This window comes from Quercus suber, unplaced genomic scaffold (genome assembly GCF_002906115.3).
Source record: "Quercus suber isolate HL8 unplaced genomic scaffold, Cork oak 2.0 scaffold_135, whole genome shotgun sequence".
Classification (NCBI taxonomy): Eukaryota; Viridiplantae; Streptophyta; class Magnoliopsida; order Fagales; family Fagaceae; genus Quercus; species Quercus suber.
Genome location: NW_027069597.1, coordinates 195388 through 267476, shown reverse-complemented (window position 1 = coordinate 267476; position 72089 = coordinate 195388). Strand labels below are relative to the sequence as shown.

The following is a 72089-nucleotide window of genomic DNA, read 5'->3' as shown; positions in this document are numbered from 1 at the left end:
TTTGTGTTCTTTCTCACTTCAAATTATGAAGATTCTTCCATCATGAGTATGCACAAAAGACGCGTTATTTTTCTACCCTTAAGGATTAAAAATAATTTCCAAGAAAAGTAAAGCCATTCAATTTCGAGGAATGGCCCACATCAAACTTCTATTCATATATATGGGTCTTTGTATTGAACGGCCTTCTAATACCCCAAGTTATATATAGGCCTTCAGAATTGGTCTATTATCTCACAAAGGAAATTAAGAAAAAAAAGAGGGGGGAGTTTTGAATTATGTCTTTCATGATTTTAATTCTATTAAAAAAAAAAAAACTGCTTCATTTGGCATTTACTAGATATATGGTGTATTTTTGTGGGCAATTGGCATATATGCTACAAATACTAGTTTCATTAATTAATATAGTAACGGGAAGTCCTATTACATTATTACAAGGTAATCTAGCATAGATAACAAAAAGTTGGCTCTAACAATAAGAAATGGAAGATGCCACATTTAAATTTTAGAGCCCTCTCCTATGCTATGTTGGCACACTAACATTGCAAACCTCAATAGAGCCATAATAAAGTAACTCCTCAATCATTTGCTCTATATGGTCATCTTCAAGAGGCATAAATTGCTGATTATCAGTACTAGTCTCCCCTTGACCCTCTACAAAACCAGTTTGTCCACTATTTTGATGGGAACTCATGGTAAACTGTGGCTCTTTCTGTACAGGTTTTTTGGCCGTTTGGAGAGAAGCCAAATGACACTTGTGTAGCTTGGCTGTCAAAGTTGCTGAAAGAAGCTTGTTGAGAGGCGCATTGGGATTGTATGGGAAATTGGTACGTGCTTTTGGCCCACACATCAGCCTTGCTGCTTCATCATATGCTCTTGCTGCATCCTCTGCCGTCTCAAATGTTCCTAGCCATATTCTCGTCTTCCTGACAATTATAAAATGCAAACGCAAATGAACTATGAGAACACGAAATATTTCTTTCAAAAAAAATCATTGAAAATGTATCTCTTACTCTTACTACCCAAATCCCAAACCCCACCCAAAAAAAAAAAAAAAAAAAAAAAAGTTTTTTTTTTTAAGAAATGAATAGAATCGAAACGTTTCGTGGATACAAAAAGAAAGAGACGTTTCAGAAGTGATTAGAGAAGGGAATTACAACAGAGGATGGCGAATTTCGAGACCCAAGAGCCCCAGTGCCTTTGGCGGACACCTCGGTATCGCTGTTGTGCTCTAGCCATGGTGGACAGTAAGAGAAACGTTTCAGAGGTTTTTCGTTTGATTTTCGGGGTTCAAAAGCTTTGGAGAGCTAAACTTGGTGGCGTTAACTTAATTTATGTAGAAGTGTGAGTGAAGTGGTAGAGCCAAGGAGGGTTTATATACGCTACTTTTGCGGCCTTCTAGCTAGCTAGCGATCAGTTTTAGCCCTGGTGGTCCCCACTTATAATTTTAGTCGTTTTTCCTTTTTTTTTTTATGTTTCATGTTTTTCTTTTTTGGTTCATCTTTTGACGTGAGCAATAAAATACAATTTTGTATACTTATCAAAAAAAAAAAATGTATAAGAATTGCCAGCTATACTAATAACTACTTTTCTATTACTACTTCAATTTCTACCTTTTTGCGAATTTGATTAATTTTCCAACTTTTTTGGCCCTCTCACATATGCTAGACCATTGTTGAAAAAAAAAAAAAAAAAAAAAATCTCTAAGGGTGTATCTAAACTAAAAGGGCTACATCAAACTTAGATTCTTATGTTTATGACAAATTGAGATGTCATACCTTGTATGATATTCATTGAAATTGAATATTAAAGAGAAGATAATTATGTGATATATGTGTTACAACTCATTATTTTTGTCTCATTGTAATGTGGGTTTTAGTTAGTTTAAAAAGTAAAATTTATTGTCATTAAATAAGAGATCTGAGGTTTGAAATTCTCGTTTACACTAAAAATCAGTTTGTGTCTTGACTTGATAATAAGAATAATTATCATAGAGAATACATCATAAGTTGAAATTCAATTGTATCTATAAAAACAAATTGTGTCAATGTAGCCCAATTAAGTTGAGTTAGTAAGATAATTTCCTTAAGTTAATTAATTAAACATAAAATGTGTTATTGATCGGGTTTTCTAGTGAAGGTTAATTGCATGAGGTCAAAAGTTTAGATTCATAAGCGAAATTGCGAAACACATTATAAATACAATTATCATATCAATTTCAATTTTTTTATTAAAGTTTTGGCTAGTTGATAAGGCAATCATCCAATCTTTAGTGCCACAAGATTGTGACAAAGAATGATATGAAATAAAAATAAATAAATAAAAAAATAAAATTGTAAGACAATGACAAATTCAAATGGATATTTCTAGTTTTTTAGGTATATTAAATCATTCACGTAGTAGCGGAGTTTGTATGTATTGTAGTAGTTAGTGGACAAGGGTACGTGGCTCACATCACTTTTCTAAACATAGGAAACCTACCCATATGCCATAATGTAGTGAAGACACAGCCCATGTTTGATGTAATTTTCACGCCCTTCTCTCTCTCTCTCTCTCTCTCTCTGGCTTAGAATTGCAGCGGTTTTATTTGACCCTATATTCCTTTTTGATGCAGTAAGCAATCTATATGAGTCTGCAATAGATATAGATAACGTCAAAATTGCACACCAAAATTTTTTTTTTTTGGTTTTCCTTTATTCACTCCATGATTAGGTCACTTTCACATGCCATACCTTTGTAGGCATTGTAAGTAAGTGTAACTACCACTTCAATTGCCCAAACATCAATGCGTATCTACTGACTAAAGTGCTTGTTGTATGATTTTTCTTGTTTAAAATATTATTTCTGTCATTAAATTTTATATGAATTTTTTTTTACACCTAAACTTTTAAAAGTACATTTTTCACTTTTATATTATTGAATGTTATATTTTTCTATTCTTAAACTTTCTAAAATGATCTTCTTCTTTTTTTTTTTTTCATTCCTAAATTATTGAAACAAGTCCTTTTTTTTGCCTCTATTTTATTTGTACTTAAATTATTGAAAAAAGCTTTTTAAAAATTTTAGGGATGATAAATACACTTTTAAAAGATTAGAGACGAAAAATGAAATTCATGCAAAGTTTAGTAATAGAAATAATATTTTAGTTTTTTTTTTTTTTTTGGATAAATATGTTGTATGAAATTTGAGCTAAGCTGCTTATTTAATTATGTTACATCATGTCCCTTAGCTAATAAATAAATAAAATTTACAACATGTCCCGTGGTAACTCGAGTGGGATGGGTGATCTCTAGCAACCCTTCGGGAAGGTGCTGCTCTTCCCAAATAAGTTGGTCTTCCGAAGAGCACCTACTCACCAAAAGTGGAAGACCAAACGCATCCAAAATGTACACATGGCATGGCTAAAAGCTAAAGAGTACAGCCAAACACCCAACTCATGTTGCAATGCCTACATTGCTTAAGACTCTCCCACATGTACACGGTTACCGGTGATAGGATAAACTTTATTTCCTACAAAACAGCTGAGGGTAAATCCTCACTCCTTGTGGATCATCTACGGGATAGTTCCCAACTCCTACACATTAGCTAGGGGATAACTCCATATCCCTACAATTCAGCTAATGTGATTATCCAAAAGCTCCTATATAAACGCTGAGGCACTCCAATCCCAAGGTACGCAAAAAATACTTCTCAGAAACTCCTCTCCAAGAAAGTTCATTATCAGTTTCTGACTTGACTTTTGGAGGGTCGGTTCACTACTCTTCACCCCTCACGGAAGACGAGTTTGGGCGATAGGCCTACTGAAGATTTAAAGCATCATCATCATCATCATCATCATCATCATCATATATATATATATATAGGCACACACATATGATCCCTTCACACCCTTCAGCGGCTGCTTGGTATTAGTCAAAATGACTCACATTGAACTCCTTGTCATCTACTGCAATGTGTATGTGGATTTTTCTACTTCTTTAGAAAATTATCTTTTGAGTTTAGTGGTAAGTTACAAAGTAGATATTAGTATGAGTAAAAAATCCTATTAGGGTATGTTCATATCATGCGGAAATTGGGATTAGAATAATTAATTTCTGAAAATTCATGAAAATATGATTATTTGTTTTGACATAATTATCGAGAATCACAATTTCTATCACATGTAAAAAACTTAACTCACATTTTAATTAAGAAGGATAAAGTCTTGCATAAGAGTAAATAGTGTGATACTTACATTTAGTTCTTTAATTTATTATTTTTCCTTTAAAATTGACAACTTACTAACTTAGAATTATATTAAGAAAAAAAATTATCTAAATAAAAATGTTTATCAATGTTAAGGCCTCAAGGGTATTATTTTATACATTTAAAAGTTATTGATAATAGTCAATGTGGGGAGTGGAAGAATTCCCATCTAGACCTCAAGCCCAAGAAACGATTGGGCCACGGGAAATGAATTGGGCCAAGCACATATACTTGAAGGAAGGCCTAGGAGGCTATATGGTATGGAAGAAAGGTAACAGGATCATCTTGAGTACTGTGAGAGATCGTGCCCCTAGCCCCCTTTTTTAGGATGTTAGGCCAAACCCATGTGAATGGGTGGAGTCATATTATTGCCTCTCAGAATAGAGGTTCTACTGATTATATTTTCCCCTATAGATTAAGGGTTTTACAATGGAGTAGCCACTTATTTAATTATTGGAATAAATATGAAAACCAAAATTGAAAAATTCCTCATTATATTAATTTGCAATTGAAGTTACATTGATCATAGGACATGGCTTTGGTCCTAGATACAATCTAAGATAAAGTACATAACTTTGTTTCCTAGTTACAATCTAGAAATTGAAAATTACAAGGATAAGTATTGATCTATCAACCCTTAAATTGTTAGGCATCCACCTTGCCCGGTGAAACCGGTTTTCTATACTATGGTGGCCAACATTCATATCATATCATCCAATATGTCATCAATCAATTTGCATGTTGAATTTAATGTGTGTACATGTGATAAACCCTAATTCAATTTATAAAGCATTGCATTTGGATTGAAAAATAAATTCTAGTGAATATATGTGAATGGTGATATCCTAGATTCAAAGATTTGAAAGAATTATGAAACAAACATTTTTTTTTCATATTTTTTATATGGATTTAAGATCAAAGCTAGTGATATGCATGAACATGTGATGAATAACCAAGAACATGTGAAGAACACATAAGAACATTCAAACATATTCAAGGGAATTTAAATAATTACTATCATGCTTTAATCTTAAATTCTTATCATGGCAACACAAAAAACAAATTAGGGAAAAGGATTATACCTTCATGTAATATCCATATGGTGGAGGAGAAGGCTCTTTGTAGAGGTCCTAAGGGTGAAGGAAAAGAAAAGCTAGGAGAAAGAGAGTGAGTCTCACTCAATACCTTGAGTCTTAAGAAGACCAAGATATGACAAGACTACTCAACTTCATTAGAACTCAAGAGATAAGAAAAAGGAGGGTTTTTGTGTGTCTTGGAATGGAGGAGATGAGGGGTTTATATAGTAGTAGTTGAGGAAATATGAATAGAAGGTCATTTATGAGGGTTGACAAAGAATCATGAACCTAGACCTTATTTTAGCCTTTGGGGAAATCTAGTGTACTAAATGTAGAGATTGGTGAGAGTGAGGAGCAAGCAAAATTCGGTTTTCCTGTAACTACTGTAACAGCCTATAGAGCCAACTTCAAAAAATCATATCTTACTCAATTTTGATCAGAATTGTCTCGTTCTTGTGCTCAAATTGAAGCCCTGAATGTCTAGTTTCTAGGAAAATTAACATCATTCACAGATTCAAAATATTCTGAGAGATATCAACGAAATGGTGAGCATAGTTCATTTGTTAGAAAACAATTTCAGCAAATTAGTTTCCAATTAACATTAATAGGCTCCAATCACTCCCATTTTAGACCTAATTAGTTCCAAATTTACCCTAATTAAAAGATAATTGCACAAATTACCCATTGAATGATTAATATTTAACTATCTAGTCAATTAGGTGTATGCAACCCTACCATAAAATGTAGTCCTAACTAATCAAATTATGACACATCATTGATCTCAAATTGATTATATTTATAACCAATTGAAATCAATTATTCATAATCACATATAGTTAGACTCAATTTGTAATAGTGTATCTCAGCCATTAAAACTTGATTTAATGATAACTTGATTTAATGATAACTTTCAATCTGGTGGTCCGATTAGGGCTTATGACTAGTCAATTTGATAATTACAACATCAATATCATTTTGGTGAAATGAGATTAAGGATCTAATGACCAGAATCAAGATGCATATTTTCAAGAAAAAATTACCCTTTTACCCTCTAGGTAAGGTTAAACTCGGGTTGCAAAATGAGGTGTCAACAAGTACCTAAAAGGAGGAGAGCAACACGGTTCTGGTGAAAAAGCTAAGAAGCTAACCTTACCCGGGGTGAGGTGCACAAATGATCCACGTATGGTTTCCAAAAAATGCCTGGAACCACAGAAAACTTCCAGAACAAGCAAGAAGATTGAAAATCTTCACCTCTGCATTAATGAAGGGGTTCTCACCTAACCTCTGCCGCATTGAATGTATGTGAGACAACCTGAACAGTACAAACACCCCCTAAAAGTCAGAATTCTAGGATAAAGGAAGGGAGGAAACCGATAAAGTAAAAGAAAATATCCCTAAAAATTCAGCTGGCAACAGGACAGCTGTAGAGATAAGAATAAGGAATGTATTTATAAAAAGAAGGAGACAGGAAAATATTGGGAGAGATTTAGAAGGTGGAAAAAACAGTGAAAAGAGGTGAGAGAAGGAAGAAAAGTGAGTGGTCTGTGTATAACACCACGGGAACAACAAATTTCCTGTTGTAACTCTTTAGCTTCGTCTGAAATATGTGTAGTCAATGAAATCAACTGTTTGAGTTTCCCATTGTGGAATGTTTATTCCCTATTGCTTATTTACAAATAGATTGTGTTGGACCTTACAACTGTAATTCGCAGATTTCACCATTGGCTAGTTTTTGTCGCCCACAATTGGAGCCGTTTGTGGGAAAACTCTACTAGGCAATAGGCTCAAGAGTTGATTTTTCTTTGTTTTTTTCCATGGCAAATCAGTAGAGGTCCTAAGGGTGAAGGAAAAGAAAAGCTAGGAGAAAGAGAGTGAGTCTCACTCAATACCTTGAGTCTTAAGAAGACCAAGATATGACAAGACTACTCAACTTCATTAGAACTCAAGAGATAAGAAAAAGGAGGGTTTTTGTGTGTCTTGGAATGGAGGAGATGAGGGGTTTATATAGTAGTAGTTGAGGAAATATGAATAGAAGGTCATTTATGAGGGTTGACAAAGAATCATGAACTTAGACCTTATTTTAGCCTTTGGGGAAATCTAGTGCACTAAATGTAGAGATTGGTGAGAGTGAGGAGCAAGCAAAATTCGGTTTTCCTGTAACTACTGTAACAGCCTATAGAGCCAACTTCAAAAAATCATATCTTACTCAATTTTGATCAAAATTGCCTCGTTCTTGTGCTCAAATTGAAGCCCTGAATGTCTAGTTTCTAGGAAAATTAACATCATTCACAGATTCAAAATATTCTGAGAGATATCAACGAAATGGTGAGCATAGTTCATTTGTTAGAAAACAATTTCAGCATAATTAGTTTCCAATTAACATTAATAGGCTCCAATCACTCCCATTTTAGACCTAATTAGTTCCAAATTTACCCTAATTAAAAGATAATTGCACAAATTACCCATTGAATGATTAATATTTAACTATCTAGTCAATTAAGTGTATGCAACCCTACCATAAAATATAGTCCTAACTAATCAAATTATGACACATCATTGATCTCAAATTGATTATATTTATAACCAATTGAAATCAATTATTCATAATCACACATAGTTAGACTCAATTTGTAATAGTGTATCTCAGCCATTAAAACTTAATTTAATGATAACTTGATTTAATGATAACTTTCAATCTGGTGGTCCGATTAGGGCTTATGACTAGTCAATTTGATAATTACAACATCAATATCATTTTGGTGAAATGAGATTAAGGATCTAATGACCAGAAACAAGATGCATATTTTCAAGAAAAAATTACCCTTTTACCCTCTAGGTAAGGTTAAACTCGGGTTGCAAAATGAGGTGTCAACAAGTACCTAAAAGGAGGAGAGCAACACGGTTCTGGTGAAAAAGCTAAGAAGCTAACCTTACCCGGGGTGAGGTGCACAAATGATCCACGTATGGTTTCCAAAAAATGCCTGGAACCACAGAAAACTTCCAGAACAAGCAAGAAGATTGAAAATCTTCACCTCTGCATTAATGAAGGGGTTCTCACCTAACCTCTGCCGCATTGAATGTATGTGAGACAACCTGAACAGTACAAACACCCCCTAAAAGTCAGAATTCTAGGATAAAGGAAGGGAGGAAACCGATAAAGTAAAAGAAAATATCCCTAAAAATTCAGCTGGCAACAGGACAGCTGTAGAGATAAGAATAAGGAATGTATTTATAAAAAGAAGGAGACAGGAAAATATTGGGAGAGATTTAGAAGGTGGAAAAAACAGTGAAAAGAGGTGAGAGAAGGAAGAAAAGTGAGTGGTCTGTGTATAACACCACGGGAACAACAAAATTTCCTGTTGTAACTCTTTAGCTTCGTCTGAAATATGTGTAGTCAATGAAATCAACTGTTTGAGTTTCCCATTGTGGAATGTTTATTCCCTATTGCTTATTTACAAATAGATTGTGTTGGACCTTACAACTGTAATTCGCAGATTTCACCATTGGCTAGTTTTTGTCGCCCACAATTGGAGCCGTTTGTGGGAAAACTCTACTAGGCAATAGGCTCAAGAGTTGATTTTTCTTTGTTTTTTTCCATGGCAAATCAATCTCGATGCAATCCCACCTATCTATCTCGCCCAAGCATTTCTAAAGAATCCGTCCATGTAGATCAACGTTTGCGATCTGAAGTTCACAAAGAGACTAAAAAACAACTTGACCCACATTCGCGAGAAGAAAGGTCTGCTACGAATACAGAAGGCCTTTCCTACTCCAATAGGGATAGAGGAGTAGAAAAGTTAAGGGAGCAAGTGGCGATGCTACGACGAGAAGCTGGGAGAAATGAAGAGCTCCTTCGGAAGAAGGATGAAGAACTTCTTCATCAAAGAGGACCAAGTCCTGCGCTAAGTCACTCCCAAGGAGATGAGCACGATGTGGTAGACATGTATAAGAGGCGGGACAGAAAACAACCCCCTCCCCATGAGGAAAGGAAGCAATCTACTCACAAGAAAAGGACGGTTTATCCCCCTCACAAGAGGAATAGGAGGGAAGAATGAAATAGGGAAAAGTCTGAAAAGCCAATCCCTCAACATTCAACATTTCCCGATCCTCAGGATCCTGTCACACCTCAAGCCTCTAGATTAGATGCCATGAGTAAAGACTTGCAGCAGATATCTAAATCCTCATTCTCAAAAGAAATTGAAAAGATAGATCTGCCACGGAGATTTACATGGCCAACCTTCACAATATATAATGGCAAGTCTAACCCCATGAAGCATGTCAGTCATTACAATCAAAGCATGGCCATATATTTGAGGAATGAGGCCCTGATGTGTATGATATTCCCTTCTAACTTAGGTCCAACTTCTATAAAATGGTTTGATGGATTGGAGAAGGAATCCATCCAAGGATACGACAAGTTGATCAGGGCATTTAGAACACATTTTGTAATAGTTTAGTCATGCCTCTCTAGATATCAAATAGAATCTTGGTCATGTCTGGCTCCTTAGACCACATACCTTGGGTAAATTGATATTTTAAATTATTTTTCTAAGTGTTAAATAGAACCTTGGTCATACCTAGCTCCTCGGACCACTTACCTTGGGTATATTAATACTTCTTATTACTTGGTTAAATTTTAAACAAAACATTGGTTGTGTCTGGCTCCTTGGACCACAGGCCTTGGGTAAATTAATATTTTGGATTTATTGTTTGTGTGTTGAACAAAACCTTGGTTGTGTTTGGTCCCTCTGGCCACATACCTTGGGTAAAGTAACACTTTCTATCATTTAACTTAGTGTTGAGTAGAACTTGGAACATGTTAGGTTCCTCTGGTCACACACCTAGAGGAAATTAACACTTGGAAAGCTTACCCTAGGTCTTGATTAAAGGATTCTAAGGATACATTAATAAGATACTCTTAAAGGGAAAAGTCTCAAGCACCTTCTTTCCCTATTAAGTATTTCATTTGTCTCTTAGGACTTAGTCATTTTCTCTCACCATGTATACATGTTTAATTTATTTAAGTTGACAGCAAGTTATTATTGCTAGCTTTTGTCAAAGTGTGGGTGTTCACCTTTGGAGGCATCATCAGTTAACGGTTTCAGCAAAGAGCAAAACATGGATTATAGTCAACCAAAAATAAGTATTGCAAGAAAAATAAAGGAGAAATACATTATAGACAATGGCAAACTGCCAGTACAAAAGAAGAACTACAAAGAGAAAATAAAATCCTAAAGCTAAGCCTTGGAATTAGGAGAAGGGTCTTCTTTGGTGCCCGGCTGGGAGCCAAGAGCATCTTTCGTCTTAGGATCAGCCTCTTTGGACTTGTCCTCAGCCTCCTTTGCCTTGACAACAGTGTCTTTGGCCTCAACAGCATCCTTGGCCTTGGTGGCATCCTTGACCTTAGCAGCATCCTTGGCCTTAGAAGTGTCCTTGGCCTCTAACGGGGTCTTAACCTCCTTGCCCTTGCCCTTATCTTTGGCCATCTTAGCCCCCTAGCCTTGGTCACCAACTTGGTCGGGCCCCTTGAGGACCTTGGGAAGGGGAAGAAAGGCCTGGGTGGTAAGGGTGGCTCAATTGAGAATGGTGCAAGAGTAGTGGAAGATGGGAGTTCGGCTGGAACCTCGCAAATGTCAGGAGGGTAGTAGATGTTCCCAGCCTCCCTCTACTTCGAGGTAGTGAGGACTCTTGCCAGGCTGAGGGCCTCCGAAAACATTTCCTTGCAATAGTCCCTGCAGACCTTGGCTAACTCATCCGCTAGTTGGACCTTAGTCTCCTACACCCCAAGGTTGTAGGATGCTTGCTTGGAGGCCTCCGCAGCTTCCTTGGCCATCCGAGCGGAAACCTTAGCTTTCTCTAGATCAATACTCAGCTCTAGGACCTACTGCTTTGCTGTCACTAGCTCTATCTCAATATGATAGAGCCTTATACATTGGTCCTCAGCCTGGTCTTGGGCATTCTTCGAGCCCACCTTAACACTCATTTACGCCCTCTCCTCGGCAGTTAGCTTAGTGGTAAGCCCTTTTTCTTTTACTCAGATGTGCTTAAGGCCTTGCTAGCCTCTACATGGATGTTGGCCTCAACCCTGACATCGTTTCGAGTGTCCTTGACCCACTCCTTGGCTACAAAAACCTCCTGGATAGCCTGCGCAAAAACGACAAGGGAATACCATGTAAAATAATAATAATAATAAATGGGAAGGGCAACTTAGCATTTAATTAAAGGGTATGACTGTGAACCTACCAGGTCTAGATCCTTTTTCAGGGACATGAATAGATCTGGCTACCTCATGTGCTTCAGAGCAGGCATATCTTTTGGTAAGAGAAGGGGCTACTCCAGGGCCTCAGCCACGTAAAAGGAATGCCTTCTCTGAAACTCCCTAATGGAGGAGTTCCATGGAATGGCTATGCCGTCTAACTCCAGCCAAGAAGCCTAGATGTGATGTTGTTAGCGCACCTCGACCACATCCAGGTCCTCCCTACTCTGCACTAAGATGGCCCGACCATTGTCATGAGTCGTCTTCTACTGCTTGGCCTCCTTCTGGTGGACCATCTCACCCTCCTCCACTTCCTGCTCCTTTATTTTCTTCTTCAAGTTAGGGATGGGGAGCAGGCCGACTATAGTAGGAGGAGGGCGAAAAGTAGGAAGAGGCTGAGACCTTGGGGCCTCCTTGGTTGACGACCCTTTATTCCTTCCCGCAAGGAGATCCTTTAGGCCTTTCCTCAGGTTCAGGGCCATCTCTTCTTCTTCTTCCTCGGAGCTGTTATCTATACGTACGACCACAAGGCCTAAGGTACGAACACCTGAAAATCTATCGAACTCATCCTCTATGTCTGAGATATGGATGACAAGATCTCCCTACTCCTCCCTCTCTTCCTCAAGTTGGAATCAGTCTATTTCTTCCTCAAATGACAAGTGTATGGAAGCAATCTCTTCCTATGGAGCTGCTGCTTCAGGGGGCGCTTGTTGAAAAAGTTGATCAACTTGCACAGCGTCTTCTCGGGCAAGGAACCCGGGTACTGTAACATCTATTCTACCTATTCGAGGATCACCAGCCCTGATTGCATGGCCCACGTCTTGGAATTTGTCCGATAATAGCTCGAAGTCTAGAATGAGGTAGACCGCTCTCAACTACCTGTCCTCACTCACAAACATCTCGGACCTTAGGACTTTGTTGAGGTCTGTGATGTTAACCAAGTTAAGATTAGGTTCTACGTGCCTTTTATCTACAAAAACGGTCGATGAGCAAAATCATGGTTAAAACAATGAAACCCATCATCAAAGAGAAATGAAATGCTAAAGGGAAGAGCAACAAAACTAAAGAACTAAGTCTCATGTCAAGGGACCTAACCCTAGGGCACCCTATCTAACTCTTCCTCCCGAGTTGGGCAGTGAAAATTGCCGTGCCATTCCCTAGAGGCAATTAGGTAGTCATCTTTCATGACCTTGTTGGACTTGGGAAGACACGATACAAGCCTAACAATTAAGGACCTAGACTTGAGGTAATACCCCGCGTCAACGAGCGAATGGCATTCGTACATATAAATGACGTTGTGCCAGGTGAATCTCAAACCCATTTGCTCGTCGAGCATCAACAATACCTAAGACTCTAAATTGGTTAGGTGCACATTAGTGAAGGCACAGCCTATGGGCAATTAGGTAGTCTCTGGTTACCCTATCCATGGGAAGGGTCATTCCCCCTTTTATGAAGGCGATCATGGGAATGACGACCATCCCTTCATTCCTATGGGTGAGCACCTGATCCAAGGCATAATACCATAGGAAAACTCCTTAAGGAATGTGGTATTTAGCCCTAAAGCCCTCCATACCAGCGGGAGAATCTATAAGGTGTTTAAATCTACCCATCTAAGCAAGCTAAGGGGAAGTGAGGGAAATGTCTTTGAAAAGGGAGTGAAGGTTAGAAGGCTGAGGAGACTGGCCGAGAAGAAAAGAACTTAGGAACGTGAAGACTTACGAAAATAAAAACAGGTGACACTTTAGAAGCTTCTTGAGAGTTAGGAGATTTGGGAAGTCTTGAAAGCCTGAGAGTTTGAGAAGTCTTAAGAGTTTGCAAATTTGTGAAGTGAAAAAAATAATAAACCCATCAGGTGCCTTATATAGGAGGCGGAATTTAGTGGGAGTTATCCCGCTCAAAATTCGAGGAGAAATGCTAGCTGTAGGATCTACATCTCGCCGTAAGATGTAGGGAACAAAGCGCCGCCTAGAACATTTAATGAGACATCGCGAACTCCGAAGCATCAGGAACAGTTACAGGAAACGCGAAGAGACATTCTCACGTGTCAAAATCAAAGGAACATACGAAATTAATTATTCAAAATCAAAACCCCATTTTTTCTCCTTAGATAGGAGGGGAAAACTGAAGTTTTAAGGGGCTATTGTAGGGATAAGGGGACCAAAAATATATGTTGGACCTTGGGCCTTGTCCGAGGACACTTTATGGTCCGAGGACAAATCAACAGTAATGAAGATGTAAGACTTTAAACTTCACGAGTAAACTACAACTGAGAAGGCTAGGGGAGGTAGGCCGAGGAGGGGTATGCATCATGAAGGTGCATACTGTCATCCAAAGTAACATACTAGGAAATTCTATTGATAAGGATATGCATCATGAACATACAGGACAAATGGGAGCTGTGAAATATCTAAAAGAAAGCTGCTACCACCACATTGAATGCTCTGTAGCAAATTCTATGGCTACATTAATGAAGAAATGATTTTTGAACAGTACTTTTCAGTCTTACAGCTAATCCCAAAGACTTTAGAAAGGTGCTAATGGGACAAGGATCTACACTAGCAATCTAATGTACACATGGAGGGTGGAGATGAAAGAGGGAAGAGAGTATAAAATAGAAAGGAAACCCAGACAGGAAGGGGATCGGAGAATTGAGAAAGAAATATTATAGCAATAAGAGCTGTACTTGTAATCAACTTTGAGAATTATATAGAAGAACTTATCTCCTTGAACCTTGCCGAGGACGATTTTCTTTGGAGAAAACTAGTCTATTTTTACTTTATTGTCATTTGGATCCACTATAATTGCTACCTAACTCATTAAAGCCTAGTTTTCCAACCTACTATCTACAAATTCATTATACTGGGCTCTTTGGGCCTATATCCTTTTAACTTTTGGGCTAGGACTCAAATTGCGTCCTTACACTTCTTATATATCTTTAAAAAGAGCATAATTTATTTAGATTTGAAAAGATGATTTCTCTTTGAAAACCTCATGACTTTTGAAAAGGCTAATTTTGAAGGAAAAAAGGCCAAGAACTAAAAAAAAATAAAAAATAAAAAAGGCTATTTCATGAGTTTTTATTAAAGAAAAAAAAGAGTTTTATGGGTGGGAAGGCATAAAGGAAGAGCAATTCTATTTTAAGGAAATGAATTTTTATGCACCTTGGGCAAACAATTTTTCAAGATTAAAACTAAGCTATTTAAAGATAGGGAATTATTTTAAGAAAATGGTTTCTACAGTTTTTTGAGAGAAAAAAAAAAAAAAGGTGTTGGACGTGAAAATCCATGGTTTTGTTTGACGTTTTAAAGAAAAGTTCAAACTTTGCTTATTTTAGAAAGAGAGTTATGAAAAAGTATTTTGAAAATGGCATCAATTGAAGATTTAAAAATGCCCCATTGGAAGGCTTTTTATTTAAGGATAGACTTGAAAAGTTTTCATTTTTATTTGGAAGAATCCATTATTGAAAAGGGATGGCTGTTGGAGCGTTTTTCCAAAACTTCATTTTTAACCACACATTTTTTAAATAGTGTTTGCTTGAATCAAGGTTCTCATTGTATGATGGTTTAGAGTTCATGGAGCTAGCTAGAACGTTTGGACCCTTGCACCCGTGATAAGACAAGAAGGGGAATAATTAGTACTTAAAACAATAAAAGAATGTAAAGACATAAATAAAGGACTTAAAACAATAAAGGAATGTAAAGGCAAGAGCAAGATATATATCTATATGTAATTTAAAGACAAGATATGAATTTAAAGACATAAAGTAAATGAAATCTTCCTTGAATAAACATTGATACCCATAGAAAATCAAATATGATGGTGCACAAGGATAAACCTCCACTCACCATATTGATTTAGGGTATGAGCTTAGACTAGAAATACCCATCTTAGTTAAATCTTCATACCCATAGTAAACCAAAAATGATGGTGTACAAGGATAAACCTTCACTAACCATATTGATTTAGAATATAAGATCATTGGTTTTTCCTTTAAATTCTTGGGATTTAGTATGTCTATGTGCAATAGAAGGTGGAAACCTTCACAAATAGCATATACATGATCATGTTAAAAGGAAACACAAACTTCAAACCAAAAAAATAAAGACAATAATTTAAATGACAAGAAAAGTAAATAGCAAGGAAAATGAATCATATGAATGTAAAAAACAAGGAAAGTAATGAGAAAGGAAAGTAAAGAGCATATATGTTAGAGCAAGAATAACAAAAGAGCATGAAAAATAAATGAACTTCATAGATTTAGAAAGTATATATAAGAAGAAGAAAAAAAAAAAAAAAAAAAGGAGACAATTGAATATGTTTCACAAGTGTAAATTTGTATTGATGAATTTGTAGGTACAATTTTCTATATTAGATTCTAATACAATAAAATAATCTTTGATTTGATCTCCTTAGAAAAATCTTCAATTCAAGTATTGTGTCGATATAGTCTTAACTCGAACACAAGATGTCCTCTACTTGGATTGGAAAGGCGATGAATCTCTAGCTTTGTGTTGATTAGAGATTTCTTGTTCTTCGTGGGTTCTTCAAATGTTCTTGATCTTCGAAGATTTGTGGTGAAAGTTCTTTGGGGCTTTAGAACTTGAATCCAATTAAGTTTCGATGATCAAAATCTTTGAAGTTTCTGGAGGCTTTGAAGTTTGATTATAGTAGAACTTTGAGACTTGTAGGAATGATTTAGATGAATGTTCTTTGTCTTTGAAGATTTGTAGTGAAAGTTATTTGGGGATATAGAGGCTTGGATCTGTAGAGCTTCACTAATTTGTATTCTCTTGGTGTTTATGGGAGCTTTTAAGCTTAATTCCAATGAATTTTGAGATCTAGAAGGATGACTTAAATGATTTTGCTCCCAATGTTCTTGAGATTGAAGGTTGAAGTTCTTGGAGGTTTTAGAGCTTGATTCTAGTAGAGTTTCAAGACTTCTAAATGTTTATCTATCTCCTTTATAAGACTGAAGGGAGTCTATATTTACAAGAGTCTTGAGGGGAATTAATGACACATGATTGGCTATGAGCAATGACACATGTCATAATTTAATTCTCCAAGAAACACATGGCATTATTTGATTAGCCAAAATATTTTAATGTAAAATAACACATGACAGTATTTAATTTAATTTTTTATGGCATTATAAATTAAATGTCAACACGTACTGTTGTGTGATTGGCTCCTATATATTATTTTTATAATTTCTATTTATTGACACTTGGAATATTTCCATTGGTTTCTGAATAATGACAGTGGAATCCACTAGTAGCACATGACACTTTGTAATTGACCATTTTAAAAGTACTATGTGGACTTGATGGATGATGTGTCAATTGGTGATTGGTTTGAATTTTTCACTCTCTACAATGGGATCCCTCTAGGATGTGCACCTACCAAGGTGGGTGGCTCCCCTAGCGGGATCTTGCCATCACCTCATCATTTCTTCTAGAACCCCCTCCATTCTTCCTTTCTTGATTTTCTGATTCCCCCCCCCCCCTTTAGAGCCTGTTTTCGTGCTGCTATTTGGAAATCTTAGGGAGCTCTGATTTCTTCAAACAATACATCTTCAGAAAGGTCTAGATTTCTAGTTTCCATAGGTTCTGGACTCAGGCAATTTGGAGTTACAGTTGTTGAGATATCATGTTCAGAGGGTAGGTGATATAGTGCAAAAAAATGTATATCACTTTTCTTGGAAAATTAACTCCTAATCCAAAAAGGATATCATTATGCCCTTTTTTTAGTAGAGTAGCTAATCCATCATACTTTAATATGGTCTATGCCATTTGCACCCGTTGTGGCTGGATTTGTACAGGTATTGTGCAAAAACGCTTGAAAAGAGCCTTTTAACTCTAAAAATAATGAAGTAGTATTTTTCATTAGGGTTTTTATGTTTTGATGATATTTCATCTTTTTCAACTCTAATTTTGGCCCGTAAACTGTCATTTTAAATGGAATTTTATGATATTTAAGATGGGAAAAAATTTATCTCAATTGGACAGTCAGATATTCATTCAACATTTTGACTTGTCCCGATAAGGGTTAGTTGACATCAATCAAACTTATCCAAAAATGGCAAATTTGGGATCTTGAACTCTTGGATTACCAAAATGGTTTATCCAACATCCTATCAGGGTATATAGAATTTGTTCGTGTAATTTCGTATTTTTCTATGTTTAAAGACATTGATTTTGCTTTTTAGGGTATATGATCAAAGTTCAATAGCTATGTCATCAATGACATTTTTAAATTTCAAGTTTTGTGATAAAAAATTATGTATAAAAAATAAGTTTATTGATCGAATGGTAAAAATGTCCGATTTGAACGAAATTTGACACACGTATTAAGAGCACAAAGAACATATAATCTAACGGTCAAATTTTCAAAATTCATATTCAATGAAAAGATATAAAATGAGTTTGAAGGTTTTCCTTTATCTAAATATATGTCACGGATATTAGAAGTAAAAATCCTCACAGTTTTAGTTATTTCAATGTAAGCCAAACTGAAGCCTATATGTAAGAGTGTAGCTTATAAAGGCAAAATAATAAGGATAAAATATAAATACGGTTTCTTAGGAGCAGCATATTACTTTTCAATTTAATCCAAATACCTATATTAAATTTAATTGTTCTTTAAAAAAAAAAAACTTCTTATATTTTATTGGTCAATGCAATAATATATTTGATTTTTTTTTCTTTAATTGAAGATAGAAAGTGTTTGAGAATATAATTGAAGAACTTAGAAATTGTATATACATTTTGCCAAAACTAGATTCCACGAAGAACAAATGGACAGTAGTTTGTTCCAGGCACTGCGTAGTGCGTAGTTGTGGAATGAGTTGAAATATTGCAAATGAATTACTTGTATTTTGCTGGTTATTTGTGTCAATCGCAAATAGAATGTATTAATTCCTGTGACACGTTTCGCTCTATTTGGCTAGGAGAATTATTTTACATGCTTTGCTCGACTAGTGGGAATTGAATCAGAAAGCAGCCTGACATGGACCGATCGAGTTGAAGCAAAATTATTGTGTCTTTAGTTTAGAAAAATATTTTACTACTGGATTTTAGTTATTGGATTATATATAGTCATGTATTCAACGGATCCGAATTTGGCATAAAATTCCACTAATCTTTGCAAATAAAGTGAGCTTTACTGAAAGAAAAACATGGTCATATATATCTTTTTTCCCATGTGATCGAGATGTGTTATCTTAATTTTTGTATTATGGGTTATGGACAAGAGGCCAATTATTTGAAAGACTATGTAGGGGCCATTTCGTTGTGCGTTGGGCTGGGCTGCCTCCCACAGTAGTAGGCTCAAGTATTCTGAGTAAGAGAGTTGAAACTGGTCCAACTGCAACTCAATTTGGTCCGGTTTGTGTGCAAACGTTGAGTCCAAGTCCAAGGGAAGAAGCTGCAAAATGGGCTTATCCTCTGTTTCTGCCGCAGAAGGCTTTTCTCCAGTTTCTGCCGCAAGATTGACTTTTCTGTTTCTGCCGCCGCCAGTTTCTACCGCAAAAGAAACTTTTCTCCAGTTTCTGCAGCAAGATTGACTTTCTGCCACAGAAGGAACTTTTCTCTAGTTTCTGCCGCAAGATTGACTTTTCTACTGTGGAACAAAACCTTCTGCCATGTAGTAAAACCGTCTGCCGTGTAGTAAAACTTTCTGCTATGTAGTGAAACTGTCTGCTGTGCAATAAAGTTTTCTGCTATGCAGTAAAGTTTCCTGCTGTAGAGCCTTCTGCTGTGCAATAGAGCTGTCTGTTGTGCTTTAAATCCTTCTGCTATGTGAATGACTACTCTTCATTTTTACTGCAGAAATACTTTTCCACTTCCTGTACATAAACAAATCTAAAACCCAAAGAAAATACTCATTAAACAAATGTTAGTTTAATTGGGTTAGTATATTCTCAAATATGTACATATGTTCGTAAATAAAGATATATGTATATATATATATATATACTTATGGCAGGATAATGATTAGTTTGCGTCAACAGTAAAACACGAAATAACAAAGAAAGAAGAAAGTTTCGGCAGGAAAGGTTTTGTTTGCATAATAATTAACACGGTAAATATAATAAAAAGGTACTACAGCAAAGTAACTAGTACAGCAAGTAAAGACATCACAGCAGGACAACTAATGCGGCAGACGTGATAAAAAACATGCTACAGCAGGATTACTAAATACGGCAGATATAAGTTATAATGAGAGAAATCAAATATATTTGCAATCAAAATTAAGTATTGAATCTGGCTATAAAATAAGTAAACCAAGAAGGAACCCAAAATCCAACTTGAACAACCTTATCATAGACTTCTGCCATAAAAGTTGTTCATTTTGGAGAATAGGCCTAAATGCCTACTAGCTATTACTTTTGGAGACTTCAAAGAGTGGGTCTGCTAAGAGGGAGAGAAAAGATGGTCTATTGATGCATACCCTATTCCTGCCACGTTTTCTCTCTTCTTTTTTCTTTATTTGTGTTCTTTTTTCTACTCTTAGTTTCTAACTACTATCTTGCCGTGGGTTGTTTTTCTCACTTGGGTCTTTTTTCTGTTTTTGGGTTCCTCTCTCTGGGTATTTACTACTCTCCTATCATGAGTTTCCTTCCTTAGGTGCTTTCCCCCCTCTCTTAGGTGTTTTTCTTCTTCCACTGTTTTTCACTCTTTCCCCTGTTTTTCCTCTACCTCTATCATTTTTTTTTTCTGCCATGGTTACCTTCCTTTTATAGCAAACTGATTTAATGAGATTTCTCCCTTTTACCCCTAGGGCTTTACCAACTGTTTTTGGTTTGTTGTGGGCATCCTTTCAAGATTACCTACTCGCCCATTGGTTGCTCCTATCATTGCTCAGTACATGTTTGCTGCAATGCTACTTATTTCATGACAAAATTCCCTTTTGTTTGTTCTTGCTGTATACCTCTACCTCTAGGTTCAAAGATAAGGATTGGGCTACCTCACTACCTAGCTCTATGGCATGCGTCAGATGGTCCAAATCATTTATTACTTTTTTTGGGTAAGATACCATCCCAGCAGGATATATTCCCAAAAGAAGTTATGGCAGAAAACCAAATATAGACCCTCTTTTCCCCCACCACCAAACCACGCCCTTTGAATCCCTTTGATCGTGGGCCCACCTCTCTTGTATTGGCTGGGTACAGGTTGGTGGGGCTCTGACCTTTCTATTTTTGTTTTCTTTCGTTCCCACGCCGTTCCTGCCGTAGTAGATTAGTTCTGTTTCGTCCTGTTGCATGTCTCTGTCTTATTTCTTCACACATTTTTTGCTGTGTTTGTCATTTCCTTTAGCTTGGCTTTCCTTTCCTTCACGCATTTCCTGCTGCTGACACTTCCTGCTGCTCCTTGTTTCTTTTCATCATTCTTTTTCATATGAGTTTTCTGGCTTGTTTTTTTTATACAAAAGGATTTGGGCCTTTGTGAGCCAAATAATGTTGACTGGATCAAAAGAAAATTTGGTCCAATTTATCTTCATTTGCCGAAGCCATTCTGCCAGAGAACTGTAATCTGCGGCAAATCTGTATTCTGCTGAAGAATTGTATTTTGCGGCAGATCTGTATTCTGCGGCAGTAAAGCCTTCTGCCAAAGAATAGGGACTTGTGTCTTTATCTGGCGAAGCCATTCTGTCAGAGAACTATATTCTGCGGTAAAACTATATTCTATGGCATATTTGTATTCTGCAGCAGATTTGTATTTTGCTGTAGATTTGCTTTCACTTGCACTTCTTTCTTTGCTCTTCGGTCTTCTTGGTGGGTTTGGGGCCTTATTTCTCATTGAGCTTTCTTCATTATGGGCCTTTGCGTCTTACAACTTATTAGGTTTTCTTCCTCATGGGCCTTTGGGTATGAATTTACAAAAATGGGCATCAACAAACTATAAGCCTAGAAAAGCAGTAACTCGGTGACTTTAAAAGGAAAGGTAAGATTAGATAACGCGTGCGTGCATTGATTTATCATATATAGACATGGTGTGGTGTCCAAAAAGAAAAAGGGTGCTGTTCTTTTTCTTCGTTGAAAACGTAATTTTATATATATATATATATATATATAAAAGGTAAGATTAGATAACGCGTGCGTGCTTTGATTTATCATATATAGACATGGTGTGGTGTCCAAAAGGAAAAAGGGTGTTGTTCCTTTTCTACGTTGAAAACGTAATTTTATATATATATATATATACATATATGTTCCTTTCTTGGCATTTACTCAAGGTTTCTATGACTTTAGGTTAACTATGTCTATATGCGGCATATATGCAATATTGCAGACCTCAAGTTTTTACTATAATTAATTAGACAAAAACTCATCCTCAAGAAATTCGATTTGAAATCTTGTTATTCTTTCTTTCATCTCTCAATCTATAACTCCATCTAAAATCCCAAACATATCGAAGTTAAATTAATTGAAGAATCACCTATAATTCTGTCGTTGAAACTTCACCACGAGATTTGATCAAACATTCAATTGATAAAGTTTAAAATAGAGTTAAAACAAAGGCCTCAAATTCTTATACATATAATAAAAATATTAAAATGGTGAGATCAATTGGAGTAGAATTAGGGACAATGAAAATTGCACAGGAGATCTCCAAGGTTGAAAATTAATGTCCAACAGATCGCTTGAACCGAGAAGAATTCATTTTCAAATCATAGTAGAGTGTCAACGTACTCATATAAATAAGTAGCAATACCAAGTACTCATAGTAGAGTTTCTACTTATAAAAATAACACAGTAATCAAACTAGGGAAGGTCTCCTTTCTCAGTCTCTTACTTTTTGTTTCATCTTCTTTTGGAAAAGTCCAAAAATAGGATGAGAGTTTTTTTATATAAGAAATAGTCTCATTTTATTCAGTAGCGAAACAATACATAGCATCTTGCAAAACCGAAGATGTAAGGAAAGGTGGACACTCTTCCATCCAAGTTACAAAAGAGTCAATATTCTTCGCAAAAGCAGCTAAGGTATGAGCTGGTCTATTTCCTTGTCGCCTCACGTGGGATGATTGGAAAGTATGGAACGCAGGAAGTCTTGAACAGAAACCTGAGACCACGGTAGAGATAGAGACTGGGACATCCGTGGGGTTCTCCATAGCATGGAAAACCAGCATGGAATCTGACTCGAAGATGACATCTCTGACTCTTATGTCCCATGCAAAAATATTGGCTTCATCCATTGCCTTTGCTTCTGCCTCCAGAGCATCCAATGGGAGAGGGAGGCGTTTGCTTAAGGCTGCGACAACAGATCCAAGGTGGTCCCTAATAATCACACCAACACCGATCATGCCAAGCTGAGAGAAGACTGCAACATCTACGCTGACCTTGAACCAGGGAAACACAGGTGGGACCTAATGGCCATCCATGGATTCTTTAAGCTGAGTGGGCCGTAGGTGTGCAAGCTGAAAGTCATGTAATATGGAGTGAGCTCATCTCAGAATTTCTTGCAGAGTTTGTCTTACTTCACCCAGGCGGGTTTTGTTTTGATTGAACCATGCACTCCATGCTATTGTGACTACCAGTTCGATAAGTATGGTGTCCATGTGTTGTTTGAAGAGTAGATACCAGATGAGGTCCATGAAAGACCTATGAATGATCCCAGTTCTCTCTAGTGGTATGTCCGAGAGGGTCCAAAGTTCCTTAGTAACATTGCACTCCCAAAATAAATGTCCAACTGTTTTTGGTGCTAGTGTGCAAGCCTTATAGGTGGGGTCATCGATAACCTGTCTATGGTAGAGGTTGGCTTTTGTGGGAAGTATGTTGTTGCATGCTTTCCACGTAAATTTTTTTATCTTGTTGGGTATGTACAAATTCCAAATGTGGCGCCAAAACTGGGCTTGCTCATTGCTCTAAGATGTCTTAGCTGAGGTAGAAAGTTGGGTGATGGTCCTTGCAACTTTGTATGCACTGTTGACAGTGAAACGCCCCCTAGGAGTGAAGGCCTAAATCATGCGGTCCTTTGGCTTGTGGCGGCTCAGAGGAATGCTTAGGATGGATGTGGCATCTTCATGGAAGAAAACTCGGTTGATCAGGTTTAGATTCCGCTCACCACTTTCTTGGTCCATGAGAGAATCCACTGTAGTATTTACAGGCAGTAAGGTCGGGGGTGTGAGGACACGGAAGGTAGAAGGTCTTGGTAGCCAACGATCTGTCCACACTCCAATAGGCTTACTGTCTCCTACCTACTAGCGGTAGCCCGATTACACAATAGTCTGAGCAGCCAAAATGCTTCGCCATGCAAACGATGGTTTCATGCCTAACTCTGTATGTAGGAAATCTGTATTTGGAAAATAGCGGGCTTTAAGTACTTTATGGAACAATGAGTTGCTATTCATCTGTAAACGCCAGCCTTGTTTAGCTAAGAGAGCAAGGTTGAAAGCCTTGAGGTCCCAGAAACCCAATCCCCTTCATCCTTTAGTGTGCACATCCTGTCCCAGCTTAGGCATGCCATTTTATTTTTACCTTCTTTTTGGCCCCACCAAAATCATCGAATCATCCCAGCCAATTCATCGCATAGGGAGTCTGGAAGTTTGAAGACACTCATTGTGTATGTGGGAATGGCCTGTGCAACTGCCTTGTTGTCCAGCTTTTCCTTCAAAGCTCTAAATGTGTGTTTTTTGGATCTGTCCACTAAGGATGGAAAGCCCAAATAAGTCTCATGCTATCTTGTCACCTCTGCTCCAAAGCGAAGTTTTAGCTCTTCTTGTGTGTCCCGTGGGGTATTTCTGCTAAAGAAAAGAGCAGTCTTCTCCTTATTTAGCTGTTGGCCCGGGGCTTGCTCATATATAGTTAAAAGATGCTCAAGATGGCTGCATTGCGGGGTTGCTTGGCAAAAAATGATGCTGTCATCAGCAAAGAATAGATGATCTCGGTCCAAGTGGGCAAGTCGATACACCCTGAAGTTTCCTAGCAGCTGTAAACCAGTTTAGAAAAGCCGAGAGTCCCTCTGAATAGAAAAAAAAAAAACAAGAAGGGAGAAACAGGGTCCCTTTGTCTCAAACCCCTAGATGGGATTATGTGACCTCGAGGTTTCCCGTTAATCCTGACAGAAATGTAACAGAGGTAATACATTGCATTATAAGTTTCACCCACTTATCATTGAAACCCATTTTCTGTATAATTTTCTCTAGGCAGCCCCATTTAACACGATCAAAGGCCTTGCTCATATCTAGCTTTAAAGCCATCTCACCAATCTTACCACTCCTTTTTTTATTAAGGTGGTGCATAGTTTCAAAGGCAACAATAACATTGTCTGTGATGAGGTAGTCAAACATGAAAGCACTTTGGTTTTCACTTACAATATGGGGCAAGAAGCGCTTAAGCCGATTAGCAATGACTTTGGAGGTGAGTCTAGAAATAACATTACAGAGACTTATCGGTCTGTATTGAGTAAGTCTCATGGGACTTTTGGTCTTTGGAATGAGAATAATATGTGTTTCATTAAAATTTGGAGAAATAATACCCAAGTTCAAGAAATCCAAAACAGTTTTAGTGACAAATTCCCTAGTAAGAGACCAAAAGTGTTGATAAAAGAGATGGGGCATACTATCGGGACCTAGAGATTTTTTGGGATGCATCTGTTTGAGAGCTTTGTGGACTTCTTCAACCGTGAAAGTCTGGGTGAGGAAGGTATTCATCTCGTCTGTGACCATAAGGCTGGACTACATCAACCGGGACTGAGGTATTAGTAGGCCTATTGGAGCGAAAGATGGTCTCAAAATAATCCATAATAATGTTCTTAGTAGGGTGATCATCCTCTTGCCATTGCCCTGTTGCATCACAAATGCCCCGAATGGAGTTTCTATCTTTTTGGTTTAATGCTTTCTGATGGAAGAAGAGAGTGTTCTTATCACCATCAGTGATCCACAAATTTCGCGAGCACTGGTGCCACATTGTGTTTTCAGCATCTAACCATCGGTTCAAAGACGCTTACCCCTCCTAGATTTCAGTATCATTGCTGATAAGATGACACTCAAGGACTTGAAGCTTTCTGTTCAGCTTTGCAATCATATTCCCTACGTGACCAAATTCATGTTTATTCCAAACAGTCAGTCGATCACGGTAGCTAGCATGACAGTTGGTGATTGGAGCACCATCCGGCTTGTAGAGACCTTTATGGCATTCTTCTTGGACAATATCGACACATCGTGGGTCTTGAAGCCACATGGCTTCAAAACAAAAGAGAGGTCGGGATCGTGGTTGTCTAAGTCTAGGGGGCTGTATCCAGATGGTGAGCATGGAGTGGTCCAAAGATGAAATTGGAACATAATGGATAATGGCATTGGGGAATAGCGTCTTCCAAGTTATGTTGGCTAGGGCTTGATCTAGCCTGATATGAATACGACCTTCAATAGGGTGGTTTCGGGACCATGTGAATGGAGAGGCAACATATCCAAGGTCAATGAAATTACAATGGTGAAGGGCAGTGCGAAAACGATCCATTTGGCGTGTTGGCCGTAGGCAACCACCTGCTTTCTCAGACTGGCTTGTAATCTCATTGAAATCACCAATGCAAAGCCAGGGAAGGTGATTTGTTTGATCGAGAGATTCAAGGAGAGTCCAAGTTTCCTCATATTTGCTAGTTTCCGGATGCCCGTAGAAACCTGTCAAGCTCCAACATATTCCTATTGTTTCACAAAACACATAAGCATCACCAACATGAAAATTTTTTGACATGTACCTTTGTATCTGGTTTCCATAGAAGAGCTAAGCCACCACTTTGACCCTCACTAGAGACCACAAGACCCTGATTGTGGTCCCAGTTTTATTTCTTAGCGTTCAACTGATCTGTGGAAAGTTTTGTCTCCACTAAGAAGACAAAGATGGGAGCTTCTTTTTTCCATGCTCTCTTAAGTGCGTTAACTGTTCAGGGCTTCCTAAACCCCCTACAGTTCCAACTTAATACACTTATTGGACCCAACGGTGCTGCTAGACAGCCACCGTCAATCCTAAATTATCTATCTCAAAATTTTTCAAAGTAAGTGGGTCATCTTTAAGCTTCTGCTTCTTGTCAATGGGCGTTGCATGTGCATAGGACTGTTCCACAGGCTTGCATTTTGGTCCAGCCAAGGGTGAGTTATGTTTAGGGTCCATGGCTTTGTCCTCGGGTTTGATTTTTGTTCCAACAGGTGGAGGCCCAAGTCTTTTCCATGTACCTTGGGCCGAGTCCAACTTCTTTTTTGGCCCATGAAAGGGCACGTGTATATTATCTTGCACGTGCATGACTGGAGTATCAAAAAGCTGGTTGTCACAGGACTGGGTTGTTAATGGGATTTTATGCACATGGCCAGGGGAAGAAATCATGGGGTGGTCCATACATGGGGTGGTTTCCTTCTGTGGTAAGGCTTACTTAGATGGGAAAGGATAGATATTTAAGGCGTTATCAATTTTCGAGATATGGGTGTTAAAAAGATCAGTGTTAGCCAAGATTTCCATATTTGTTGGGATAGTGTGCATGATTTGCTGCGGAAAAGTAGGTGGGTCTGTATCGAGGTGGGCTGTGGTGTGTTTCGAAATATCAGGTTCGGTCTCAGATATGGGTGGTGCAGGTATCGGGACGATAGGAGTTGTCGGAGCAATGGGTTTTGTTGCCGCTGAAGTTTCATCAACGGTTGGTGATGGTGTGGGGCGAGGGGGTCATGGTGGTCCACTGGGATGTTTGGATTGTGGCGTGGGTTTATCGGTGGCCATTTTGGGTTGTCGAAGAGTGTTTATGGGAGTACATAACCACGTGCCGTATTGTTGCTCCTCGGTGCACAAAGTTTTGCCGCTGTCAGACGAAAGAGTATAGTCTTTCTCGTCGTGGTTGAGGAGTCCGCACTAGTAGCAAAATATCTGAAACTTCTCGTACTAGAAAGCCACCCACTATGGTTCTGCTTTGCCAATGTTCACCATTCTTTCTCGGCACAGTGGTTGGGTGATATCAAGTTGGATTCGTACTCTCAGGTAACGACCACAGCATTCTCCAATAGTGGACGCATCAACATGCTCAACGATGCCCAAAGTTTTTCCAATAGCTTCAGCGGTGGTTTTATTCATGCCAAAAAGCAATTTTGTCGAAGGTGGCGTCATCCACCGATTCATCCCCTATTGGCTTGTATAAACCGAGGAGATATTTGTCAAAGGTCCAAGGGCCTTGCACCATCAGTTTTTGCGGATCAGTTTCATCCTCAAAGATTATGAGCACTGTGTTGGAGCCCAAGTCTCGCACTTCGAAGAACCGAATTGAGCGCCACATACTCCGCAAGGTATTAGTGAGGACCTCCAGGTTGACCCTCCTTTTGGTGAAGAGTTTCACGACAAGGATGTGGTTATGGCTTTCAACCATTGGAGGGAGATCTACGGTGCTGCTTTATTTTGCTTTGAGGGACAAACGTGCCCNCCAATTAGCAATGACTTTGGAGGTGAGTCTAGAAATAACATTACAGAGACTTATCGGTCTGTATTGAGTAACTCTCATGGGACTTTTGGTCTTTGGAATGAGAATAATATGTGTTTCATTAAAATTTGGAGAAATAATACCCAAGTTCAAGAAATCCAAAACAGTTTTAGTGACAAATTCCCTAGTAAGAGACCAAAAGTGTTGATAAAAGAGATGGGGCATACTATCGGGACCTAGAGATTTTTGGGTGTTTTTTTTTTTTTAAGAATTTGCTCTTTTTTCCTTGCAAAGTTTCAAATTCAAATCCAAACAGACCTTTGTTAATTTATCTTAATTAAGGCATGCCACTGAAAAAAGCAAGATGTCTACTCATCACTAATTCGCTATACTAAAAATATACTGATGGTAAAGAAAAATAAAAACAGCAATGATTTAATATTTGACTATTTTGTTTATTTTATTTTTATTCTTTAAAAGTCAGTTTATTAAGGGTATTCTAGAATGTAATTGCAAATATCATCCAAAGGATTGAATCCGTATAACAATAGTGCAGGAACATGAACAAAAGCCCGAAGATCAAGTTCATCAAATTAGACATGGATAATCAAACAATCTAAAGGTCTCGTCAATATACCAAACCAAAAATAAATTAAAAGAATAAGAAGCTAATTAATGTCCCATTTTTTGATGAGTTGTTGTAAGTCTTGTAATGAGAACAACCTTCACTTTCTACGAGTTTGAACTCCTTTTGGATTTGGCTTTGCTTTTAACCTCAGACTCCTGGATCGAAAAAAGAAACTTGCACTTTTCACCAGGGTGTTCCGAAGGATAGACAAACAATTTAGTAAACAAACCATATACAGTTTTTTTTTTTTTTGGCTAAACCAAACCATATACAATTATACATCCTAAAACATATACAGATGACTAACCTGTGGAAAATGCAGGAAAATGTTGGTCATCGCAGTTGCTAGATTGTGATTTTCTGCACCCTTATTCCAGTCATAGCACACCTTCAGAAAAAATAACAATGATAAAAAAAAATTCGGTGCTGATGATGCCAAAAAATTGTCAGTAAGCCACACGGTCCTCATGTGCTCCTGACAAGAACCTGCACAACACAAAAGCTGAAGACCTTAAGAGGAGTACTGGTGTGGTACCGGCCAAATATCCTCCGACGGTCAAGTTAGATAAATCTCTTGTTCACAACTCTAGAGTACCGAGCTGGGGTGAATTATGTGTACCTTGGTTTGTGAAGGTATTGGGGCTTTTATAGTAGTAGAGGGTTGACATCTCTTCCTTGGATTAGAAGTCTTTTCCTTATAGGAATCCTTATAAGCGTATATTACAAAATCCTTTCCTTGTAGGAGTCTAACAGTAAGCGTGGGATACAAGACATTTCTTTATATACTCATGCATGGTGGCCAAGTCAAGACTATATTGGAGTTGTCAACTTTAGGGTCGTCGGCTTTCCACCCTCCTTACATTGACCTCGTCAGCTTAAAGACGTAGACTCCATATTACAAGTAAGGCCGACGGATTCGATTTGGAACGCTTTGTATACTTTATGATTTTATCCTTATCAGGTGCCAAATTAAATATATATATATATATATAAAAAGGACAAAAACTATTGTTGTAAGCCAATTTTCAATAATATATGCTTTTGGTGAACAGGTTTCAGGCCAAGAGTGTCCATTATTCAGTTGACATTGCTAGGTTATAAGATTTTAGGAACTAATGTATTAAAACTTCAATTTGTATATGTTGACAAACCATGATCAAAACGTTTAGTCTAGGTTTAGATGTGCTCAAATTTTGGTTTGATGTAAGTTTTGTATCGAGTAATTGCAGGAAATTACTATTCAATTTCTGCAATGCTTGATCGATCGGAAATCATGGATAAGCAATTTTTTGCAGAATTCTCAAACCAGCCCAAGCCCATATGACGTGTAGGGCACTACAAAAAACTTGATTTTTAACAGCGGTTGTAACCACTACTAAATTTTTAAAAAAATGCTGCTAAAAGTCATATAGGTCTATACCAGCAGTTTTCTAAACCACTGCTACAACTTGAATAACCACTGTTAAGTTGCCGTTGTTATAGGTCGCTATAGGTTATAGCAGCAATTTTAGGAATCGCTGGTATAGAAAACATCTATAGCAGCAGTTCTATAAACTGCTGCTAGAGAATTAAAAACTACTAGTACACACAACTTTACCTTTTGGAATTAATTATTTATACCAACGGTCACGTAACTGCTACTATAGATTTTTTAGTAGTAGTTCATAGAACTACTACTAGAGAATTAAAAACCGCTAGTACACACAACTTTACCTTTTGGAATTAATTATTTATACAAATGGTTATGTAACTGCTACTATAGATTTTTTAGTAGCAGTTCACAGAACCGCTGCTAGAGAATTAGAAACCACTAATACACACAACCCTTCCTTTCGGAATTATTTGTACCAACGGTTATGTGACCGCTCCTATGAATTGTTGCTAGAGAATTAAAAAAACCGCTAGTACATAGGGTCCTTCTTTTTTAAATTAATTATTTTTACTAGTGGTTATGTAATTGCTGCTATAAATTCTTTAGTAGCAGTTCTATAAACCGCTACTAAACAAAATTAAAAATGTTTGTATACCCTTCCCTTATTTTTAGCATGAATTATTTTTAACAGCGATTTTGTGAATTGCTACTAGATATTCTTTAACAATAGTTTTATAGAACACTGTTATAAAATAAAATAAAAACCTGCTAGTTCTCCCATTCGTACACTTTGTTATAAATTAGTTATTGCAACAAAAAACAACCGCTACTGTAGGCTCCATACAGGAGCAGTTATAAAAAATGTTACCATAGGTATAAACTTTATAGAATATTACAAAAATATTTTTTTAATTAAATTTTTCCCTAAAAATTAGTAATATAACATGTTTGGAATTTTATTAAAATCCACAATTCCAAAAATCAAAGTAATAAAATAATTGCAAATAGTTAATAATATTGATCCAAATGAAGAAATAAAACTTTACAATTTGAAGTTTGGAATCACAAGAATCAACAATATTTTTTGGTACTTATGATAAGACAAGGATAAAATAATTGTAGACAACCTACAATAAAAACTAAGACTATAAATATTCCCTTTGAAGTATGACAAAAGTCACTCCAGCATGAAACTTGGCCTCCCTTTATATTCCAATGTATTGTCTTAGTTTCCTAGAATACAGTAAACCATATATTTGCATTAGTGAAAACTATATATATAGGCAAATCTGCGAGAATATATCAAATGGCTATTGGAAAAAAATGATTACAAATACATATCTTCTCATGTGCATTATTTTTATTGTATTACCTCTAAACCAAGAATCAACAAGCTTAGCATAATCTTGGCGATTTACTATATTTGGAGCCTCAACCATTATTTGTGTTGCAGTTTTTGACTTATCAAAGTGCTTTGCTTTCAAAGCATGCTTCCAATTCCTCCATTGATCACCCAATCGCTTTAATTTATGACGCTTGATTATCTCTCTTGCAATCTCATCTTGGGGGATGTCAAACTTTGACTAAAACACAAATACATAAATAAATTAATTAATAAATAAAAAACCATAACCACTATGTAGAACCATTCTTTCTATTAAAAACAAATCTATGTAGAAGCATTGAAATTTTGGAAAGAAGTATAATATATGTTACTAAAATTTTAATACCTCAATTATATTCCAACAACTTTCTTTGTAGTCATTTGGCATTGTACGCCAACTAACAACATTAATAGGAGATAAGTTGCGACAATCTTTATAAATTGATTAAACCTATGGTTTTCATGTTTAGTAGGCTAGAAATAACGGTCAAAAGACAACTTAAATTTGTTTATGCACAAAAAAAAGTAGTCAACACCACAATCATACTTTTAATTAAGTGTTACGTGCTACAAGGACTAAAAACATAAGTAATCATATTCATAGGTTGCTGTAATCATATTCATAAGACATTTTGGGTTTTTTTTTTATTAAAATGTGATTGGGTTGACGTTGATACAAGTAGGGATATAAGATAGATGAATTTGGGTTCCCCTTGTCAAGTTTTCACATTTAATACTTGTTGGGAAGAGAATGACAGATGACCCATTTATTTTGGCATCTCAAGCTTCACAAGTATATTATGTTGAAGATGAAAGAGACAAGAATTGGCTTGTTGTTGTCAAAACAAAACCAAGGGATGTGTTCGACGTTGGTAATGTCGATTTGAGTGATAATGATGTAGACATATATTGTGATAATGAGCCATATGATATTGAAAATCCACCTAATAATGCGAATGACAACCTAAATTGGGCTCGAAATGATGTGGATGGAACCATAGTCGATACACCACTTCCACTTGATGAAGAGAATTTTATGGATGATTCTAAGTCTGAAGAAGACTACTAGTCACAAGAGGGAACGTGTTTCATTGTTTTAGTGATTCTTGTGATTAATGCTTTCAAGGGAGAATATTGTTTCATTGTAGCTTGCCTAATTAGTTTATCACTGCTTGAGTACCAGTCTATATTGTTTTTATTGTAATGTGTCTAGTGACTATTTTGGATTTGAAACAATAATATTGCTTGCAATATTTACTTTGTTAGTGTGAGTTTTTAAATTGTGGATTTAAAATAGTATTTTCTTAGCTACTAGGACTAACCTTTTTGTTCAAGGTGTATGAACCATTTTATTTCAAAATCTTTATTAGAGTAATACATAAATAGCATTATAACTGGTCTAATAGCTTGGAATTTATGCTCTTCTCATTTCTTAGTGCTAGCTGAGTTCCCGCACGATGGGCGGAGAAACTTATTATTAGTTTTTTCCAATATTTCGATAATTTTAGCCAAGAATCTTGTAACTTAACTGGTTGCCACATTTCTAATAGAGACATCCAAGGTTCAAATCCCCCACCCCAACAATCGATGTATAAAAAAAATTATTTCAATAATTTTTCCAGTAAAAAAATTGTAATATATAGTTATTTTATATACAAAATTGAAAGATAGTAAGAATACTGTAGTGATTTGATTATACTCTGTGTGTGTGTGGTGTGTTTTCAAAATTGAAAATTGCATGATATAGTAGCTAATATAGACAAGCATGTTTCATGCCTACTAAAGAAAATGCAAATATCATTTGATTTTTTTTTTTTTTTTTTTTTTTTTTTTACATTCTTGATTGTGTGTAACTAAAATTTTTTTTTTTCCCTTTTTGTTGGACATTGTTTCAATTGTTGCAAAACCAACTTAATTTGAGCAAGAATACCATATTTCAAACCAATTGTTTCTCACATATAAAAAATTCAATTGTTTCTAGTATAAATCTTAGAAAAATGATATTAAAATTTCATTATGCTTAAAATAAATAATATAACAAAATAAACATATTTATTCTATTATTAATCTTTCTAATCACATAGAATAAATACTAAAATGTTAGTTCTCCCCACCCCCCCCTCTCCTCTCTCTCTCTCTCTCTCTCACACACACACACACACACACACACACATATATATATTACATGTCACTAGAATGAGTTAGGAAATTATGGTCTTCTCAATAGGTGTTTGACACCACACTAAGATTGCTGAGGATAAACATCTTCCCAATTTAAACCACTAGCAAATAACAGTAGTTCAATGCTTTGGGGGGTATTTTTATCATTTAGGGATTTTAGGGTTTTTTTTTTTTTTTTTTTCATTGTAATCATTCCTAATGTATTTTGTAAATTTGGAGGTCTAGGGGTATATTGTTCATTTTGAAAATTTAAAAAATAGTTTCTAGTTATGGACATTCTAGAGATATTTTGGTCATTTTATAATTCTAGGGGTATTTGTGTCATTCTGAGTATTTTAGTGTACGATGATCTCATTAGGGTATTAGTTTTCTACATTGGAGTATAAAAAATAAAAATAAAATGACTAAACTTTGTAGTTTTGTATTTAGAAAACACCTATAGAACCACAAAAAATAAAGTATATTGTAGCAGTTGGGAAACCGCTAGTAAAAAGAAAAATATATATATTATAGCGGTTACAAAAAAACCACTGCTACAAAGAGACTTATAGTAGCATTTGAAAATCTGCTACAATAAACCCATTATAGTAGCATTTTTTGTAAGTGCTACAAAAGGGACCACTGTTATAACTCATATTTTTTGTAGTTGTTTACTCCAAGTATAAAAGGAAAAACTCTAACTACATTTTATGTTTTATAAGTCTTTATTGAGTTGTGTGTTGAATCTTTTGTGAGATCTGAGAGATTTTTACCTTCAAACATACACATAGAGCTATCAAGATCAAGATTCACATCAAGAACTTGATGATTGTTTCAGTTGCTGCATAAGGAACTTTCAAGAATATCTGAAACCTTTGAGAGGTATCTCAAAATCACAAATAGGAGAACTTGTTGTTGCTGTAGATCAAGGAAAGAAATAGTCCATAGACTCGGAGCTGTCACTTGGTCGTGATAGTAAGTTTTCTACACGAGGTAGCAATAGAATGTTAGTGGTCTAAGTCTTATTATACAAACTTCAATTTTTTCATAGTGGATTTTTTTTACCTTGAGGATAGCTAGATTAAATCCTCCCCAAGTTTTTTACCGGTTTGGTTTTCCTAGGTCATCATATCTGTGGGTTCTTTACTTTCTGCATTATATTTGTTTTACACATATTTGTTTAACCTAGATTTAATTAACAAACTTGTTAATCAACTTGGCTTAATGTTAGGTTAAACATATTGTGTTAAGGGGTCTAAAAACTAATAGACATAACTATAATATCTACGAAAGCTTGGTGCCCAAATATTGATCCTATAAATCAGATCTCATTCAATCACATCTCTTCCATATCATAAAGGTTATCTTGAGACTTGAAAGGTTTCTCAAACATATCACACTAAACACGGACAAAATTGCCCTTTGCCCTTTTCGGGCAAATTATATAGCCTTATGCCCCATTTTTCAAACTAATTAGGAAAATGCTCATTTTTTAAAACACAATTTACTACAAATTGAGTTAAGCCCTATAGTGGCGTCTTTAAGGAGCTTATAGTGACGTTTTAAGGACCTATAGTGGCATTTTTTAACTCAACCTCCATGAAATCGAGTTATAGGTAAAAAAAAATTGCCTATAATTTGATTTCATTGAGGTCGAGTTAAAAAAACGCCACTATAGGTCCTTAAAACGTCACTATAGGCTCCTTAAAACGCCACTTTAAGGCTCCAGAAATTTTATTTTATTTTATTTTTTTGAACTCGATTTGTAATAAATCAAGTTTTTAAAGAGGGGCAAAAGGCTATATAATTTGCGTTAAAATGGCAAAGGGAAAATGGCAAAGGGTAATTTTGTCCCACTAAACACTATCTGATTAGACCACTCCAAGAAAATGATTTCATATTCTAACAACCATTATTTTATTCACCCCATCCTCTCAGAAAACATATCTAGTTTCAAAGAAAGTGAGAACAAGAGAAAGGGCTGTATACCCAAGATGTGGTTTACTAGAAATTTTAATCAAGAATGTTAACTAAGCACAAGATGTTAAATAGTTCGGTTGGTATATATGGATTGGCTAAATGTGCATATTATGTGCAATGTGTTTACAATGCACCAAACATAGTCACCAACATGAACTGCATAAATCAATGAATATAATTATTCTTATTTCCAAAACAGAATATTTGATTAACTTCAAAGATACCTACAACATGATAATGGAAGCCCTACTTATACATCGTTTAAATATTGGATATTTCCTTTCACATATTTGTATGTGAAGGTTTCCAAAACAGAACATTCATTAACTTCAAAGATACCTACTACATGATCATGGCCCTACTGATACAACATGCAAATATTGGAAATCCCCTTTTACATATTTGTATGTGAAGGTCTGAGTGAGAGAGAGAGAGAGAGAGAACTTCAAGAAATTCACATGTGGTTGATTACAAGTGGACATAAATGAGAAGGAAAAATAGACTGAACTCAAGATTAAATCATTATTGATTGTAAGAAAAATGAAACCTGGTATACCGAGTATGCAAATATTGAGAGGGTGTTTAGTACATGTGTTTAAATAACAATTTTCAGTGTTTAAACACTGAAACGTGTATTTTTACAACGCTTTTTAACCCACACGTATTTCCATAATACTTAAACAACGATATTAGAAATTTTTAACCAAATGATCTTGGACCGTCATTGTTGAAAGTACTGCTGGGTATGGGTTGAGTGCAAATTCCCATGGCGTGAAGAAAAAAGTAGTGTTACATAGAAATACTTCAGTTAGAANGCTTTTTTTTTTTTTTTTGAAAAAAATTTAGTAATTAATCCTGAAAAAAGATTATTTTCACTAATATTTTATTAATTAGTATATATTCATGAAATTTAAGAATCACATGCACATATTCAAAGCAAAACTAAGCCTCAATTCAGTCATATTCATTTTATTAAAAAAATGCTAAATCTCAATAGATCAAGAAATAAAAAAAAACCAAAAAAAATAATCAAATAACTAATTAAAATTATTTTATTCTATTTATATGCTATAAAATATATTTATTTATTTAATAAAAATGCATAATAGTTTAAAAATCTTGATGTTTACCTGGGAGTAATGGTTAAAAACCATACATTCAATCACTCTTCAGTCTCCACTCTCTTAGATTTGGAGGAAATAGCAAATTCTTTGAGAAAATTGTAAAAAAATATTGGAGATTAAGAAAATTGATGAAATGGGAGACAAAGAGAGAGGGGTTAAAAATCACCTGTGAGTTGTTGTTACGACTCCTTCTACAAAAGTTTTTTTTTTTTTTTTCTTTTCTTGAGGAGACTAAAAACTCTTTAATTTTTTCTAAGCAATTATTGGCAGCTACAAGTTTTATTTTTTAACATGGCGGGTGTAAAGTTGTTATTTACAACTATTTGTTTTTGTTGGCTTATATTCCGTGCCAAATTTGATTGTAATTTTATTCAATCATTTGTACCTGTATTTATTGTGGGATTTCATTGTAAGGGTTGGGTGTTAGTGAGAGAGAGAGTAAAGACTCAAGCTATTGAAGAATGAAGTGTTTTCATGAGTAGCTCGCGACTTAGCATCCCGCGAAGTAACTCATGTGCCCTGCACATGCTGGAATGCAAAGAGTCAGGCCAGATGGAGATAGTTGTGTCCACGAGTATCTCGCGGATAAGGCCTTCTGGCGAGACACTCGCGAGGCATTCTGTTCTGCCAGCTTGTCCAGTCTGATATACACTTTCTGTGCCTACACTATTTATACCCACATTACCCACAAATGTAAAGAAGAGCTTTTGAGAGAAAACCCTAGCCAAACACCTTGAGAGTTAGAGATTTTCATACCCACAATCCTCTATATATTTGTTTTGGGAATTTCCTCATCTTCTACCTCTCCATTTCCATACCATTGAGAGGTTGATAGCCCAAACACTTACCACACCCTTTGAGAGTGTCATGTGGAGTTTTGGTGCTGCTGGAAGTATTGGAAGAAGCCTAGAATGGCAAATGCAACATGGAGCTTGTTGCGGGATCCGGAGAACTAGACAAGACACGGTTCCGAGAAGCCTTGTTGGAGTAGAGCTTGAGGGCTTAGGTACAGAGGGTAGATTAGGCTTAGAGGGTCTTTTACTCACCCATTTATCTCAACTGATTGTCTAGTGGATCGATTCCTCTTGAGGATGGCGGAGAGGTTTTTCGCCGAGTTCTTCATTTTCCTCTTCAATAACATGTCTCGATGTTATCTGTGTTTGCATTTTCCTTACTCTTGTTCATTTCATTTACTGTTGTGTTGCTTTAATATGGATTAGAGCAGTTCTCTTGCTTATATGCTTGTGTTTACACTATTCCGCACTTAGTATTAAGTTAGTGTAAAATCAACCAAGCCGTAACTTTGATTTGGGGGTCTAAACAGCTCTTGTTTTTTCGACACATTTTCGAGCTTTCAGCGGATAACTACAATTTTGAGATAAAGATAAAGAAGGACAGTATTAGAAACCAGTAAGATAAGGACTAAAAAGTAGAAATAATAATACGTAAAAACCAATATGAGATAAGGATTCAATGGGTTAATAAAAAAAAAAATAAAAACGAAGTAAAAGTAAAAAATACGTTCTATTTGGAGAAAAAAAAGGACATGAATTTCACTTTCCAACAAGTTTATTTGGAGGGGAAAAAAAAGAACTACTTCCAACACACAGTTCATTTGGGAGGGAAAAAAATAGGTAAAAGAAACTTCAGCACACGTTTATTTGGAGGGAAAAAAAAAGAATTGAAAAATAATTGGAGGTAGAACACCTCAATAAGTGGATTCATGGGTTAGTAAAAAAAAAAAAAAAAAAAAAAAAAAAAAAAAAAAATGAAATAGGGGAAAAAAAAAAAAACTTCAAAACACGTTCATTTAGGGAAAAAGAAAAGAAAAAAAAAAAAATTTATTTGGAATGAAAAGTTCTTTACTTTCTGCATTATATTTGTTTTACACATATTTGTTTAACCTAGATTTAATTAACAAACTTGTTAATCAACTTGGCTTAATGTTAGGTTAAACATATTGTGTTAAGGGGTCTAAAAACTAATAGACATAACTATAATATCTACGAAAGCTTGGTGCCCAAATATTGATCCTATAAATCAGATCTCATTCAATCACATCTCTTCCATATCATAAAGGTTATCTTGAGACTTGAAAGGTTTCTCAAACATATCACACTAAACACGGACAAAATTGCCCTTTGCCCTTTTCGGGCAAATTATATAGCCTTATGCCCCATTTTTCAAACTAATTAGGAAAATGCTCATTTTTTAAAACACAATTTACTACAAATTGAGTTAAGCCCTATAGTGGCGTCTTTAAGGAGCTTATAGTGACGTTTTAAGGACCTATAGTGGCATTTTTTAACTCAACCTCCATGAAATCGAGTTATAGGTAAAAAAAAATTGCCTATAATTTGATTTCATTGAGGTCGAGTTAAAAAAACGCCACTATAGGTCCTTAAAACGTCACTATAGGCTCCTTAAAACGCCACTATAAGGCTCCAGAAATTTTATTTTATTTTATTTTTTTGAACTCGATTTGTAATAAATCAAGTTTTTAAAGAGGGGCAAAAGGCTATATAATTTGCGTTAAAATGGCAAAGGGAAAATGGCAAAGGGTAATTTTGTCCCACTAAACACTATCTGATTAGACCACTCCAAGAAAATGATTTCATATTCTAACAACCATTATTTTATTCACCCCATCCTCTCAGAAAACATATCTAGTTTCAAAGAAAGTGAGAACAAGAGAAAGGGCTGTATACCCAAGATGTGGTTTACTAGAAATTTTAATCAAGAATGTTAACTAAGCACAAGATGTTAAATAGTTCGGTTGGTATATATGGATTGGCTAAATGTGCATATTATGTGCAATGTGTTTACAATGCACCAAACATAGTCACCAACATGAACTGCATAAATCAATGAATATAATTATTCTTATTTCCAAAACAGAATATTTGATTAACTTCAAAGATACCTACAACATGATAATGGAAGCCCTACTTATACATCGTTTAAATATTGGATATTTCCTTTCACATATTTGTATGTGAAGGTTTCCAAAACAGAACATTCATTAACTTCAAAGATACCTACTACATGATCATGGCCCTACTGATACAACATGCAAATATTGGAAATCCCCTTTTACATATTTGTATGTGAAGGTCTGAGTGAGAGAGAGAGAGAGAGAGAACTTCAAGAAATTCACATGTGGTTGATTACAAGTGGACATAAATGAGAAGGAAAAATAGACTGAACTCAAGATTAAATCATTATTGATTGTAAGAAAAATGAAACCAGGTATACCGAGTATGCAAATATTGAGAGGGTGTTTAGTACATGTGTTTAAATAACAATTTTCAGTGTTTAAACACTGAAACGTGTATTTTTACAACGCTTTTTAACCCACACGTATTTCCATAATACTTAAACAACGATATTAGAAATTTTTAACCAAATGATCTTGGACCGTCATTGTTGAAAGTACTGCAGGGTATGGGTTGAGTGCAAATTCCCATGGCGTGAAGAAAAAAGTAGTGTTACATAGAAATACTTCAGTTAGAAAAGTCCACAGCCGTGGTTACTATAGAAAATAGAATGTTGTATGTTAGATTCCCCTTTTCTTTGGCCTTATATTATACAATAGATTCAGGATAATATTATAGGTCAGCAAGAATTGTGTGCGCGAAAAACACATACATTTTTCTTTTGAAACACTCATTGACAAAGCATCTATGATCAGTTTAGAATTAAGAAGATAAAACCCTGACTGAATTGAAATGCAAGAATACCATGAAAAATGGTTCAAATGTGAATTGAGTCTCTGTTTACTGTCTTTGTCCCAGAAATTAAGACCACCATCAGACCCTGCAGTTGTGAAACTGTGATGCACCTGAAACAGAAGGTTGCCAGATAAGAACTTAAGCAGGAAGCAGATCAACATAGAGAAAGCACCAAACAGTTCAATGGCAAAGATATAAGTTATCAGTCAAAGCACAAGCTATCAAAAAAATAATTTAAAAAGAGATCAAATGGAAATACAGAATCTTACAGGATGAAAGTTTAGAGAGTTGACAGAGTATATGTCTTTGCCATCTCTATGGCATTTGAAAATGAAGGTTTGACTTGGTTGTGAATCATAAAGGTGGTGTACACCAACTCTTACCTCTATTGAGCCAACCTAGACACAAAACAACATCAGATTCAATTATCTTGACAGTGCATTATGGTCCAAATAAGAATAATACTGTGAAAATCTAATCAAAACGGTTGACCAATACTAATAAATGTGGTAAAAAATGTGAAGTGCAACAAGACATTAAATTTAGAAATATGATACCAGTAAGCACATTTGCACATATTTGTAACACACAAAATAAAAATTTGGCAACAGAGTGCTGAGGGCAAGATAATAAATAAGACATTTTTGTGAAGATGGAAAGATGACACAGCCAAACTTGGCCAAAGGGGGCATTTTGAAATCTGGGATAGGGAACTAGCAAAGATCATACCTATGAGCACTAGAAATTTAACTAGGAAATTGAATCGTTTAATGAGTGATTTAGATGATAATAATTTTCAAAGGTTACTATAGGTGCATAAAATTAAAGTACTTCGAATTCTTAGAATGAACTACTTTTGCTGGAAAGTAGATCTTTAATTTAACATTAACTTTTCAGTAAGTATCATCCAATTATTTACCTATTAAAAAACATTAACTTCTCAAGAAAATAGCTAATAAGTTTATATCCAACAAGTGGATTTCAATTAGCTCAACTGGTAAAGTCTCTAATGGTTAAATAAAAAATCTAGAGTTCAATCCCCGCCTACACAACCATAGGTTGAAACTCTAAAAAAAAAAAATTATATCCAACAAGCATTTTACTCCATAAACTCTAAATTAACATGGTTCTCATTTTATAACTAGGTAGCTTGAAGAGATCATCAATGTCAAGTTTCCAAGCTAAATCTTCAAATTGTTAAGTTTCACATATAGGAAATTCAAGCCTCCAAGGTTACCAAGGAACTGTCCAGCATGCCGTGATCAAGCACATGGTGAAGATAGCACCAACATACTTTTCATGCTAATGAACAATTAGAACAAAATCCATCACCTTGAGGGGAAAGACATGCCCCTGGCACAGAAAGGTACCAGGTTGACTGCATATGAGGAAGAAAATATTGTGGATATGAATGATTTACAAAGCTAAATAAGATTAATCCAAGAAAATTCTCTAGCTCCTACCCTAGATAAAGACCCTGATCGAAGCCCAAACAATCAGCCTGTTCCTTAACCTATCAATGTCTAAATTCAAAATCACCTAAAAAAAATATGCTCTATGAATGATTTGTGTCTATATATAGAGCATGCTAAGAACCTAATTTTCATTGTTCAACAAATAGATCGCACTGTCCATATTGGGAAAGTAGAGAACATCCCAACAATACAGAATTATCCAAAAAAGGGAATATAGGAATGAAATGCCAAAAGTCAACCATTAAAAAAAAGGTAGTAATAATAATCATAAATAGATTATTTAAACTTAATGTAATTACAAGCAGTTGCATACCAAGAAACGTTGCTGATCTGGAAAGGCCACAACACATCTTGTCTGGTACTTTAGAGGTGAAGTGATTCTCTTGAACTCAGTCTGTTGGCATTTGGACCATGATTAGACTTGAAAATTGAAAGAAAAATAAAGGGAAGATAGGAAGATGAGAACTCTCAAACACAATTTACATATGAAACTTCATGGCATCTCTCAACCATTTGTTCATTCTTATGTACATATATACTTTCTAATAACAAAACGGTCTCTCTCTTCCTTCAGCACTTGTGAGCATTTATCTCAGTAGCTACAAACCACTTGAGTTTTTCCTATGTTTTTAACCCAAAATTTTCTTTCACTGCTATCTAAGCAATGTAGTAAAAGCTAGAGAAATAACTGAATAATGATTCTTATCAGTACCTTAAATTCTTTCAGAAAAAAATAATAATAATAAAGTAGTCAATCCAACAAAACAATTTGCTTATGGTAACAAAATGTTAATGTCACATATAGTGAGTCAATTAGCAGTTGATAAATTTTTAATAATAAGAAGTTGGAAACACAAATTTGAAGCCAGGCCCCTCCACCCTCTCATGTTTTCTTAGTCCAAACACATGCACACAATCAATTATTCATTTGGGGAAAGGGGAGTGAAGAATCAATGATTCATTGGAACTCTTAATAGCTATTATGCAACAGCAAAAGCTCTAACATCAATTATTGTGATTTAAGACTAGCAGAAGCGCATTTACATGAACAAGAAAATAAAGCATCCACACGAGACAACAATATTTAACATGGTTCAGCTAACTTCATGCCTACATTTACAAGCAATGCCAACCAAAATATCCACTATCAACAATATGGATTACAACAACATTAATCAACAATCACAACTCACGCAAAACAACACTTACAAACCTTACCAACATAAACTCACAAACCCAAAGCCCCAATACACCCAATAACTCTCTCACAATACAAAATACAAACTCAAACAAATTCTCAACACAACCACAAGCAAGGTTGTCAAAATCGGGATCCTACGTAGGATCGTAAGAGGTAGATAGAATCGTAGATTGTAAGATCGAATTGTGGATCGTAAGATCTTACGTTATTTGAGAAAAAAAACAAAAAAAAAAAAATACATATTGGTATGTTAAATAATCACATAAATTATACATTCATTGATATAATTACCATACATTACTAAATCCATTTGTAAGCATCATTTAAAGTGGCCAAAAATCTCAAAATGTGACACTCTATTGGGATTTTTTTATTTGAGTCCAATTGACACATTCTCTACAATAGAGTAGAAAAACTTAGTTTATTGGGATTTTTTTTTTTTTTTTTTCATTTGAGTCTAACTGAGCATTCTATCAAGTTAAAGAAGATTACAAGAAACCAAGGTAATTTGGGATTATCAGAATCGTACGATCCTGTTGATCCTGAACAATCGCTAAAATCCTTGAAAAATCCGAATCGTTTTAGGCAAGTGGGATTGTAAAATCGCAGGATCGTAGGATTTAGATCGGGATTTTGACAACTATGACCACAAGTCAACTTTCAACCCCTAATAATCTACCAATTACTTTTTGAAGAAACCCACTCATGTTCTTCTAGAAGCCTTTCACTTCTCCCCACATAGGAGGATCCTTGAGCAAAAGCCACCAAATCCTTTGCAACAATGCTTATTTATAAGAGTTCAATCTTATTCCTTGATGGATAAGGAATACCCATGACTTCTTCTACAAGGAATATTTTTCCTTCTATGTCAAGGAGAATCCTTGTCTTCTGCACCTAGTAAATTTCTTGTCTTCTATACCTTCTATACCAAGGAAAAACTTTTCCCTCTACATTAAGGAAACCCAAACTGACACTAATTAGTAATTTGAGGAAATATTCAAATATTCAACAATAGTATAGCAAATTGAATTGTAAAGGTTAGAAAAGACCAAAAACAAGATTATCCAATCAGCAAGAGATAGACTGTGCAGATACCCTTACATGATCACAATCTAGAAGCCTAGATCTACATATCAAAAGTTGACAAAATGAGTTTTTCAAAATGTTGTTTTGCAATAATGAAGCATCTGATTGTCAAAGAAAGATGCAAGAAAATCATTATTTGCTCACTTCATTAGATGAGAATGTTACCTGAAGGTTCTACAAGTTGAAAACTATCAGATTGCGATCTGTAGTGCCAACAACCATTAGAGGATGTTGCATTGGAAAAGCATAACAACGGTCAGAGAGTTGTTGAGTATGCATCAGATTTGACTGCCTAGTATCCCAATACCTAAAAATTGGAAGAAACAAACAGAACAATTAGTAGTCAAGTGCACAAGAGCAACATGTTGCAAAGATAAAAGATCAAGAGCATGCAAAACGTTATGTAGTGCAAAAGAAACCATATGTTGGATGAGAATGTCATAAGTCGTAACTAGTGAGTGCCAAAATATGAACGAGAATATTGAATAACAAAATCCACAATTAGTGATAAAATCTGTAAAAACCACACTTATATCACCCAAAACGAAAAAGAAAACAGTATGTTTGGAATCTGTTCTTCCACAAATTAATAGAAAACTGATGAAGAAAGGCTGATCTCTTACATGTTACCCTTCAATAGTATGTTATAAAGCAAGGGTAAAAGGAAACTAACATTCATCTTCCCGTGATACTTTCCACAATTAGTTACATAACCATCATATGATCATTTTTCTAATCAATGGCCATATATGATCATTTTTCTAGTCAATGGCCATATTCGTTGATTACACAATTTTTCTATAGCCACATACATAAGGGGCACTTAGAATTTATTTGGGATTCGCTTATTTTGCTGAAATTGAAAACTTTTTACTAAAAGTACTATAAATAAAGGTAAAAGTTAGCTGAAATAGTAAAATGTGACCAATAAATAATATCAAAAAGTACAATGAAGCTTATGAATAGTAGCAAAAATAAGCTGAATAGTAAAATAAGTTGGCAAAAATAAGTGTTGCCAAATGCAAACTTAGTGTTCGTTTGGCATGATTAATTTTGCCAACTTATTTTATTATTCAGCTTATTTTTACTACTATTCATGAGTTTTACAGCACTTTTTGGTACTATTCATAGATCTCACTGTACTATTTCAGCTAACTTTTATCTTTATTTACAGTATTTTCAGCAAAAAGTTTTCAGTTTCAACAAAATAAGCAGATCCTAAACAGACTTTTAATGTAAAAGTATGATAGCTTATAAAATAAAGTAGACTCAGCAAACCAAAACGTTAGCATTAAACCTAAAATCATGAAGAACAGAATTCATAGAAGCACTACTGGTCATATCTTCTAGTCAAGTACTCCAGTTGAATTAGTATACAAAAATTGCCTAATAAATATATCTCAGGAATGTAAAAGCAAAGAAGAATTGATATTTTACCTCAGGGTTTTGTCCCAGCTTCCGGTGACTAAGAGGTTCATCTCTGGAATCCATGCAATATCCTTGACGGCTCCATCATGCATGGCCACTGTCACTGGTTGATTACCAGACAAAGGCCACATTTTCACTTGCTTATCACAGCCTCTAGAAAACTCAGTCATTCCATCATGCTTCCAAGTCGAGCACAACACCTTAATGGGAAAAATAAAATAAAATCAAAGAAAACAATTATTTCCATTTTGGATTCAGCAACAGAACATGAAGCTTCATATATGTTATGAACTTCAGTTTTACCAGTTGGTCATGATACATTGAAGCCTTGGGTGTACTGCCTAAACCAGCCCCATGGTCTGCATTATCTCCCAACATCTAACCTACAAAATCACAACAATCAGAAATGAATAAAGGAGCAAAGAGAAAAACATTAGCATCATGACAATGATGTTAACACATTAATTAATTCACTGAACAAACCTGGTTATCCCAGGAAGTAGCAACCAGGTAATTGGCCTTGGGACTGAAACTAAGAATAGTAATAACCAGAAATCAATTGAATTGGAAACAAATACGTTTAAATTAAGGATTTAAGGAAGCACAACAACAGTAATATTTGTGCCACATACTCCTTAAAATGTATAGCCTCATTTCTTCTCCTCTACGTGGAAGCGTTACTTCTCACCTACTGTGAGCATTCCTTCTCTACTTTCTTGCTTTCCAACTAACCTGGGAAGCTGTGGTCCTTCTCTAGTCACATTAGATTAAGTCAGCCAAACCATATTGCCAATAGTAACACCATGGAGTCTGAAGTCCTTGAACGTATACAGCATATGAAACTCACAACGGATGAAGACGAGGCTATGGCAATCTGATCAGTATAGAGAGACAACATATTGGAGGAATTTTCCCTAAGCCTCACAGGTCGCTTCCTTACGGTGAAGCCAATAAACTTAAGAGCTGCCAAAAGTTTGCTGCGGTCTATGTGGAAACTTGGAGACGACTTAAAGATCATTGACGTGGGTGAGGGACTGCTTTAATTCAAGTTCTCGTTGGAAAGCCAACTGATGTGGGTTTGGAATAATGGGCCGTGGTGTTTTGATAATCATCTTTTGGCACTTCGACGGGGAAAAAGGAATGACAATCAGGTTTGTGACGTTCATGAAACAACCATTCTGGGTTCAAGTGTGGAGGCTGCCTTTTGACTTGATTAATGAGGAGGCGGGCAGCGATATTGGCAGGAGCATAGGAGAGTTGGTGGAGGTGGATTGTAAAGCATTCAAATTGGACCAATCCAGATTCTTATGGATTGAATCCTCTTGAATTACTAAAGAAAATGCCTTATCAATGGACCAATCCAGATTCAAATTGGACCAATTCAAATTGGGTTTCAATGTTGCTCCCTCAGTTGAATCAACTGCTCTTGCAGTCAAGAATCAAGGATTCCATGAGGGAAATTCATTTCCAGGGAACAACAGGTACATCAGAGGAAACAATACAAAAGGGAGGCCTGTGTGTAGTCACTGTGGGAAGCTTGGCCATGTTATGGAGAAATGCTACAAGTTAGTGGGATTTCCTCCTGGTTACAAGCAGAGAGGCAAAGTGGCTATGGCAAATCAAGTCTTGGTTGAAGGAGATCAAGGTAGTGCTGATATTCCACAGGTCAATTCATTCCCTTTCACTTCAGAGCAGTATCAACAATTGATCTCAATGCTCAGTTCTCATGCATCCACATCTGGTGGTACCAATGATGCCTTACACTCAGCTAATTCTGCTCTTTCAGGTAATGTGTGTAATGCTTGGTTTGATTTTGTTTCCTCAGATTTGCATCATTCAGTTTTTGCTATTAATCCTATCAATAAGGCTGCCTATGGTAATGATGTCTGGATCATTGACACTGGAGCCACAGATCACATAGTTCATTCCCTATCTTTGTTTACACATGTCACTAGTTCTATATCTACTTTTGTTCAATTGCCAAATGGTGAAAGAGTCACTGTTACACACATTGGTACAATTCAAGTCACTGCAACTTTGAAACTTGAAAATGTGCTGTGTGTTCCCTCTTTCAATTTCAATCTAATCTATGTCAGCAAATTAACCAAAACTCTTCCATGTTGCTTGGTTTTTCTATCAAATTTATGCTTTATCCAGGACCTTACTTGTTGGAAGACGATTGGAATGGGTGAATTACATGACAATTTGTATCTACTGCATACTGCTCCAACTAGCAAATCTGTTTCAACAGCTTCTTCAACTCTTGAGTCTGTTTTTAAATCTTTTGTCAATTCTGTTTCTGAGTCTATGTTCATTCCTACTATTACCAAGTCTTATCTTTGGCATATGAGGTTAGGACATACCTCAGATAATAAATTTCATGCTTTGCATAATCTCATCTCTGATGTACAAACTTTTCACAACAATAAGAATTGTATTCTTTGTCCAATTGCCAAACAGAAAAGAATTCCTTTCCCATCTTCTAATCACATTTCAAATAATGCTTTTGATTTGATTCACTGTGATATTTGGGGACCATTTGCTAAATTCACTCATGATGGCTTCAAGTACTTCCTTACCATTGTGGATGATGCCACAAGATCCACTTGGGTTTACCTTATGAAATCCAAGGCTGAAACTAGACCTTTATTGATCTCATTTTATAACATGATAAATACACAATTTCATGCCAATATTAAGATCATTAGAACTGACAATGGCCCTGAATTTTTCTTAAAAGAATTTTATGCCAACAAGGGCATCATTCATCAACATACATGTGTTGCCACGCCACAACAAAACTCAGTTGTGGAGAGGAAGCACCAACACATTTTGAGCATTGCAAGGGCATTGAAATTTCAATCTAATGTTCCTATATCCTATTGGAGTGAATGTGTGTTGACTGCTGTCCATATCATCAATAGGTTACTTTCCAAAATACTGAACCAGAAAACTCCTTTTGAAAAACTCTATGGCAAACCTCCTTCCTTTGCTCATTTAAAGGTTTTTGGCTGCCTTTGTTTTGCCTCAACTCTTACTCATAACAGATTAAAATTTGATCCTAGATCTTCATCTTGTGTTTTTCTTGGTTACCCGTTTGGTGTTAAGGGTTATAAGTTGCTTGACTTAACTACCAAAAGGATTTTTGTTTCCAGAGATGTTCATTTTCTTGAAACTGTTTTTCCTTTTGTTTCCTCTTCTCATTCCTCATCTCCTCACACCAGCATTCCTTTACCTCATCTCTTCCCTTCAGTGTCTCATCCTACTACTTCTATGTTTGATTTTCCTAACCATAATGCTATTCCTTGTGATTCCAATACTTCTATCCCATCTTCTGCAGCTTCACCTGTTCCCAATTCTGCAGATTTACATGTTCCCAATTCTGCAGATTTACCTCTTGCTACTTCTGCAGATACCATTTCTGCATAATTACCTATCCTTTCTTCTACCAATGTTCCACCCATTATTCCTTCCATCACTACACCATCTGTTCATTTGAGGAAGTCTTCCAGAGTGTCTAAACCACCTGCATACCTGACTGATTTTAAGTGCAGCACAATTGTCAGTAATGAACCTGCTCCTTCTTCTTCTACCAACAAGTCAGGTACTCAATACCCTTTGTCCACTTATCTTAACTCCTCCAAACTATCCCCCTCTTATGCACATTTTTGTTTTCTAATCTCTACCATACCTGAGCCTACATATTACCATGAGGTAGTCAAGGATTCTAACTGGCAGGATGCTATGGCATCTGAAATTGCTACTTTGGAAGCAAATCAAACCTGGACTATTACACCTTTACCTCCTCACAAAAGGGCTATTGGGTGTAAATGGGTTTATAGGGTGAAGTATAATGCTGATGGCTCTTTGGACAGATACAAAGCTAGGCTTGTAGCCAGGGGTTTTACTCAGCAAGCTGGTTTGGACTTCACTGATACTTTTTCTCCAGTTGCTAAACTCACGTACTCTCCATGAAGAGGTCTATATGCAATTGCCTCAAGGTTTTCACAGCAAGGGGGAGAACCTAGTTTGCAAGCTTCATAAGTCTTTATATGGTCTCAAGCAAGCATCAAGGCAGTGGTATTCCAAGTTCTCTACAACCATTTTAAAACATGGTTTCAAGCAATCAAAATCTGATTATTCTTTATTCACCAAGAAGATTAATCAGACCTTCATAGCATTGCTTGTTTATGTTGATGACATTCTCATTACAAGCAATGATGTTCAAGCAGTGGAAGACCTTAAAACTTCTTTGAATCTTGAGTTCAAGTTAAAAGACCTTGGTAATTTGAAATACTTTCTAGGTCTTGAGGTTGCTAGATCAGAAAAGGGAATTTCATTATGCCAAAGGAAGTATGCATTAGGGGTTCTTAAGGATGTTGGTATGGAAGGTTGTAAACCCCGCAAAGTACCAATGGAGCAAAACTTGAAACTAAGTAAGTATCAAGGTGATTTATTGGATGATCCTGGAGTTTATAGAAGATTAGTTGGAAGGTTACTATATCTGACAATAACAAGGCCAGATATCACATATTCAGTCCATAAACTAAGCCAATTCATGGCTAAGCCTAGAAAACCACATCTTGATGCGGCCTACAAGATATTACAGTACATCAAAGGATCTCCTGGTCAAGGCATTCTTCTGTCATCAAAGTCTGATCTACATTTGAAGGCCTACACAGATGCAGATTGGGCTTCCTGTGTAGATACCAGAAGATCCACTACTGGTTTTTGTGTATTCTTGGGAGACTCATTGGTTTCATGGAAATCTAAGAAACAATCCATAGTTTCCAGATCATCAGCTGAAGCTGAGTATAGGGCAATGGCCTTGACAGTTTGTGAAATGACTTGGCTGTTAGCTTTGTTAAAAGATTTGGAAGTTGATCATCCACAACCTGGTCTGCTCTTCTATGATAATTAAGCAGCAATCCACATTGGTGAGAATCCTGTCTTCCACGAGCGTACAAAACATATAGAAGTAGATTGTCACTTGGTTAGAGACAAGGTGCGAGAGAAGGTGATTCGTTTATTTTTTACTCCCACACATACACAGGTAGCAGACCTGTTCACCAAAGCATTATGCAGCCAACAATTGAAGTTCTTAATTTCCAAGATGAGTGTATTGAACATACATAGTTCTGAGTCTCATCTTGAGGGGGAGTATCAGTTAGCAGTGAAGAAGAAAGGAGTGAAGAAGAAAGGTTCAAAGAATAAGAAGGAAGAAAAGAAGAACTAAATGACACAAACGAGCTGCAAGGTTATTTAGATTAGTTGATAAAGGGCATGTAGTTTAGCTGTTAATTTTATTCAAATTGTATCTCACGTGCTGTAACTAACCTTCCCACGTGTTATAACTGATTTCCTTATCCTCTAGTTAGTTTGTTAAAATTCTGTTTTGGGGTTTTAGGTATAGAGCTGTATATATACTTAGATCATGTACAGATTCATCATTATTACAATATCAAGAGAAAGTTTCTAATCTTCTCTCTCAAACATTCTCTCTTTGCATTCATAAGTTCTTGGCTTTCTTCATCTCTTTTTTGTTACGAAGTCCGTTGAACAAACCACTAAGGTGAGGAGGTCCGGTGATCAGCCCGGGAGGAGAGACAACCAAAGTGGCCTTTCGGTAAGAGCAATTTATGGCTGGTGCTTCAATTGTGGCTGCATTGGGCATGACCAAAAAGAGTGCAAGCTACCTGTGAATTTAGCGAATGGTGAAAAGCCGTATGGAGAGTGGCTCAAAGCCGGAACTAGGGGCAGCATGGTGGAAGCAGGTGGAAGACAGTCTCAAGCATGCCGAAACTGAACCGCCCCACAGGTGTAACCTGAAACCGAGAAGCTCAATTTGGAAAAACCGGCGAGACAAAATCCGGAGAAGCCCAACCCGAAATCTGCGGAGAAGCATTTAATGCCCCACAATACTCATAACACCCCAGTTACATCCACGCCAGTTACACGTCCACAACCTGAAATGGACACATTAAAAGCCCATAACATTTCAACTAAAGTATCATAGCTAGACAACACCATTAAGACAAAATCAGTTACACCGAATTCAAAACCCACACTAATGACCAACAAGAATCACGAACCTGAATTATTCTCGGTCCCACTAAGCTATGGCTCTACACAAACACACCTCTAAGCCCTAAACACACTCCCATGTGACCCACTAAAGGCCCAAAAACAAAAAACACAAAAAAGAAACCCACCCATCCCTCGGCCATTGATGAAACCGAACCCCCACAACCAAGCTCACCCACGGTAGGGAAGAAGAGACAAAATGAAAGCACTAACCATGGGAAGGAAGAAGTAAAGCGGATTAAACTCGGAGAGAACAACATACAAACAGATTTATCAATGGTGGAGGCTGATGCTCAGCCTCGCCGATTGCAATGATCACACTAAGTTAGAACTACTGGGGGCTTAGGAACCGCTGTGTAGTTGAAGTCCTTACTGAAGTAGTAAGGAAACAAGTTCCCACAATTTTGTTTCTCATGGAAACAAAATTAGAGGTCCGCGAGATGGAGCCGATTAAATCAGAATTGGGATTCTCTGCTATGCTTGTTGTGTCATGTGAGAGCCATAGGGGAGGATTAGCATTACTTTGGAAAGAAGAAGACGTAACCATAGAAACACAAACTTACTCACCCAACCATATTGGTGTGAGAGTTCACACAAATGATTCAATGTGGAGACTAATAGGGATATACGGGCACCTAGAGGAAGAAAGGAAAGTGAAACATAGGGACTCATAAGACACCTACATGCACGAGCATCTCTCTTGTGGGTCTGTTTAGGGGACTTCAATGAAATCTTGTCCTCTAATGAAAAGAATGGTGGCAACCTTAGACCTATGGGAGCAATGATGAAATTCCGACAAACTCTCCTTCACCGTGGACTAGTTGATTTGGGGTTTAATGGTTATCACTTTACATGGAGGAACGGGAGACGGGGAGCAGCCTTTGTTGAGGAAAGCTTAGACAGGGTTGTTGCAACATCAAAGTGGAGGGAGATGTACCCAAGAACTAAAGTGAGACAAATTCCAACATCCTATTCAGACTATGATCCTATTCTGATGGACATGGATCCACCTACCTAACCAAAGAAACGAAGACACAAAATCCAACGATTTGAAGAGAAATGGGTAACCCATACAGATTATGAGAGAATAATTCGGATTCTTGGAATCAAACACAACTCTAAGGCAGCCCCATGTATTGCCTTTTTGAGAAAATAAAGAGATGCAGAATGAACCTTGTGGCATGGAGCCGAGTCACCTTTGGCAATGCTAGAAATTGGTTGGATGCAAGACAAGGAGAATTGATAGATTTGATGGAGTCAGGGTATGGGCCGAATATTGAGAGGATACATAAGGTGAAAAAAGAGATCAATGAAATTCTACACCATGAAGAAGTATTTTGGAGACAACAATCGCACTCCATATGGTTACCGGCGGGAGATAAAAATACGAAATTCTTTCGCCAAAGGGCGAGCCAAAGAAGAAGGAAGAACAATATTGAGGGGTTGTATGATAGATTTGGAGTGTCGCAAACCAAGGAGGATCAAATAGCCAATAGAGCGAAGGAGTACTACAAGCAACTATATACATCCACCAATTCCATGGATGTGGAGGAGGTGATGGAAGCAGTGGACCGAAGGGTGACGGAGGAAATGGCCCAATCCTTGACCATTCAGAGGAAGAAGTAAAGACTGCTCTTTTCCAAATGCACCCTTCCAAAGAACCAGGACCCGATGGTATGTTACCTTTCTTCTTTAAAAAATTCTAGCATATTGTTGGGCATGATGTTACTGCTGTTGTATTATCTGTGTTACACTCAAGGATATACTTAAGAAAAATGAATTATGCACATATTGTTCTTATTCCCAAAAAAAAATCAACTAGCATTTATTACAAAGTATCGTCCTATTAGTTTGAGTAATGTTGTATCAAGAATAATATCAAAAGTTTTAGTGAACTGGATAAAATCAATACTACCTAATGTAATATCTGACTCACAAAGTACTTTTGTGCCTAATAGACTCATAACAGATAATACGACGGTTGCTTTTAAATTACTCTATCGTATGAGAAACAAGAAAAGAGAGAAGAAGGGTCACATGGCAGTGAAGCTAGCCATCAACAAGGCATATGATAGAGTGGAATGGGGACTCCTTCAAAGAATAATGCTGAAGATTGACCTCCCTGATCAATGGGTTAACCTAGCCATGGAAATAGTGTGCACAACATTCTACTCGACCCTCATTAATGGAGAAGCCAAAGGTTTTATCACTCCAACCTGTGGGATCAAGCAAGGAGATCCATTATCTCCCTACCTATTCTTACTATGTGCAGAAGGTCTATCCTCTATTATTCGTCGAGCCATGGAGAACCAACACTTGAAAGGAGCGATGTCATGCAATGGTGGGGTCAAGATCTCACACTTGTTGTTTGCCGATGATAGCTTATTATTTTGTGAGGCAACAAGAAGTGAATGCCGAAGTCTGCTTGATATACTGGCATTGTATGAGAGAGCATCAAGCCAAGCAATTAACAGACAAAAAACCACTCTATTTTTCAGCCCTAATACTAAGCAACAAGTAAAGCTCACCATTCAAAACATGTTGGGGGCACAAATCATGACCAATTGTGAGCAGTACCTAGGACTACCAATGGTGGAAGGCAAATCCAAGGTGAGCACATTTAGGGAGGTACAAGAGAGGGTAACAAAAAGAGGGATGGGATGGAAAGAAAAATGCATATCAAAGGCGGGTAGGGAGGTGCTAATCAAGACAGTAGCACAAGCAATCTCAACTTACTCCATAAGCATATTCAAAATCCTAAAAAAGATTTGCGATAATATTAATGTCGTGCTAGCCAAATATTGGTGGGGCCAAACAAAAAAATGAGAAGAAAATTCACTGGATAAAATGTGAGAAATTATGTAAACCAAAGGATAGAGGAGGAATGGTGTTTAGAGACATTCATGCATTAATCTCGCTATGCTAGCCAAACAAGCATGGAGGTTGACACAAGATACCCACTCACTGTTTTTCAGGAAGTACAAGGCAAGGTACTTCCCTAATAGTTCATTTATGGAGGCTGCTTTGGGACACAATCTGACCTATGTGTGGCGGAGCTTACTGGAGGCAAGGGAATTAATTCGGGTAGCGACAGTGTGGAAGGTAGGCGATGGGAGAAGTATAAAAATAGATGACCACAGATGGCTATCACACCCCCCCCCCCCCCCACAAACGCAGGCCTGAAGCAAACAAGAAATTGAGGGTGAGTGACCTATTCAACGCAGCCACTAGGCAGTGGCATACACAGGTACTACTTAACACGTTCATGCCTACCACTGTTATAGATATCCAGTTCATTAACCTCACCGAAACAGAAAATCAAGACAAGCTACTCTGGAAGGAAAATAAGAAGGATGCATTCTCAATGAAAACAACCTGTTGAGTTGCTATAAGGCTGAAACAACAAGAGTAGGTGGAGAACTCTTTGGCCCATAAGGACAGAAGATTGTGGAACCGTATATGGAAGTTAAATATTCCTCCCAAAGTCCGAAATTTTGTATGGCATGCGTGCTCCGATATACTCCCTACCAGCACATGCGGACATCTTGCAAGGAGCGTTGTCACTATTGCAGGAATACCAAATACCAGAGACTTTGTCAATACAGAAGTACAAACTATGGTAGCTAAATGTATGTTTGTAAACTAAGATTACACACATGCCCATGCTGGGTAGTTGATTGGATTGGCTATACGTGTCTAGCCAACGTCCAAAAGATGTGATGTAACACAATACTATTGTTTCAATAAAATTCTATCTCTTTCTGTCAAAAAAATATTTGTGCCAGTTAAGCAACTGACATGACAACTCCTTGAGTTCAATTTTCCTCCCCCCATTAACTATTAAATTATAAAAATAAAAAATAAAAAAAAGCAGCAGTAATATTTGTATAATTCAATTTTTCGCAACTATCCACAGCCAGTGAGCTATATATTTTATACGTTCAGCCAACATAATAAACTAATCTGAGTATTGAAAATAATAATAACATAGTGGCTATAAATAGATCCAAAACTTAAGACTTGGAAAACCTTGCTTTATACTAAATAGTCCCAAAAGCCACTATGAATTTTGCTAAATCAAAAAGTCAGTTCAAAAGCAGTGCATTAATTCACAGATATTGAAATAATAATAATAATTAAAAAAATGTTTTTCACTTCAAAAATTTTATTTTTATTTTTTAAATAAGTTCAAATTTTTGAAAGAAAATAATTTCATACACAATTAAGCACAAGATTCAGATATTCGGTCTACTAAGCTTGATTTCTTATTTTATTCATTACAAAAAATAAATAAAAAATAAAAAATAAAAGGCACAGGCTGCTAAACCTTAAAATAACGAGAAATACAAACCTCAAAGGAATTATTGGGATTGTGTTGGAAGTGGTAAACCAAAATGTGTTTTTTGATATTTCATAACAGTTTGAGTCTTTTGATTTTCCATAACTGTTTGTGTCTTTTGCCATTTCATAACATTTGTGTCTTTGAGTCTTTCACATTCTAGAATTATCTAATTATAAAACAAAAAGTTATTACAATAATGACAGTTCTTCTAACTTCACCCTATAAAAGGGGATAGATTCATGATGTAAAGTGTGTGAGAGAAAAAGTTGTAGTGAGCTCTCAAGGCAATAGCCTAATCTCTTTGTTTGTGAGTTTGAAGTACTCTAATAAAATTTTCATTCCACTATTTCTTGTGAGTACTTTTTTGAAATTTAAGTCAAGGCTTTGTAAAGCCAATAGATTGGTATTTTTATTCGCATTGGCTTTGAAAGCAGCCATTAGAAGGGAAGTGCCAAAATCTTGAATAGTTATAGGTGTTCACCAAACCGTACAAACTGCACAAACTGCAAAAACTACACCAAAACCACTGCAAAATAGCATAACTACACCGCACCGCTCGTAATAATGCATCGCACCGTATGGTTTAGTGTGATTTTGCAGTTTTATAATAAGAAAACTGCACAAACCACATCGCACCACACCATCTCTATATATTAATATATTTATTTATTTTTAATATTAAATATATTATTAATAGTTTAATAACTCTAGTTTTAAAATAAAATAAAATAAAAATAAAAGTTTGATAACCCTAACAAGTGTTGACTAGGAAAGCCAACCCAAAATAAAGAAAAACTAGCTCAATAGTTTAAAACTTGGCCAAAAATAAAGGGAAAAATTAGTTTTGAGCTGGGTAGTAAAAACCCATAATTTGAAAAATATACCAACTTTAAAAAGTTCAAACCACATCTTATACACCGCACCGCACATGTGAACACAAAAATGAAGTGTGGTGCGGTTATAGTTTTGGCTAAAATTTAAACCACACTACACCGCACATATAACCGCAAAAATGAGGTGGGGTTTAGTTATGGTTTTAGCTAAACTGCACCGCAAAGTGCGGTGCTAAAAATAGCCCAAAACTGCACTGCACCATAAACACCCCTAGTTATATTACTAAAAAAAAATCAAGGAATCAAAATTTAGAATCAGAATTAAAAGTATGAATTATTTAAAGAAAATAGAGAAATTGAATTACGATTTGAATAATATAAAGATTGAGAGATACTATTGTTTCAAAAGTATGAGAAAATACACGTTACAAGTCTATGTTTCTTTCCTCTCACAACTAGTGGAACCCACCAGCTGTTAGTCCCACCAGCTTGTGAGGAGGAAGCATACACTCGTTACGGGTATACTTCCTCCAAAAGTAGGGGGAAACAAAGTCCAAGTTTTGGACTTAGAGAGAGTATTTATTTCTATAGTTTAGTCCTATGGCGTGTACAGGGGCGTAGCCAGGATTTTTTACATGGGAGGGCCGATTTTTGATGACAATGATTATCATCATTGTATGGATAGTCTATATATTTAGGTTGATATGGACCTTCTTTGAGATAAGCCGGTTGGACCTTCTTATTTGTTTATGTGATCCTGGATCACGATCTATCTCTTTAGATTGAATTCTTGAACATTTGAAGGGGTGTTCATCAGGCATTGAAGTATCAACATTTATTTCTACAGCCACATTTGTTTCTACAGCCACAGGTGTCCTAAATTTTGAATTGCTATCATCCTTTTTCTTTAAGAATGCATCAACTGTTTTTCATTTGCTAATAATTCTTTTAGCTTTAAGAATATGACTCAAAAATTAACCTACAAAGAACTTAAAAAATAAAATCTTAATTAGAAATTTTTACATAATTATGTGGATGTTATTCATACTCAAGAAAAAAATAAAATTTCCACTATAGTTTAAACAGTCAACCCATCATTATTCCTATTATTCAAATTTTCCTGTATTTTAATTTTTTTTTAATTAAGAATAACCCCTCAAACAAAAGCAAAAATTAAACACACAAGTACACAATATAAACCAAACAATTTAACAACACCCACTGTCACATGATATCTAACTAATCAAAAATAGTTAATAAATCAAAAAAAAAAAATTACCTAAGAAACTTTATCTTCACAAAGTGCAAACTTTATCTTCCCTTCAAGACTCATCACAAACAACCTCCCCATGCCCATGCCTTCAACCCTATATTTCTCTAAAAATCTATGAAAAATTAAAGAGCTTGTAAATATTTAAATGTAGATAGTTGAGAGAAAAAAAAAAAAAAAAAAAACACTAAAAAGAGATGAAGCGGAAACTGAAAACTTACCCGTTGGCTACACCCCAAAAGCAAGAAGAAAGAAATTAATGGTCAGTTTTTTTTTTGGATCGTGAGGACTGAGTTTGAGAGGAGGGCTGAGCTGAGCAGTAAAAAGAGTCTAAAGAGATGAAGGTCTAATGCTTAAATAAGAGAAGAAAACTCACCAGGCAGTCACCAAGTTCCAAATCCTGAAATTTGACAATAAAATATGCTAAGTGATTTGTTTTAGAAAGCAAGAAGAAAGAAAAAATTGGTTAGGAATTTTTTTTTTCGGACTAGAGGACTGATGTTGAGTTTTGGGGCTGGTAGGCGATACCAGTGGGAAGTGAAAGTGTATAAAAAAATAAATAAATAAAATGAAGTAAAGAGAATAGGGATTCCGTGGGTGGGTTTTTGAGAGGGAGAAAGTGAAATTTTATTGTTTTTGTATTTGGATTTTGAGTATTTAAATGTAAGTGGGCTAGCTTTTTGTTTTATTTGGGGTATAAGAGGCCTAAAACTAAAGCTAGGAGAGTAAAGGCCTAAAACTAAAGGCTTTTAGCTTGGAGAATAGAGGCCTAAAACTAAAGCTGTGAGAGCAAAGGCCTAAAACTAAAGCTGTGCAATTTTTAAATAACTTGCAATTGTACAAAATAATTTGAATATATTCAACAGCTTAAGTCCTACTGCCTATTCAACCTAACACCAACTGCCTCTCTGCCGTTTGAAATGGTTAAACTACCATGTCTTCTAAGAAGCAAGCAGTAAAGGGAAAAGGCAAGTAAACACCTTCTTCTATAGAAAATCTGGACAAAAAACAGACAAGAGTAACCTTGCATCTTGTGACATGGTAATGAAGATTTTACTTGAGAACATGCTTCAACTGAAACGTCGAGTAAAAAAAGAACAAATCTAATCATGCTAACCCAATTGTCATTATTTTCCTGCAATAATGAGAAGTTATAGATTCAATAGATACCACATTTAAAAATCAAGCTACAATGTTAATGACCAGAGCAATCTTAAAAGATATGACAAATAAACCAAAAAAATTCACTAGCCATTAAAAAATCTTCAAGTATTGCTAATATCAATCTAGCAACTTTCAAAATATGCAAATCAAGATATTTGTATTTGATTCTCTAAGATTAGTATATGATTGTTGTACTAAGAATCTTTAGCCTTACCAATTTCAAATTTCAGATTTGAACTATCAATCAAACACCAAAGACAAACATCAGACATTGAAAAAATAATTAGCACCCAGCTTCATCAAGGTGAACAGAGAAATCAATGTCCATCTGCTATTAATTTTCCTTTGAACAATTGACACCCAAATCAGAATAACCATTGGAAAACTCTTCCAAACCTCAAAATAACACAAACCCAACAACTATAATTGAAAACCCAAATTAAAATTAACCAAAGCAATAGTAAGACAGACCCATTAACCAAAATTGAAACCTTCATCAGAAATACCCAAAGGAAAACTCTTCCAAACCTCATGCCATGCAACTAATCCAAATCTTTATACCTACTTTCATGAAATACGATTCAAAATATAACCATTTAAATGCTAAGATAAATTCATTCTTACATTAAATCTCAAATTTACTTTAGTATACGTACATATTCTGTTTATTTGTTGTCTTTTCACTTGAACACAATCTGTATTGAATAACACAAATTCCACATTATTTTCTTCCCAAGTACAACAGGGAATTCAATTTCTTTATCAAAAGAAAATGAAATCCTAATACAATACAAAAAATTTAAAAAAAAAATTATATTTTTGTTGAGAAAATTAAAAGAAGGAAAAATCAAAGAGAGAGATAGAGGAACTTTACCAGAACCACCGTCAGAATTGGTGGAGCAGAACACGGTGGCTGCAAGCTGTAGCCATGGAGATTGAGCATCAACTTCTCTCTTACCCAATTATCTCCAAACCCCAACCCTTACTCTCTCTCTAATCCGGGTTTAAAAAGGGTGCGAGTGTGTGGGGTCGGGATCTCAGCTGGTGAGTTATTGTTTACTATTTTTTCCTTGTTTTTGCTTATGGGTTTGAGTTGGGTATGCGGGAAGCAGTGACCACGGGGTTGAGGGAAAGGCAAAGAGCAAGCGTGGAGGTGGAAAGACTGGTGGAGGCGCAGTCGGAGTCGAGAGAGTGGAGCGCTAGGGAGAGTGAGGGAAAAACTGAGAGAGAGGAGCCATGGATTTTTGTCGAGAGAGATAGAGAAAGTGAGAAGGACAGAAGAAACGTTGAAAACTAACATTAAGTTTGTCCCATTGCTCTCTTAAGTGCATTTTAAATGGCATGTCTGATTTTAGGCCATAGATTGATTTTAAATCAATCTCAGCCTAAGTTTGTCCCATTGCTCTCTTAAGTGCATTTTAAATGGCATGTCTGATTTTAGGCCATAGATTGATTTTAAATCAATCTCAGCCGTGAACTGGACCCTCTCTATTTCAAAGGAAAATAGAGAGAATCCGGATCCCTTGTTTCTATGGGTGGTTTCTCAAAAAATATATATATAAGCGCGTAGCGTGTGATTTAAGCTCATATGGAAGAGTGTTCAATTTGTATGGGATATGGAAGTACGTGAATGTGGCTCCAAAATCTTGTACCACTTTTGAAGCGTAAGACGCTATCTCAGGTCTCTCTTTTATCTATTTTTTTATTGATAAAAAAAAGTCTTGTAACACTCTAACCACGTTACCCACCACGTAATATTTTTATATATGATTAAGAAATATGCATCTTGCGCACCTGAAACACTTTTATTTATTAGCTCATTTTAATGGTGCACTTAGAGCAATTATTAATAAATCATAACGGATATGTTTTGAGTGACATCACTTTTATGAGAAATATAAAAAGTTGTCAACAAAATTAATTTCTTTATCATTTTTCCATAAAATATTTCTAGAAATAGTTCTTAAACCAAGAGAAGGGAATAGAATGAAATTAAATAATCATAAAAGAATGGAATGGAATTGAATAGTACAGAATGGAATAGAATAAAATGGAATGTATTTAACTTAGAGAAAGGTATGGAAAAGAAATTAATGGAATGAAATTAAGTAACCTTGTTTAGATGTTTTAAAATAAAGGAATGCAAATGAATGGCACCTAAGTAATCTTGCTTGAGAGTAACATAGAGAAAAATGAATAAAATCATTTTATGACAATATTACTATTAGATCCCTATTTTAAAGTAAATGGCTAAATATATAGAGGTATTTTGGAAGTTAGCAAAAAATTCATTAAATCTAATTTCATTCCCTCCAATTCTTCACAATTGGAGAATAAAAATTTGAGGTTTTAAGGGAACAAAGAGAAATGAGTGCTCCCTCCTACCAATTTCATTCCCTCCCACTTAAACTTCCAAACAATAGAATTGACTTTCCATTCCTTCCATTAAAAGTCCCAAACAAGAGAATAGAAAAATATTCTAAAATTATTTTCTTCATTCATTTCCATTCCCTCCTCCCAAATGCGAGTTTAGGGCATTCTTTAACATTTTCCATATCCATTTTATATTTTTACTTAAAAAAATAATATCTTAAGTTATATATTCACGTTTTTATTTTGCATTCCATCATATATTTTACCCACACGAAGAGTAGCAACTAAACCCAAACGGTAATATCAACTATAAATATAAATTTGAAACCACCACAACCCAAACACCAAATCTAAAACCACCACCACACAACAAGCCAAATCAACCAAAATTGACCACCAGCAAAATCAACCAAATCTAAAATCAACTGCTGCAATCCAAACCTTACTCCAACCTAGCAACAACCTATGACGGAGCCACTACTACAAACCCAAATCAACCACTCCTCCTCTGATCTAACCCAACTGAAGTAAGATAAATAAATAAAAACCAAATCCAAAATTAAACGTTGTGACTCAAACCCAAAGCCCACCCCCAACCCAACAACAACCTATGTCAAAGCCACCATTGCAAACCGAAATTAATCGCACCACCTCTGACCCAGCCCAACCACCAACATCACAAACCTCGAACCCAAATTGTGGAAGCACCACCAATGTGATGACACCACCAAGAAAGAGAGTCTTGCTTTTTATCTGGTAGAGAGAAGAGGTGAGAGTCAAATAGAGAAATTAGAAACTTGGAATAAAATAAGACTTGTAAGTTTTAAAGATTGCTTTAGTATGATTTATTTTTGGACCTTATTATAGCAAGTTGTAAAAATATATGCACTTTGGCTCACGGGATGTAGAAGGTGTTTTCTGCATTTTTTTTAAATAGTAAAAGTTATTTTACTGCTCAGTTTTCACATGTTGGCAAACAGATTAAGAGCATTAGCATCAGCCATTTTAACCCAAATGCTAGTTTCACACGTCAAAAGTTACTTTATTTATTTTAACACACCATTTTATAATACATACTACATCACATCTTCTATTTTGACATTCAATGTATTAAAATAATATATTCAGCCAATTTAAAAATTTATTTTCCAATACAACACAAACCCAATATCCACCAGCCTCCGACCACCAAAACTACCCATAACCACCTCCCATAACCACCAGCCACCGTGATCACAACCCAAATCCAACCAAATTTACCACAAAAATCATTTAAAAAACCAACCACAATTGCACACAAAAAACCACCACCACCGAAGGAAATTAAATAAGCCCACCACCACCGAAGGAACAAAAGGAAAAAAAAGACAACACCATCACCACCTGAAACTCACCACAACCAGAGGAAAAACAAAAAACCACCCACCAACCAGACACTCAGATCGACGAGGGGCGAGGCAGCTAGATAGAGGCAGCGTCGATAGGTTGCAAGTTCATTTAAGAGAGAGAGAGAGAGAGAGAGAGAGAGAGTCGAAAGGGAGAGAATGGCAGCAAGATCTAGACAGCGTCGAGAGAACAGAGACTGAGATCTAGACGACGGCAAAAGAACGTCAGCGAGATCGGTAATTTGTAAGGTTGGCGGCAATGAGAGAGGAAGCAGGCACTGATGAAAGAGATGAATAAAGTGAGAGAGGAAGAGACCCAATCGGGAGAGAGAAACAAATTTGTAAAAAAGGTAGGAAAAAAAATGGAAAAAAAAAATTAGCATTCCTTCCATACCATTCAAAATTTGGAACAGTACTATTCATTTGTTCTAAAAATTTTAGCATTTGAAATATCTAATGTGAGAGGTTTATTTGGCACACATGATGCTAGTACTCTAATAAAACTTCTCATTATCTAGCTCAAAATGCTAAAGGTATATCGAGCTATGTAGTTGGATTGAGGAAAGGAAAACCCTTGTATGATTAAGCCCTATCTAGTTCAAGATGTACTGTTTGCATCTCTAGTTGAATAAAATTTCAAGCTTCCTATCCAAAAAATTATATATATATATATATATTGTAAATAGTAATGTTTCACCAAATGGGTAAGGCTTGGGTCCAATTCGCACAAGTAACTCACCAAATATTTCAAAATTTTTGATGTAGCAAGTTGTCAACGGTAGATAATAAAGTAATGTCACTCTTAAGAATCAATAAAGACCTATCATCAATTCAATGTTACAAATAAATTTATGAAATATGTTATTTCTGTGGCATTACTTTTGAAAATGTTCAATTTAAAACCAAATACTTTGGGGTGTGAAATAAGTTAAAAGTTGTTGCAATAGTAACTTAAAATGATAAATCATAGCATCAACAATAATTAGTTGCGATAGCTTATAATTTTCGGTTGCAATAGAAGTTTTAATACTTTACTACATTGGAAAATTTGTTGCAAAAATTTAAAATGAAGAATAGTTACAATAACTTGATACCAACTATTTTTGTACTCTATTGCAACAAAATTTTTGAAATGATAGCTTATTGCAACAAAATTTGTAGAATATTGCCTCAAATTCTTAATTAGTTTAGGTTTAGGTTTCCTTGATGTACAAGACAATGATTCTCCTTGTCATGAAGGAAAAGTGTTCATTATCAAAGAAGTAATGGGTATTCTTTATCCATCAAGGAATAAAATTGAAGCCATATAAATATGTATTGTTGCAAAAGGTTTGATGGCTTTTACCTAAGGTTCCTCCCACATGGAGAGATGTGAAAACCTCCTAGAAGAACATGGTGGATTTCTTCAAAGAGTAGTTGGTAGATTATTTGGGGTTAAAAAATTATCCATGATTGTGTGTTGAGAGTTGTTTGTTTTGTGAGTGTGAGTTATTAGGTATATTAGTCACAAACCCACGTGATTCGTGGAAATAAATAATTATTTTGTAATTGTAATATAATTTATAATTTTTTCTCTAAAATTTGTTGAAAATAATTTGTTCTCCCTAAAAATTAAACAAATGCTACTCAGTCCAATTAGGTCTACTTCGGTCCAATTCAGTCCACTGTCCATTTCGATCCATTTTGGAATAATTGTGACTTAAATTGATTCTTTTTGTACGTTGTCTTTTCAAGTTTAGCTCAAAAATTCTTTTTTTTTTCCCTTAATTTTTGGATTGAAAAGTATGAGATTTTATTATATTTGGGCTAAAGTCTTTAGTTTTTAGTTAAAAAAATACAAACAAAATTGACATTAGAAATTAGAAATATGAGCCATAAAAATGCAATAAAAATGATAAATATTCAAAAGTCTTATTTAGTCCACTTGGGTCCCATTCGGCCCACTTTGTTCCATAATGTCCACTTCGGTCATATTTAGTTGACATTGGTCCTATTCGGTCTATTATGTCCACTTTGTCCTAATCTGTCCATTCGTTCTTATTCGGTCCACATTGGTTCACTTTGTCCTTTTCAATCCACTTCAGTCCTCCTTGTTCCCATTCAGTCCTATTCTGTCCATTTGTGTCCAATTCGGTCCATTCAGACCACTTCGATCCATTTTAGTCCACTTCAATCCATTTTTGTGCACTTACATATATAGAAAATAAATGTTTTGGTTGAGATTACATATTCTAAATCCAAATTTATTTTAAAAATATATAGATCTCAAATTCGTAATATCTAAAATCTTATTATATGTTACACTTTTGTTGAGTTACATTAACATAATATTTTAGTCCACTTTGGTTTGACTAAATTTAAGTGAAAGTATTTTTAAATCTTAAGGCTATGAATATACAAATTTAATCTTTAGGACAGCGACTCATTTGTTTTGACATCATTACTTTTAAATGAATTGCATGAGGTTGATTATACTTTCAAGCAAAAAATATATATAATTTTTATTTAAATAAATTATTCAAATTCTTCATTCTTTTAAAAGAGATTATTATGATAATCAAAACTTATAACAAACTTATACTGAATTTGTATAATTTATTCTCTAAATTTTATTTTAGATAATTTGTTCTCCCTAAAAATTAAACAATTTCAAAAAGTAATTTCCATTTTTACAAATATATAATTTTATAATTTTTTATGTTTTTGATTGATATTATTCTTTTATGAAATGGTCCATATTCTTTTAACTATTGTTATTATGCATTATAATTTCCTAATTTCTTTTGGTATTGTGGAGGCTCCTCAAAATTGAAATTTTCCGGGTTTTGTTGCACTTTGGATCCTTGGCGACGTGACTCTTTGTGCTTGTGTACCTAGAGTAGGGTGTGTGTATATGTGAGTCTCTTTTTCTTACTTTTATTTTAGGAGTCACCACCAACCATTGGTTTTGTATTAGGTGTGATTGGTCACCTAGATGTCTAATTTATTTTAATTTACCTAATTAACTAAACCAAATTTTAAAGGTTCATTAATTAAGGTAAACCAAAGGTCCTTGAACCAAAGATCTTGGACTTGGAAGTTTGGTTACGTGTGGGGAAGGTGTTAGGCACCCTACAACGCCTATCCGAAAAACGTACCTCATTTTAATTTATTTCAAACGTTAACTTTTTATGAAAAAATGGAATACTTGAAATTTTGATTTTTTGAAAAGATTTTTGCAAACAATATATATATATATATATATGCACACACTCGTGTGTAAATATTTATGTATAGCTAACATGTGTGTCAGACCGTGAGCTGTGCCATTTCACCTCAAAACCAATTGGTGATGGGGAAGACACACTAAAATCTTTTATGACATTCAACATCACGCCACACTGGCCTGTTTTTAAAGTGGTTGTAGGGAGTCAAATTGTGGTCCCCCAAACAATCCCTCTCTGACAATGACACTCCCATAACTCGAACCTATGACCTTGGCTCTAATACCATTTGTTGGACTATGAACTGTGTCATTCTACCTCAAAACTAATTAGTGATGAGGAAAACACATTCAAATTTTTTATGGCATTCGACATCACGTCACGCAGGCCTGTTTTTAGAGTGGTTATAGGGAGTCAAATTGTGGTCCCCCCAACAATGTGAATATTAACTCCAAAGAATATATACAATCAATACATGTGAGGTATATACATAAGTAACATGTGAAAGAAGCTTGCAAGTATACTATACAATAGTATGGGAGTATTTATTTACTATATAGCTAGCATGTGAATACTAAATATTATACAAAAACAAATCACAACATAAGAAGAAGAGAGTGTTGGAAGAGTAGCACCTTGTTGTCACCCACCATTTTCTCATTTTAATCATGCAAAAAGATGACAAAGGAAACTCATTAGTGCCAAGAAATATTATGGACAATGTCAACTTATAGGGTGTTCAAAGACCTGAGAGAATGAGCCTTGAATAAAAATATTCAAACTACAACTATTCTGAGAAAAGGCTTGAAATAAAAGTGAATAAAAAGTTACAATGTTAACTTTTATTACTTTGAAAAATCACATTTTTTTAGAAGATATTTTATTGAAAAGTCTTGAAAAAAGTTTTTTTATTTTATTTTAGAAACTCTTGTTTATTTAATATTTTTTTTAAAAGGAAAACCAACCTGGTAAAAGAGATCTCTTTTATTTTATAACGTAGTAAAAACACTTTTTCTTTGAAAGATTTTTTTTAGTTTTTTTTTTTTTTTTAAAGAAGGAAAAAAAGGGAAAAACCAACGTGGTAAAACATATTAATTATTTTTGAAGACATTTTTTGTATGTAGAAAAACATTTTTGAAACAATCTTTTGTATATAGAAAAACATGCTTTGAAAAAATTTTATTTTTAAAACGTTTTCTTTTGAAAACATTTATGTCGTTTTTTTAAAGTTTCGGGTTTCCCACTTTTTTTGAAAACAGATTTTTTTTGGTTTTGAAAAACAGTTGTTGAAAACAGATTTTTTTTTTTTTTTTTTTAAAAACAGTTGTTGAAAACAGATTTTTTTTTAAACAGTTTTTTAAAAACAGAAAAAAAAAATTTATTTTGAAGACAGATTTTTTTATTTTGAAAAAATATTTTATATTTTGAAAACAGATTTACTTTATTTTGAAAACAGATTTTATTTTTTGAAAACAGTTTTATTTTTTTGGAAGAAAAAAAAAAGTTTCAGGTTCCCCTTTTTTTTTTTAAAGATTTTTTTTTTATTGTGAAATCTTTTTTATTTTTTAGTAGAGGGAAAACATTTTTAAAAAGGTTTTTGTTGTGAAAAATCTCTTAGAAAGGAAAAGCTTTTAAGATTTTTTTTTTTTTTTTTTTTTTTAGAAAGAGAGGTGGGAAAGAAAAAAAAAATTCTTAAAATAGTGTGTAAGGGAAATGCTTTACCTAAGCATATTTACTTTATGGCACATTATTAAAGAAAAATGTAAAGAGACAATAATAATAAAGTGCAGAAAATAAATTGCAATGAAAATAAAGTGCAGAAATTTAAATTGCAAGTAAATAAAGAGCTGAAATTTAAATGACAAGAATGTAAAGAGTTGAAATGTTGTAAAGGTTCATTAAAAAAAGGTTTCTTTTTTTATTTTGTTTCTCCCTTAAATAGGTTTTAATCTCTTTCAAGTCTTACGGATTCTTCATCATAAAGAAATGGGAGTTCTAAGCCATCATCATTCTTATGAGACATACCCATATTGTGCTCTATTTGAGAGATAGTAGAAAATCTTCTTTTTTTTCATTTAGGTGTGTGTGCGCGCACGCGTGTGTGTATAAGAGTAATAAAGTAAAGGGGGGAGTGGGAATGTGCAAGAAATTAAAGGGATGATATAAAATAAAAGAAAATGTGGATTGTTTGAAAGTAAATGACCACCGCATACCCTTGGTGCTATGATCACTCCACAAGTATAAGTGTTTATGGGTGTGGGGAAAAGGGCCGAGGTTCAAGTCTTTAGGAGGGAGTTTCACACACATATATACACTTAGATTAGGTTAGAGTAGAATTTTTATCTTGTATAAAAAAAATAAAAAGTAAATGGGATGACATAAAATAAAAAGGGGAAGGGGGTCGCTTGAAAATAAATGGGATGACATAAATTACAAGGGGATTGGGATTGCTTGAAAGTAAATGGGATGACATAAAATAATAGGAGATGAGGATTTCTTGAAAGTAAATGGGATAACATAAATTAAAAGGGGATTGAGATTGCTTTGAAAGTAAATGAGATGACATAAATTAAAAGCAATAATATTAAAATTCCTAGAGGCCTAGGTGGGATGTGATTTTTTCCCCCTAAGGGTACTTCCCATACATGGCTTAGGAGATGGTCCAATACCCATCTAGGGAGAACAAACCCAATAGCAAATCCCAACAACAATAATATAAACATAGCAATAAAGAAAGAGATATATACACAATATGTACAAGAGCATAGGAAAATAAAGCTACTATTAACAACAAGCAAGATAAAAGAATAATTTTATATATATGGAAAGGGTGTTTACAAGATAATAAAAGGGGTGGGATGGGTATAGTTATTAGAGAACTAACCCATCCCTATAGTCTTACTCACAAAGATTACAACAACAACAAAAAGATGAGACTTTTGGTGGTGCATTTCCTAGAGAGAGAGGGAGAGAGAGAGAGAGAGAGAGAATTTTGAGACTCCACTCAAAGGTTTAGATCATCAACTATGGTTGATTTGATTGCAACAACTTTACTTTATATTCAAATCTATTGATTGCACAAGGTCTCCAGTTGTAGCTTCAAAAGTGTTTGGAAAACTCCAAATCTGTGTACAAAACACTATCCTCGTAAATGTGTAAAAACGTGCTCTAGGGTTTGTATTTATATACTTAAGATCCATCAAAACCCTAGATCCAATGGCTAAGAAAGAAAGTGAGAATTCATATGTGCATGAATCTCGATCTGTTGAGATAAGTGAGACTTTTTCTGCACTTATCTTTTCCTATTTTCTTAAGTCTTCAATTGTACAGAACTTCATTTGTCTTGTTGCTAAATATTTATAAACTAACAACTAGACAAACTAAGTTTTAAGGTTACAAATTTTTCATGGTTGCCAACCTAAAAATATGGACTTTACACACTACACTCACTACACAAAAGTTCTCTCAGCAACTTAAGAGCAACAACATACTAAGGGCTTAATGTGAACGTGACAGCACAACAAAGCTCTCTTTATCTCTCCCCTTAGTCACCTCTCTTAAATTTTCATTCCTTCTCTGTGTAAAATATTTCAAATATATAATGTATTATTCATTTTAGTTGTTCGGCAATTTGGGTTTGTTTTTGTGATCCGCCCACCTCTATTCTTTTTTTTTTCTTTTCTTTTTTTGAGAAATGATCATTCATTCATTCATAATAATAAAGCATCTTGATACAAATCTTCCATTGCTAGTGGAGGGGAATCCTCCAGGCTCCATCCAATACAAATCATCATCTAAAGTATTCCTAGCAAGTTGTCCAAGATCATGTGCAACCTTATTTCCACCCCTCCTAGTGCAGCAAATACTAGCCTACTGTAAATCATGAATCAAATGGCGAATATCGTCCACCACATTACCTAGCAACGAATGGTTAACCAATGGTGAGGAGATGGCTTGTATCATGTTGACATTATCTCCTTCAATACTCAGCCTTGAGAAACCAGCATCCGCAGCAAATTCAAGGGCTCTTCTACATGCAAGCATTTCTGCTTCATCACTTGTACTCACCTTCGGCCCATTGGCAATCATTGCCCCCATGACCACACCCTTGTCATTACAGACTATCGCTCCAAATCCAGATCTATTTAACCGAAAAGACCACCGCATCTAAATTAAGCTTGTAGGCAGATGGTGGAGGTAGTTGCCAAACTTAACTGCTGGGTTGCAACGTCAAGCTTACTGTCAGTTGAGTCTGGGATCTTTTGTACTCCTTAAGATACTCTTCTGCTCTCTTGTTTAGACTAGTCAAATCCCTCAGCTTACCTCCATGCACCACACAATTACGCTGATTCCATATGATCCATACATGAATCCAGAATAACTCTAACTCTTCAGCCATTAATCTATCCAACAAGTACTCCATGAGATGTATCATATATGGTTGCCTTGACACCCTTTCTACAATTTCGTGATGCTCCCTGCCCACATGTCTTGCACTACAGCACACTCCCATAATGCGTGGATGGTTGATTCTGATTCCTTGGCACATATAGGACATATTTTTTCACTAATAATATTTCTTCTTGACAGGTTGAAGCAAGTGAGCAAGATGTCATGGCATGCCCTCCAAACCTTTTTCCCAGATTATGGAATCAGAGACATTTCTTCGACTAAGTGGAATTCTACAAATTGCTTTAGCATCCTCCCTGTGGAATGTAGACATAATCAACTCACTTCTCCATACATGCAGCTCCGGGTTGATCAATTTGAAACAGCTAGCTCATCAAAGTGATCGTGGATTGGATGGAGAACTTTGTTTGTTGGGTGGTTTGGGATCCACCTATCCCCTAATACACTGATTGAACAACCATTGCCTACTCTCCAGTAGTAACCAAATTTGAGAATAGGTAAAGCTGCCATCAAACTTCTCCAAACATATGAGCAACTTGGTGATTCTACATCATCAAGGAAAGAAGACCAAGGAAAATACCTTGCTTTGAAGCACTTGTATAGCAATGAATCAATGCATTGAATCATTCTCCAACCTTACTTAGCCAACATAGCTAAATTAAATGCTCTTAAGTCCCGGAATCCCATTCCTCCCTCCATTTTTGAAGTTGACAATTTATCCCAACTTTTCCAATGAATTTTCCTTTCATTGTCTTCCTGTCCCCACCAAAATTTGGCACACAAAGTGTCCAATTCATCACATAATTTCAAAGGAAGTTGGAATACATTCATTGTGTATGTGGGTATAGATTGAGCCACTGTCTTTATGAGAATCTCTTTTCCAGCTCTGGATAACAACATGCCTTTCCACCCTTGCAGTTTCTTCCATATTCTGTCCTTCAGATATGAAAAGTATGATACTTAGCCCATCTAATCAAGGCTAGCAGCCCTAGATAAGATTCGAACTTCCCCACCTTTGACCAGTAAAAAGCTCTTGGTGGAACAATATCAGCTAATTGCAGAGTATTCTCAATACTTTCGTCTGGATAATTATCAGTGCTAGAAGCACTAATTGCTTTTGAAATGCAATCCTCATCATGAAATGATGTACAAACTCGAGCTAGAGTAGCATAGACCCTATGATCCCTTGCCAAAGATTCCCATTCCATTGAATAGCTAGAGCCAACTTCTACAGGCTCTTTTGCTCCACATTTGTTCAATTCCATAACATGAGCAACTCTAGATAACTGAGGAAACATTCTCAAGCACAACTGCTTAAAAAGGCCATTTGCAATTACTGCAGTACATAAAAAGTTCAAACTATCAGTGCCTTTACTACCTGCAGATACTGAAACCCCTTGAAAAAGAGTTTTCTATTATTATTTTCCCTCAAAAGTTCAATCACATAAGCTCTGAACCAGCAACAAACACTGTAGTTTCAGAGTTCTCAAA

At 35.6% G+C, this 72089-nt stretch overlaps 3 protein-coding genes, 1 long non-coding RNA gene and 1 pseudogene across 5 annotated transcripts in view; 1 reads left to right on the top strand and 4 right to left on the bottom strand.

Moving 5' to 3' along the window:
• Positions 1 to 370: 370 nt before the first annotated feature.
• Positions 371 to 1348, bottom strand: LOC112008182 (ethylene-responsive transcription factor ERF003). Its single transcript, XM_065776486.1, is given in 3 exon segments — positions 371 to 923; positions 1155 to 1176; positions 1179 to 1348. Coding segments are annotated over 3 exon segments (483 nt in total). The 5' UTR covers positions 1237 to 1348; the 3' UTR covers positions 371 to 520.
• Positions 1349 to 34190: 32842 nt separating this feature from the next.
• Positions 34191 to 46552, bottom strand: LOC111985807 (protein RAE1-like; annotated as a pseudogene).
• A 2967-nt stretch (positions 46553 to 49519) lies between these two features.
• On the top strand, positions 49520 to 50455 carry LOC111985808 (uncharacterized mitochondrial protein AtMg00810). The gene has a single exon (XM_024017465.1). It carries the CDS (start codon positions 49520 to 49522, stop codon positions 50453 to 50455), a length of 936 nt encoding a protein of 311 aa, XP_023873233.1.
• Positions 50456 to 58307: 7852 nt separating this feature from the next.
• Positions 58308 to 60818, bottom strand: LOC111985822 (uncharacterized). Of its 2 annotated transcripts, XR_010630123.1 has the most exons (3): positions 60102 to 60742; positions 59044 to 59198; positions 58308 to 58463 (listed from the first exon to the last, which is right to left on the bottom strand). It is a non-coding gene; the product is annotated as an uncharacterized LOC111985822 (long non-coding RNA). The 2 variants fall into 2 exon arrangements; XR_010630122.1 differs by lacking the exon at positions 58308 to 58463 and having other exon boundaries at positions 58718 to 59198; positions 60102 to 60818.
• Positions 60819 to 71536: 10718 nt separating this feature from the next.
• Positions 71537 to 72089, bottom strand: part of LOC112010690 (F-box protein At4g00755) — a 1720-nt gene continuing 1167 nt past the window's right edge. The window contains exon 3 of the mRNA XM_065776516.1: positions 71537 to 71934. Coding sequence (XP_065632588.1) covers positions 71537 to 71934 — 398 coding nt within the window. The remainder of the gene's footprint in view (positions 71935 to 72089) is intronic.

Excerpts from the sequence above, each read along its gene's own strand:
- LOC111985808 (XM_024017465.1), top strand. The coding sequence starts at position 49,520 with ATGCAATTGCCTCAAGGTTTTCACAGCAAGGGGGAGAACCTAGTTTGC.